At 45.7% G+C, this 72,089-nt stretch overlaps 1 protein-coding gene across 4 annotated transcripts; it reads left to right on the top strand.

The window, feature by feature from the left end:
- The first annotated feature begins 15,617 nt into the window (after positions 1-15,617).
- Positions 15,618-43,831, top strand: FAM110A (family with sequence similarity 110 member A). 4 transcript variants are annotated; one of them, XM_061630883.1, is made up of 2 exons: positions 15,618-15,639; positions 39,947-43,831. In XM_061630883.1, the coding sequence occupies exon 2, from the start codon at positions 40,149-40,151 to the stop codon at positions 41,232-41,234; it is 1,086 nt and encodes a 361-aa protein (XP_061486867.1). In that variant the 5' UTR covers positions 15,618-15,639; positions 39,947-40,148; the 3' UTR covers positions 41,235-43,831. The 4 variants fall into 4 exon arrangements, with proteins under 4 accessions (XP_061486867.1, XP_061486866.1, XP_061486868.1 ...); XM_061630882.1 differs by lacking the exon at positions 15,618-15,639 and adding an exon at positions 15,649-15,792; XM_061630884.1 differs by lacking the exon at positions 15,618-15,639 and adding an exon at positions 19,439-19,461.
- The last annotated feature ends 28,258 nt before the right edge of the window (positions 43,832-72,089 follow it).

Here is a 72,089-nt window from a genome sequence, read left to right as displayed (position 1 = left end):
ACCAGCTGCCATTCGATTGCACCTCAAGTCCCATTGAACTCAGTGGGACTTTTTCCAAATAAATGTGCATTAGATTGCACTGCACAGCTCCCTGTATGGTGCCACTGAAATTATGTGGCAGTGGATCCTATAAGTTAACTATGCCTTGCATATTTCTAGAGCTGCTCGACTGATTTCCTAAATTAATCAGTATTCTACTGAGGGCTGAATCTGCACAGGCCACATATCAACATTAACTTAAGGACACTTTAAGAGACATTTCAGGCTTGTGGATCTAAGGGAGAGACTAGTGGTCTGGTATAAGCAATTGCCTTAAGCCTTTTTACTGTCACATCCTGGAGCATTTTCAAGCTTCTAGTCCTTATTTTAACCTCTTCCTGTCTCTGTCTTAACAATATATCATTGTCCCTCTCTCATTCTCAAGGATCAGTTTGAGTCATCATTACTCACTAGGTCCAAATCCTAGGATTTCAACTCTCAACCTGTTTTCAATGCTTGGACTTAGTTCTAGGAATATGTTCAATCATACTAGAATGGAAAGCACCTCTGATCACGTACAGAGAGCATTTTCCTCACTACAGCCTGTACATCTGCACCTGGGATAACAAATCAGGGCAACCAAGAATTCTTCAGACTCAGGACCTCTTTTCAAAGAACCATTATGCTTCCTGCGCATGCTCTCCCCTCCTTTCTCTTTCAACTCCATGTAAGTGCTTTCCCCTCTCTGTGTCTTCTCATCCCATGCCTATTTCTGTATAGGGCTACCAACTGACCAGAAAAAAATGTTTCATTTGCTTCTCTGCCTATATATTAGTTGCCAGCTGATCAGATAAAAACAGCCTGCATTGCTCCTCTGCCTTCAACAGCTTCTTGCTCTGACAAAACCAGCAAGCGAAACTTTTCATGATGGCATGAAAACAGCATAGCCATTTGCTAATTCTGCAGATTATGCTGCTGTTGAAGTGACACAGGAGCAAGGTCTAGGAAAAATCTGGCAACCTTCTCTTGGTGCTAAGGAAGATCCCTCCTCTGAAGCTTGTGTTTGTCTTAGGAAGAAAGTCTCCACTGGTGCCAATGGGGGATTTCCCCTTTCCCAAGCAAATGCCGGCTTTAGGCTGCAATCCTATACCCACTTACTTGGGAGAAATCCTGTTTGAATTCAGTGAGAATTACTTTTGAGTATGTGTATGTATATATGTATATAAATAATTATTTATTGTTCATCAAAGCATTTTTGTCCCATTCTTCATTTAAAAAAAAGCTCCCAGACAGCAGTTTACAAATCTCAGTGATAAGACCCTGCCCTCAGACTCAGAATTGAAAAGCAGCAACTCAAAAGGAAAAGAAACTGGGAGAGAGAAGGAAAAAAGCAAGCACAGGCACAAAGTCATAGTTACAGCAGAGTTCTTGCAGTGGCCAACTGGAATGGAGGGATTTGGAGGGGAAAAGCCAAACGTTGCTGGTCTTTCAGCCCAGCCAGTGGAGAGACCCTGCAGTACCGCCACCCTTTTGCCTCGTACAGGATTGCTCTGTCAGAGAAGAGATTTCCCTCTGGACAGCAGGAGGAGAGTGAAGGGTTAAATTCCCTCTCCATGGCTGTTCTGAGCCCATTAATTGTCAATCAGCCCAGATGATGCAATTTTCATTTTACAAAACCTACTGACCCTATCTAGGTTACTGACCCTCACCTGGCAATAGCTTTCCAATATCTCAGGGCAGTTCTAGTCCTGCTGAGAGTGAGTGAGAGAGAGAGAGAGAGAGAGAGAGAGAGAGAGAGAGAGAGAGAGAGAGAGAGAGAATATGTATGTATGTATGTATGTATGTATGCATGCATGCATGCATGTTGTTATGTGCCTTCAAGTCAATTATGATTTATGGCAACCCTATGGATCAGTGACCTCCAATAGCATCTGTCAGGAACCACCCTGTTCAGATCTTGTAAATTCAGGTCTGTGGCTTCCTTTATGGAATCAATCCATCTCTTGTTTGGCCTTCCTCTTTTCCTACTTCCTTCAGAGGAAGGCAATGGTAAACCCCCTCTGAATACCGCTTACCATGAAAATCCATAGGGTCATCAAAAGTCAGGATCAACTTGAAGGCAGTCCATTTCCATTTTCTGTTTTTCCCAGAATTATTGTCTTTTCTAGTGAATCGTGTCTTCTCATGATGTGTCCAAAGTATGACAACCTCAGTTTCATCATTTTAGCTTCTAGTGATAGTTCTGATTTAATTTGTTCTAACACCCAATTATTTGTCTTTTTTGCAGTCCATGGTATGCGCAAAACTCTCCTCCAACACATTTCAGATGAGTTGATTTCTCTCTTACCTGCTTTTTTCACTGTCTAGTGTGGTGTAGTGGTTAAGGTGTTGGGCTACGACCTGGGAGACCAGGGTTCGAATCCCCACACAGCCATGAAGCTCACTGGGTGACCTTGGGCCAGTCACTGCCTCTCAGCCTCATGAAAACCCTATTCATAGGGTCGCCATAAGTCGGGATCGACTTGAAGGCAGTACACACACACACTTCCTTCCCAAGAGCCCAGGCAGCTTCTTGGCATTAGGTGAGTTTTTGTTTTGATAACAGATGTTTTGCTGCTCACTTTGAGCCTTTGGGTTTGGGTGGGATGTGTATTTAAATAAATGAGTAGGACGCAGCAGCTGTGCTTCTCGGGTTGGTAGCCCTTATGATCACATGCAGCAGTATCCTTCGAAACCTGCTCTCCAGGAAGCCCATCCATCCAAGCAGCCCTGAGAGTTTTCCCTTTTTTCCCCCATTTCCTCCTTGCCTTCAAGAAGTGTCTCTTGTGGTACTTTTGCAGAGGCTCAAAGCAGAGGGATAGGAAGTGGGCGTAAAGATCTAATCTGCAGAGGCAGAAGAGTTTCTATCCACCCCACACCACCTCTAAACTTTCCGCACCTTCAGTTACTTTGGGTGTGGCTGGTTTCCTTCTTCCACTTTTTTTTTTGCACTGTGTCTTCATACAGGATGAGCCAAGGTGCTACATAAATCCTGAAATTATAAGGTGATTAAAAACAACACACCGTTTAAATATAGACAGGAGGTGAGCAAGAGAGATGGCTACGCAAATGTGGCCTCGCTGCTGAATCCAGGTTTAAGTTTCTAGTTCTCATTGTGGCAGGGAAGGCAATGGTAAACCACCTCTGAATACCGCTTTCCATGAAAACCTTATTCATAGGGTTGCCATAAGTCGGGATCGACTTGAAGGCAGTCCATTTCCATTTCAGCTTTCACATCCATACTTAGAGATTGGGAATACCATGGTCAAAATGATCCTGACTTTAGTGTTCAGTGATACATCTTTGCATTTGAGGACCTTTTCTAGTTCTCTCATAGCTGCCCTCTCCAGTCCTAGCCTTCTTCTAATTTCTTGACTATTGTCTGCATTTTGATTAATGACTGTGCCAAGATATTAATAATCCTTGACAAGTTCAATGTCCTCGTTGTCAGCTTTAAAGTTGCATAAATCTTCTGTTGTCATTACTTTAGTCTTCTTGATGTTCAGCTGAAGTCCTGCTTTTGTGCTTTCCTTTTTAACTTTCATCAGCATTCATTTCATATGTATGTATGTATGTATAATCTCAGGGCAGTTCTAGTCTTGCTTCCAGTGAGTGTAAGTCTGTGTGTTGCTCTGCAGGGCTTGGCCAGGCTCACCTCTAAATCATCCCTGGGTTTTCCCAACCTGGGTGAGGCTCCATTGTGGGACTGCAGGCTTTGGAGCTCAAAAGAGGATCTCTTGGAACCAGCAGCAGCACTCAGAGCATGTCAGGGCAGATCCTTCAGGAAGTGAGTGGCAGACAAGCTGGAGCCCTGAGGGGGACACCCCTCTGTGAGCGAAAGAGGGCAGCTGTGTCTTCCACCAGCCCGTTTCCGGCACAAGCTCACCCCAACAGGTGGAAATGTGCGCCCAGGAGCAAACTCAGGCCTGGCTAGTTTGGAGCAAACGGATCCAGGCACGCTTCTTGCCCCGCCGAATGTGGCTTTCATATTGCACTTTGCGTGGCTCAAGCTGCACAGAGATCTGGCTCAACTGTTTGTGGCTTGGCAGGTTAACCAAGCCAGGTCTTGTCAAGGGTGACTGAGGGCAGAGCATCTGTGCAGTGCGCCTTCTCTTGTTTCTGCCGGAGTGAGGGGGTTGCCATGATTTTTTTCTGGCAGGGCTCCTGTGCTAAGAATATAAGAAGAGCGTGGCTGCTGGGTCTGGCCAAAGGCCCATCTAGTCTAACATTCTGTTCTCACAGCGGCCAAGTAGATGCCCACTCTCTGTTGTTAACAGTGACATGAATGACAGGCAGGAATTCAGCAGGGCCACCTTCCATCCATTCCTGTTGTTACTGTTTTGGGGAAAGATAAACTTGATGTGCCTTCTGCCTGTCAAGCAGCTGTTGACATGGCAGGATTCCAGAGAAATAAAAAATGTGCGTAATGACACAGTGTTGTTTTGGAATTTTTTCCTTAATGGATTCCTTGTCCAGGACACAACACTGAGGCAGGTTGAAGCTTACAGCTGTTTATTATACTTACAATTGTAAGGAGTCCCTGCTAGCATTTGCTATGGCAGAAGACTGCCTTCTTCCCCAAAGTGAGTGTCTTTTATAGGTTTATACAAGGTACAGTCATGTGTCCCAAGGTACCCACTGAGGGGCTTTACCTGTTTCCTGCTCCCACCTGGCTCCAAGATTCGTCAGGTAATTCTCCATTAAGAGGAAATATGAACACACATACTTATCTTTTGTCTGCCCCATCTGTCCCCTTCCACCTTACTTACTAATACCAGCGACCCCTGAGAGTGGAATTTTCCACTTCAGTGTCAAGCAACTTAGTTATGCTGCATGTCAGATGCTGATGCTCAGTGGAATGGAGAGCAAGTCTAGAACCTGAAATTTCCATTTTTTTCCAGTGCCTTCATATAACTATCTGGATTTCCCCCAGCTCTCCTCCTGCAAATCTTAATCAGCATGGACTGCCTTTATCTGAACTTACACACTGTTTGAAGACAGGAATATCTCTGGGCAGGTACAGAGTTGTTGCTATGGGTTATCCCAACTTTCCTCCAAGGAGCTCAAAGTAGCAGACATTTTGTCCTGACAACAACCCTGGGAGGTAGGTTGGGCTGAGAGATGGTGACTGGCCCAAGGTCACCCAAGGAGCTTCATGGCTGACTGCAGAATTGAAGCCTGGTCTCCCAGGTCCTAGTCCAACACTCTAGCCCAGCAGTGGGGAACTTCTGGCCCAATGGTCTAATTTTGCCTGGCTGCCCTTCCCATTTGGCCCACGAGGGCCATTACTGCTGCCTTGAGCCACGCGCACTTCACATCCGTGACCCTGCAATAATTACAGTGCAATGATTTGAAGAATAAAGGCTCCTCTGTACTAATACACTCCTGTGAAAGGCCCAGGAAATTTTTACTCTGAATGCGCTAATCAAACTGCTTATATTGGGGACTCTTGTGGTTATTCCAAGTTGTCGTATGAGTTTGCAGCCCATGGATTAATTTTAAAAATAATTGACATACAGCTATTTCCTACAAGTCGGATCATTCTTGCACAAGTCTGGCAAGGATCTCTCTCTCCAGCACAGGTTCCACAATGCTTATTTTGCTGATATTCATACTAATGATCTTTCAGAGTAGCTTAATCCTCCAAAGAGTCCCACACCTGCAAAGCTTACACTGTCATAACCTTGTTCGTGAAAACCAGTAAAGAAAGCCACGTTGCTGATTTTTAAAACTTAATAATACTTAATACTAATAATTCACTAATAGGCAAAAAACCTTGCGGTTTAATAGCCCACAGCTATTTCTATCAAACTTTAAAAAGCAGGGAAATTGGGCAGCTATAGTGAATGCACCAGGGGAGCAGGACACCTGACCTCCTCTCTGAGATATTGGACTGCCCTACAAATTGGTCAAAATGCAAACACCATTTCGGTTGGTCTTTCACAGTCCAATCCACTTCCTGTGTAGCTTGGAAGAATTTGGTAACATGTGCCTCTGAGCATATGGTGAGTGGTGGCAACACCTGCCATCTCCAAAGACAGAGAATTATATTTTTCTATGTTTGTCGGTGTTCTTCTTACTTTGCTTCTTTCCTGTGTTACTACTGTTTCTACAGAGAATCTAAACTAGAAAAATTTATTTCTCTCACAGTTCATCCCAGAAATCTGTGTCAAATTTATTTTTATTAATTTCAAAGCCTTTTTATTGGTCAGTGTCATATGATGGTGAAGACAGCCTTTTGTGTTTCAAATTGGAGGTTATGTCCTATTTCTATTTTGGGTCCATTAACAGTTGAATCTGAAACTGCAGTTTGATGTAAAACCACGACTATTTAACAAAACTCCTTAAGCCCACTAGATCTAGGGTGCTTTGAGTAAGGGGCTCACTTTGCAAGCATGTCTTTGAGCTATTGGAAATGGGTCATTGGCAAGGCAGACCATCTTCTTTGAATGCAGAAGGTCCCAGGTTCAGGGTTAGGAAAGGGCTTCCTCTCTGAAGCTAAAGCCAGTCAATGTACTCAATACTGAGCTAGATGGGCCAGTGGTTTGTCTTGGCAGAAATTATTGTTACGTGTTGCCTGAAACCTCATATCATGCGTATGGGTCGGTGAACTAATGGTGACAGCAGCGGTAGGTGAGGTGTCTGAGGTGGGCCCTTTTGGTGTTTGGGGGGAGGCCTTGGCAGCTGACCAAGGACAACACCTGATGCCAGTTCTGCTCTCGGTGATGCAAATTTGGCACATTCCAAGCCCTTGAATCAGGGGTCACTAACCTTGAGTTTAGGGACCTGGGCAATTCCTCCCCCCTGCACCTGCCAAGATTTGCCCAATTTTAGCAGCAGCGGCAAAAAGAAAAAAATGATAACAGTAGATGTAGCACTGGGGTGGGTAGGGCCTAACACCTTGGAGTAAATGCACATCACTGCCTCTCCAGTCATCGGACAGATTGTGTGATTAGTGGAGAGGGGGCAATAAGTCCTCCTTCTCAGCTGATCTGCACAGATGGATGAAAAGGGGGCAGGTGCTCTGTGCATTCCTGCCTGTTTGTGCCCTGTGTGGGCAAGGAAGAGTGCGGAGGGCTGGAGGCTCCAACGTCAGTAGGGCAGTGAATCCGCCCTGGGTTTTAGTCTGAATGTTCAAGTAGCTGTCCAAGGTGCCACATTCTCTCTCATTGGGGAAGGGCTGTGGCTCAGTCGTACTTTATCTGCTTTGGTAAATAAGTGTGATCTTATCTTCAATAATGAAGCAGCATTTAAATAGCTGGGCTGGGTAGGAGGACTATCTGAAATAATAAATTTGCATCCAGAACGTTCCAGGTTTAATCTCTGGCATCTCCAGGTAGGGCTGAGAATGTCCCTTGCCTGAAATCCTGGAGATCTGCTGCTTGTCATTGTTGGCAAGATGAGCCAATGCTCTGACTCAGCATAAGGCAGCTTCTTCTATTAAATAGGAGCTGCTCAAGAAAACAACAGCCGTTGCAACATAATAATCGCTGTAGCCAGAAGTTTGACTTTCCTGTGTGTGGCAGCCATGTGGTCTAGAAACTTGCAGATCCATTAAAATATAAGCAAAACAGGATTCTCCTCCAGGTAATCAATTCTGCATTGGAAAGGAATGCTGTGGAGGTATGGAACACATACTATGTGTGCCACAAAAGCACACTACACAGTTGTCTTCTAGAGTAGCGACATTTGCACAGCTTATCTTATCAGCAAAGAAGGGATGATCTCAAGAGGGTATGACAAAGGAAGTAGCCCGTACTGACAACCGGTCTAGCTGTGGAACGAGAAGACAGGGCTGGCTATAAAGATATGGCTCCCTCCCAACACTGGCCCCCTGAAGTTCTTCTTCTCGTCGTGCCTGCTATTGCTCAATCGTTATCATTCACCAAACAACCATTTTCAGCTTTGAAGTTTCAGCGGTCTTCAAAGTGAAGCAGCATTTCTGACCTACACCGCTGTTTGTTTGATTGGGAAAGATTTGGAGTCAACAAAGCAAAGAATGGCACTGAAACGGCAGGCATTCAGGTACCACGGGCATGCACCGTTGTTAATGATTTGCACACTAATGTCTGTACAAATCAACAAGTGTTGCACTCTTTCACACAAACGCTTGCACGTGCGCAGAGAAGGCTTGTGCCTGTGTCTAGTATAATATGTGAAGAAGCCTAATGTGTCGTGGGCTTCCCTGTGGAAGTGCGTGGATGTGAGATGTGGACTACAGCCCTCATCCAAAACACCAAACGCACACCCACTCTGCGAGGCTGCTTTTATCAGAAGAAAATTATGCTGGAAGTTCTCATCGTGGAAGACCCCCAACATCTGCAATCTGTGGGCATGGCACTTTTACAAGTGCCACATAATGTTCCTTCTGCATTTGTGAGAAAGCAGTCTTTCAGTGTCATAGCACCTGTGCTCTGGAACTCCCTGATATTAGACAAGAGCCTTCGTTGCACTGTTTTCAATGCCTGCTAAAACCTTCTTTGTTTATGCCAGCCTATCCAGACATGAAATTTTATTATGGACATTTGTTTTTAAAACTCTTGATTTTGTCTCTGTTTTGATAACTGTATTATGTCTACTGTTTTTAAAGTTTTATTGCTATTTTTGAAAATGTGTTTTATTTTACACTATTTTAAGTAAACCCCTTACCGATCTATATTAAGCAGTATATAAATCTTGCTAAATTATTTTAAAAAAAATTAAAATATCATAACATGTAGTTTGGCCCTTGGGACAAAAACAGACAGCAAGGGGACATTCTCCAGTACATAACAAGTGTCTACAGAGGACCTTTGTTATGGTCAAGTACTATGGGTAGCATAGCCAGCAAACTTCAAGTCATACATATAAAACTAGAGGAATTGACTTTATGTGGAGCCAGACTGTTTGGCAATCTAGCCTTGATGGAACCTGCATGGAAAAGTGATCCCTCCTTTTTAAATTTGAGCTTGCCTTATTCCAAGTGGCCCTGCAGATGTGGCTGGACCAGACCGCCCATCATCTCTGTCCACTGGCCACGCTGGCTGGGTCTGACGGGGGCTGGGAGTCCAGCAACATCTGGAGGTTCCACAGGTTCAGAAAAGGGCAACCAGAATGATCAAAGGGATGGAGCGGCTAACCTACGAGGAAAGGTTGCAGCATTGTTCATTTAGAGAAAAGGTGAGTCAGAGGCGGCATGACAGAAGGGTATAAAATGATGCATGGCCCTGGGAAAAGTGGACAGAGAAAAGTTTTTCTCCTTCTCTCACAACACTAGAACTTGTGGATACCAATGAAGCCTGACACTGATTTTATGCCTTCTACATTAAATTTTACCCTTGTAGTCCCCTTTAGTACCACTCCCTGTATATATATGTATAAGTGTGTGTGTGTGTTGTATTTTATGTATTTTAATTATATTTTATGTATTTTAATTTATTTTAATGTTTTTGTTATTTTACTGTTGACAATTTTATTATGTACGTGTTTGATTTTATTTTTGTAAGCCGTCCTGAGTGCCCTATTATAGGGTAGAAGGGCGGGACAGAAATATTTTAAAATAAAAATAAATAAATAAAATTGTCAACAGTAAAATCACAAAAACATTAAAATAAATTAAAATACAAAAAATACAATTAAAATACATAAAATACTACACACACACACACACACACACACACACACAGAGGGATTGGTACTAAAGGGACTACAAAGGTAAAATTTAACGCAGAAGGCATAAAATCAGTGTCAGGCTCTACCTTCAGTTTGTACGTTTTCAAAGAGGGAAAACAGAAGTCAGGGTGAGCTTTGTAAAATATAATGATTGCCTTCGTGAACAGAACCCCTCCTGGAATATCAAATGTTATCCCCCCCCCATTTGTGTGACTTCAAATGGGACGGCCTAATTCTGATTGAGGTGGTTAAGTTAGTGGTTAGAGTGCTGGACTACGACCTGGGAGACCAGGGTTCGAATCCCCACACAGCCATGAAGCGCACTGGGTGACCTTGGGCCAGTCACTGCCTCTCAGCCTCAGAGGAAGGCAATGGTAAACCTCCTGTGAATACCTCTTACCATGAAAACCCGATGCATAGGGTCGCCATAAGTTGGGATCGACTCGAAGGCAACAAGGGAGAAGGGTTAGCATGTGTTTTTAAACTGCTTTTTAAAAATGTGTTTTTTAAATTTGTATATTTGTTTTTAATGTTTTTAATTGTTGTAAACCGCCCAGAGAGCTTCAGCTATGGGGCGGTATATAAATGCAATAAATAATAATAATAATAATAATAATAATAATAATAATAATAATAATAATAATAATTCTGTTTTTCCCTGCTGGGGCCACTCGGGTATTCCTGTCTCATTGGGATATATGAAAGGGCTGTCCTTTCCCCACAGGCTGACTTCCCCTGTGCCCATCCACGGCTGCCCACAGTCACCCCCACGATGCATCTGGGGCAATAACGGCCACATTGTACTTGATCCCCTTGCACAGAAGGCTGATTTATGCAGTTGGTGCGAAGGCTGGCTACTTGCCAGCTGCAAGAATGCAGAACAGCTGGGCGTGTGCCATGGATCCCTGTGTGGAGTGCTGAGCCCTTACAAGAAAAGGAGGCAGCCTTTCCCCTCTCTCTTTCATTTCTGAAATTATCACCCTCCCTGCCGCTTGCCTGCCACCAACACACACATGCAGCCTTATCGTAAATGTTCTTATATTTCTGGTTCCTCACTAATAGAGCCAGTGGGGTGTGGAAACAGGTCTCAGGTTCAAATCCTGACATATCCAGGTAGGACTGAGAGACTCTCCCTGTCTAAAATCTGGAGAGCTGCTGCCAGTCAGTCTACACAGTACTGAGTTAAATGGACCAATGGCCGACTCAGTATAAGGCAGATTCCTATGTTCTTATATAGCAATTGGAGTGCTGGATGAGGATCTGGCAGACCAGGGTTCAAATCCCCGCTTAGGCAGTAGAATGTTAGAAGAGCTGGCTGCTGATTAGGCCAAAGGGGGCCCATCTTGTCCAGCATCCAGTTCTCATAGTGGCCAACCAGGTGCCCCAATAGGAAGGCCACAGGTAGGAGCTCGGTTTGAGCTTCAAAGTTTTCGTTGATTAATCAACAGTGGGGACCAATTTTAAGCCAGGGAGGGCAAATTTCAATTGATGAAGGGATTTAATAGGTGGGCTGAAAAGCAGCTCTAGTTTGCAACTGAAACAGGAATAACAAAATATTAAAGACAGTATTTTCCCCCCTCTGACAACTGGCAGCTTTTGACTATCCAGTTATAAGTCCTCATGTATCTTCAGTATCTTACAGGCCTGTGCCTGGATGGGTGACTGCCTGCCTTGTGGGGGACTGGCATGTAAGAACTAGAGTTGCCAGGTTCAGGGCCCGAGACTGATCCTGTATCTTTAGGAGAAGAGAAAGTCAACCAAGTGCAGGGGTTCTTGCAACACTATAATGGAAAAAACCACAAGGTGGAATTCTCCCTTCCTCCTGCACAACTTTTAAAGATATAGAAGACCTCTTGGTTGCCAGGCCCAGCCTCCCAGAGGTCTTCTGCATCTTTAAAAGTTGTGCAGGGGGAAGGAAGAATTCCACCTTGTGGTTTTTCCCATTACACTGTTGCAAGAACACCTGCACTTGGCTGACTTTCTCTTCTCCTAAGGATACAGGATCAGTCTCAGGCCCTGAACCTGGCAACCCTAAATACACAAGAAGGAACCTACTGGATCAGGCCAGTGTTTTACGGATGTTTTTAGCATTTTGTCATTTGTTTGTGGCCCTGGGCTCCTCTGGAGAGGAAGGGTGGGATATAAATGTAATTGTTGTTATGTGCCTTCAAGTCGATTAAGACATATGGCAACCCTATGAATCAGTGGCCTCCAATAGCATCTGTTATAAACCACCCTGTTCAGATCTTGTAAGTTCAGCTCTGTGGCTTCCTTTATGGAATCAATCCATCTTGTTTGGCCTTCCTCTTTTTCTACTCCCTTCTGTTTTTCCCCAGCATTGCCTTTTCTAGTGAATATAAATTAATTAATTATAGGGCAAAGTGACAATTTTCCCATATAAATTAACCTAATTTGCAGAGGAAAACTTCTGGAAAACCCACACCACTGAGAAATGTTCTCTCAACAGCTGTGGCACCTCAACAGAACCTCCATGTTCTGAGGCAGTATATCTCTTCATACCAGGTGTTGGGGACAAACAATACAGATGGATTTTTGCCTTCTTGTGCAGCTTATGTGTTTCCTAGAGGCCTCTGTCTGACCACTTTTGGAAACAAGATGCTGAACTAGCTGGATGGGCCATCAATGGGGTCTGATCTAGCAGGGCTCTTCCTGTGACCAAAAGTGATATGAGTGTCCCCACCCCTTTGGAAGTTACATTTTGTTTTAGTACCCGGGAAGGGAGAGTGATTTTGTGCCTACCATTGCCACTTGTAAAGAATGTCAGAATTAAATGAAATTCAAAGATGCTTCTCATGCTATATGGTGGTTGCACCAGTCTTCACCCACCTGGTGCCCTCCAGATTGACACAGCTCCCATCAGCCCCAGTCAGGTCCCTCCCAACTCTATGATTCTATAGCATGCATATATTTCATCTCATGGATACATGCAGCCCTAGCCACCTTTCCAGCACATATACATGAAATCCATATGTGGGAGATGGTCTGCATTTCTATGCAGAATTGTCCTTTTGCAGCGAGTTGATAGGTGGAAGATTACAATATCTGGCAGTTGACAGAGTAAGGCTGCAATCCTAACCCCTAGGAGTAAAAACCCACTGAATTCAACAGGACTTGCTTCTGCTGAGTAGACGTGGTTAGGATACCACGAAGCTAACATTTCACCATCATTTTCCAGGAGATGCTTTGCTGGACCAAAAATCCCTCAAAGCATGAAACTTTTAAAGTGAAATACATTGATCATTGTACTATAGAGCGTGAGGAGTCTGGGTTTTGGGTTGGTGACAAACACAGTATGAATATATACTCAACAGTGCTCTCTTATCTGCATGATTTTATAGAGTTCGAAGCACTGCACTTAGACTATCCAAGTGATCTTTGCAATGATCCTGTAAGGTAGACTAGTCACAATGCTGCAGGAGCGGGGGGGGGGGAAGGACTTAAGGTGAGAGAAAGGCTCCTTGTGTAGGGTTAGCTGACAAAGTTCTGGCAGCAATGTGCTTTGAAGTGAAGACGTTATATATGAACCTGTTGCCACAGACTGTAGTTTTTGCGTTTAATTACCATTTGGCCCCATTTCTTTCCATTCCCCTCCTCTACACCCATTCATTCATTGATTGGTTTATTTGTTTACTGCTTTTTGGGCAAGGCCCCCAAACAGAATAATACAGGGAAAAAATACAATTTCAGTAAATACAAATTAAAAATACAATGCAATAAATAATAAAAATATAAAATAACAAAAACCCAGGCACTCCATAAATCATACTTTGTACATTCACAAGAGGCATCTTTGTCCTTACCCCAAGCACAGCTGCCATCTGCAAACAAGGACCCACACAATAAGCTTCCCCCCCTGGAAGCCGCTACAGCTGTGGCAAAGTTCTTAACACTTGCTCTGCTGGGCAGGACTGGCTGGCTGAACCTTCTGGCTCCTTAACAGGCTGCAGTTCTCCAGGTGCAGTAAAGTAAGGCTGGGGAACCTAAAGTTGGCATTCCCCTCCCAGCCAGCAATAGTCCTATTACTGCTTTCTGTGGCACCCATGAAGACATAGACACACAGTGCTTTTTTGGGTAAAAATGCTCTCTCTCTCTCTCGTTTTTGGTGCAAACACATCTCCCCCTCTGGCAGTCACATGAACCTATATGACTCTACAGGGTCAGACCTTCAGTCCATCAAGACTCACACAGTCTACTCTGATTGTCAGCAGTTCTTCAGAGCCTCAGGCAGAAGTCTTTCCTGGCTATGCTAACTGATTCTCTTTGTCACTGGAGATGCCAAGGATTGAATTTGGGGCCTTTGTGCATGGAAAGCATGTGCTATAGCACTGAGCTATGGCCCCTCCTCCTAAGAAGGGCCTGGCTGCAGGATCAGACCACAGGGGTCCCATCCAGCCCAACATTCTGTTTTTCACAGCAGCCAACCAAATGCCAATGGGACACCCACCAGCAGGACACGAATGCAGTAACACTCTGCCCACCTGTGATTTCCAGCTGAATGATACTCAGAGGCATAATGCCACCAACAGTGAAGATGGAGCATAGCCATCATGGCTAGTAGCCATTGGCGAATCCTCTTTGGAAGACATCACAGGCTGCACACACACTATACGTTTAAAGCACATTATTCCCTCTCCCTCCTCAAATCCTGGGAATTGTAGTTTGTTATGGATGCTGGGGATCATAGCTCTGTGAAGGGTCAACTACAATTGCCGGGATTCTCGGGGAGAAATAATGTGCTTTCAATGTATGGTATGTATGCAGCTCAAGTTGGTGGCCACCATTATAGTGGGAGGGCCGTAGCTCACTGGCAGAGCATCCACCCTGCAGGCAGAAGGTTGCAGGTTCAATCCCTGGCACCTGTCTGTTACCTGTCTGAACCCTGTAGAGCTGCTGCTTGTCAGTGTAGACCAGTGATTCTCAAACGGTGCACCCAGGCACACTGGTGCGCCCTAAGAGGTGGCTAGGTGTGCCTCAAATATTATGAAAGTATATTTTAAAAATGAGAAGAAACCCATTTGTATAGGGTAATAGTTTTCTATAGTTTAAGTTATTTTTATTCATAGTTTAAAATATATTAATATATTTTTAATTTTGTACATGAAGTGCGCCAGAAAATTTTTATATGTTTTACTGTGCGCCGTGAACCAAAAAAGTTTGAGAACCACTGGTGTAGACACTACTAAGCTAGATGGACTAATAGACTGAACTCAGTGTATGTTTCTACCATGCTACCCAGCAGCGCACATGTTCCTGGGCCCAGCCTTGGCACTAAAACCCGGTTGGTTTCAGCTCAGCTCAATACAAAGGAAATGTGGGCTCCTTGGGGCAGTGCTGCCTGGCTGCCTATCGTGCTCGGATTCACCATCCAAGCCTTGTTGCCTGCCTTTCTCCCTGGGGAGGGATGTCAAAGGCCATTCCTTCCAGTGCCTGTGATCTTCAAAGGCCTTATTCCACGCATGAGCACAGGCGTGTGCCCTACCCCTCACCCCTCTCTCCTCCTGCACCCCCTGGCTTCGCTTTCTAGGTCACGCTTTGCAATCCACCAAGGGCAAAGAGGTGGCGAAGGAGGGCCAGCCGTCTGTCTTTTAATGCTCAATTTGTCTGAACGCCTCATCAGCTGGAGAATGGGCTGAAAGCCTGCGCTGCAGCAGATCAGCTGGCAAGACCTCCCCAGAAAACACCCCCCCCCCCGGTCTAGCACTACTAGACACAAGGGAGCATCCCTCCAGGGCAAGTATGCCAGGCGAAAGGCAGGCTAGCGAGCATCCCAGTAATGGCTGAGCAAATCTGAGCTTGGCTACAAATCATGGGGCTGCCTCTTTCCTAGTGCCTTGGGGAGGGGGCAGCAAATTGATTTCCCAGGAATGCATGGCAGAAGGCACACGTGCTTTGCTCTGTCCCTCCCCTCCTGCTGCGAGGCAAAAACGAACAGGAAGGAAAATTCCCCAGGTGAGTGTAAACAGGAAGTTGTGCAATGAGGTTACCTGAGCCCTCGGGTCAGCTGGTGAGTTTAACACACGCCTGCACAGAAGCCAGCAGGTTATTAACTGGGAAGCGCCGGCTGGCTGATCGTCCGGAATCCAAGCTCTCCACCTGGAACAGGTAAAATGCCAGCGGATTGCTCTCTCCCTTTTTCTCTCTCTCTGATCAACCAATTTGCAGATCAGCCACTTTTCAGAGCTAGATAATCTGGGGAGGGAGTGTCCGGGAGGGCAGCTGTCCCGAACGCCTCAGACCCAGACGGTCCCTCTTAGTAACACAAGGCTGCTCCTTGCTGACCACCAACCCCTCTGCTGTAAGGCTTGAGCAGCTATGGGGCAGGCAGAAATTCAACAGGTATTGTTCCTGTCCTATAACGAAGAGAGGCAGTCACTGAAAAACAGGATGGGGCGCTTGCTCAGTGGTAGAGCGTGCTCTTTCTGATGCAGAAGGCCCTTCCCAGGTTTGATCTTCACAGTCTCCAGTTAACAAGCTGGGCGGGGATGATCTCTGCCCCAGAGACCCTGCAGAAGTGCTCCCAGTCAGGAGGACAGACAGCTGGGGTAGATGGGTGAAGCCAGAACTGATTTGGTATATTAAGGTGGCTTCATATTGTTCAGCCTTACGGTGTTCTGTGACATTGCTTTCACTTTCCACGGTAGCATAGGCGGGCAGCCGGTCACAGATGGCAAGGAAAACTGTGGCCTGTGGAAACCTCATAGGGGAATTCTGGAAGGAAGAAATATCCCCTTTTCTAGGGTATATTCCCACAGGCTAGGGTGCATGCTGTAGCACCAAAGAGCATCCTTTTTTGACCTGCATAGAATGAGTACCTAACACCTCCTCTGAGTCCCGATCACTTCTTGGCATTGGATCTAAAAATTCTATTCCACTGGCTGTTGAAACACTGGAGATGGTTATTACTGGTGTGTGTATGTGTATGTGTGGAGATACACTTTGAACGGATGTATTTATTCCTTCATTCTTTTATTGCATTGATAACCCACCTTTCCTCCCAGGAGCTCAAGGTGGCGTACAAACATGGTCCTCCCCCTCCCAAATTTATCTTCGCAACAACCCTGCAAGAAGGTGGATTAGGCTGAGAGACTGTGTGACTGGCCCAAGGTCACCCAGTGAGCTTCCTGGCCTGTAAAAGCTGTGTGAATTGAGTTTTCCAATGGATGAGGGATTATATTTTGCAAGGGCACAAGTTTGCAGCATCCTTTAGCTGGAGCCGATGGACCCCACGGGAGGGACTTGTTGACAGTGCTTGCCCTCTCTGTAAATCAGGGATTCCTTTCTTTGTCTGAGAAACACGGGAGGCTGTGCAGGTTTTGCCTTTCAGGTGAGCGCTGAAGGTGCCCGATGAGCTTTGCTCGCTCTTGCGACATTGACCTGGTGCATTTGTGACAGATGAGGGGTACTTTATGAGGGAGGGCAGATTTGCTGCTTCTTTGTTTTGGCCATGTAGCCTGGCTCATTTTCAAAAGCCACCTATGCAGCTTTATAAGAGCATTTTCTTGGATCGGGCAAGCAGTTCTGGCATGATACACCTCGCAGATGCTTTGCTTGTGCCACACTGTAATTAAGATAAGCTGGGTAGATGGGGGGGTTGTTATTGCCTAAATATTGACACTGTTGTTATCAGATCCATGTGTGTGGCTCCAAGGCTGCAGTCCTAAATTTACAGGAAGCACTGAGTAAACGTGCATCGGACTGTACTGGTAATGAGTGGGTGGCAAACCCGGAACAGCATAAACATGAATGCAGTTTTCTTGAAGAGGGTGATGTGCAGATCACCACTGCAGCTGTGGTCGGGTTGAAGGACCTAGCAGAGAATTGGCTGTGAATTTGCAAACAGCAGTCTTGTCAGACAGCCAAATCTGGGAGGGATGCTTGTGGACAGAGCTGCGCTTGGGATCTTGCCTCACTTGCTTTTGCACAAGTGCACACACGTATGAATCTTATTTCACAACACATGCATGCCATGCATATATAGTGGGAATATAGATCAGCACACACCCCCTGCAGATGTGGTAAGAGTAGGTTTGCCAGGTCCCCTGAGATGCCCGGGAGCGTCAGGGATGCCTGAGGTGGAGCCTGGGAGCTTAGAGGTGTGGGGTGATGGGACTGGGGTGGAGCCCAGTGGCGTCTAAGTGGCATAGGATGGCACTTGGTGGGTCAGGAGGAGAGAGCCAGCTTAGCCACTGGACAAGGGATCAAGGCTGTAGTCTTTTAAGACTGCAGTGCCAGTCCGTTGTCTGATCAAATATTGTCAGTCACCTGTTATCTGACTGTGGTCAACCATTCTCAAATATTCCTTGAAGCCCAGAATGAGCTGATATAAGGGATGACCTTCCTTTTTACCTCCTTCATTGTTTCATCGGATAGCAAAGATGGGAGTGTGAAGGCCTCATCCTTCCCATCATGCAACAGCCCTGGGAGCTTCCAGATTTTTGCTGTTTCGGGGTGGGATTCAATCATTGTCTTGCCTCCCTTCAAACAAATCAAGAGGAATGCTCATTGAACAGGTCATCTGGAAGAGTACAGCGTCAGCTATCCACCCACCAACATTTAGGGAAGGAAACAGAGAAATAAAGGCAATAGCCTTCCTCCTTTGTTTGCCTGCAGTGGCTGATTTTCAGAGGTAGACTGCTGCTGAACATGGAGGCTCCTCTTTAATTAACAAGATGTATATATCACTTAATAATAATGACAACATTAATAATAATGATAAAACCCTTATAAGCATTGGGCATAAGCCTTGAGCTCCTATGGGTAGGCTGCTAGCCCCTTTTGCATATTTCATTTGCTTGTATCTTTTCCACCCAGATCTATGCTGCTGCTTCCTAAAGAAAGAAAGGTCAGAATAGAACTTTCAATCCTAGCGCACAGAAACAGAAAGGAAATCCCTGTTACTGATTAACAGCCTTTGTTTTAAAGGCAAGAGTTTGTGATCTCCTGGCACCAAATTCAAATGATTTCCCTCTGTTTGCACAAAAAGAACAGGAATCAGGAGTCGGGATGACTCTGGGGCAGTCAGGTTCTGAACGTGAGCACAGCAGAGCCTATTACACTGGAGGCCAAAGAACCCGTTTTTGCCGGTTGGATGTGGGGAGCTCCCTAAACACAGTAGCTGACACCTTAGATGGAGGAGGGGTGTGGCTGGGGGCGGGGGAGAGAAGTAGAAGGGCTTTGGTGGACGAAGATATAAAGAAGCTTTCTGCAACCTGGTGCTGTCCAGATATTTTGGACCACAACTGATGGGACTTGTAGTCCAAAGTATCTGGAGGGCACAAGGCTGGAGTAGACTGGACAGGGCTACGTGGACCATTGAAGGCATTTCCATTAAGGAGTGAACACTGGCACCCCCTTTCTGCACCTTCTGGCACCCTATCTACTCATCTTTCAATCAATGAGCATTTACAGCTAAATGGGTTTACTATTTACTAACCTGTATCAATAACTGGAAGTACGGTGTTGGTTTGTGCTTCTGGATTAATTACCACAGGATGCAAGGACGGTCTATGGAACAAACATTTGGCAGAAATCCTCAGAATTTTTTTCCTGCCACAATGAGAACTAGAAACTTAAACCTGGATTCAGCAGCGAGGCCACATTTGCGTAGCCATCTCTCTTGTTCACCTCCTGTCTATATTTAAACGGTGTGTTGTTTTTAATCACCTTATAATTTCAGGATTTATGTAGCACCTTGGCTCATCCTGTTTGAAGACACAGTGTTTGCAAAAAAAAGTGATAGAAGGAAACCAGCCACACCCAAAGTAACTGAAGGTGCGGAAAGTTTAGAGGTGGTGTGGGGTGGATAGTCAGAAACTCTTCTGCCTCTGCAGATTAGATCTTTACGCCCACTTCCTATCCCTCTGCTTTGAGCCTCTGCAAAAGTACCACAAGAGACACTTCTTGAAGGCAAGGAGGAAATGGGGAAAAAATGGGAAAACTCTCAGGGCTGCTTGGATGGATGGGCTTCCTGGAGAGCAGGTTTCGAAGGATACTGCTGCATGTGATCATAAGGGCTACCAACTCGAGAAGCACAGCTGCTGCGTCCTACTCATTTATTTAAATACACATCCCACCCAAACCCAAAGGCTCAAAGTGAGCAGCAAAACATCTGTTATCAAAACAAAAACTCACCTAATGCCAAGAAGCTGCCTGGGCTCTTGGGAAGGAAGTGTGTGTGTGTACTGCCTTCAAGTCGATCCCGACTTATGGCGACCCTATGAATAGGGTTTTCATGAGGCTGAGAGGCAGTGACTGGCCCAAGGTCACCCAGGGAACTTCATGGCTGTGTGGGGATTCGAACCCTGGTCTCCCAGGTCGTAGTCCAACACCTTAACCACTACACCACACTGGCTCAGAAGAAGGGTGAGATATAAATCTCATAAAATGAATAAATGAAGTAGGATCTGCAGCAAAATGTTGCAGGGCGAAGTGCTCCTGTTCAGGGTTCCAACCAGCTATGCTCTTTTCTGGATACTCCATTCCGTCCCTCTGCCTTTCTAGTTTTCCATCCCCCCCCCTTCCGCAACAGTGAGTCACATTCAATCCTCGCTTGGCTAATTCCACATATAGGTCAAGACAACCTTCAGATTTCATCCTGATTTGTTTACACAAAGTTTGTGGGGAGGTTAGATGACATTCACTCTTTACTTAATGTTCATTCTGATTTGTTTGTGGGGAGGGGAGGTGACGTTGCGCTAAGCAAGCATTGCCCCACACTTTCCAGTGCATTTCCCATCACTTTATCGCAGAAATGGGTTTGTTGTGCAAGAGCACCAAGCCAGCGTTTACTGTGCAACCTGAATTTGCCAGGATGTGACTGAATCCCACCCCCAAATAGGAACAGCCTGGAAGCTCCTGCACACCCCCTTTTTAGGACTTTCTTTCTGTTTCTGCAAATGCTGGTGCTGTCCCAACACCGCTCATACTGGAAAGGAAGCGATTAGAAGCAGCGTATTTTGAAACGCATCGAGCCAATAAAATATCTATTTTGTCCTTTGCAGGTTTGTCTCTTTTCTCCATCTTTTCCTGTTATTTATGCCCTGTCAGTTCCTCTGGTTTTCTCAAATCCCTTCCCCTCCACCGCCTCAGCCATGAAGCTCGCTGGGTGACGCTGGGCCTGTCACTATCTCCCAGCCTAATTATCTCACAGGGTTGTTATTGTGAGGCTGAAATCAGGAGCCAGGGGAGTACCACAGTGTAAAAGGTTTCAGGTTTTTATTTTGTTAATGGTCTTAGATGCCTATCTGTAAAGAGGTGCAACATCTTACCTCAGACGGCAGTCAGAAGTCATGAGGATGATGAAAGCCAGTGTGGTGTAGTGGTTAGAGCAGCCTTTCCCAACCAATGTGCCTCCAGATGTTGTTGGACCACAACTCCCATCAGCCTCAGCCAGCATTGCCAACGGTCAGGAAAGATGGGAATTGTGGTCCAACAACATCTGGAGGCACACTGGTTGGGAAAGGCTGGGTTAGAGTATCAGACCAGGACCTAGGAGACCAGAGTTCGAATCCTCACTCAGCCATGAAAAGCACTGGGTGGCCTTGGTTACAGTAAGTGCGACCTACTTCATAGGGTTGTTGTGAGGATAAAATGGGGAGGGGGAGAGCTACTGTGTATACACCATCTTGAGCTCCTTGGAGGAAAGGTGGGCTAGAAATGTAACAATAAATAGATGTGATAATAAAAAGTGAGAGCCAGTGTGGTGCAGTGGTTAAGGTGCTGGACTACGACCTGGGAGACCAGGGTTCTAAATCCCCGCACAGCCATGAAGCTCACTGGGTGACCTTGGGCCAGTCACTGCCTTCAGAGGGTCGCCATAAGTAGGAATCGACTTGACGAGCTAGAGGGAGCCCCAGCTGACAAAGCGTCAAGGTGAGTTAAGCAGCAGAGCGAGTTCGGCAGCAGGGCGAGGAGGCCAGGGCCCCCCACTCTGCCCGTCTGTTCCCTGACCTCAACTAAACCGCAGTCTCCAACCCATTGACGTAATAAACCTTAAACAAAACTATGCAGGTAAGAAGCCAGCAGGGGTGTGGGGGCTTTCCAGTGTTTTGCACTGCCTGCAGCATGTACGACTATCTGCCTGTTGGACAGAAGTCGTGGGTGTGCTCTCGGTGCAATGAGCTCCTGGCTCTCCGGGAACGACTTCATTTCCTTGAGGCCAAGGTGGCGGACCTGGAAAAGCTGAGAGAGGCAGAGAGGTGTGTGGAGGAGGCCTTCAGGGACGTTATAGCTGTGTCCCACTCCAACGATGATAGCTCTCCTGCTATCATGGAGAACGATGGTCTTGGGGAAGGAGAGCATCCAGCTGAGGAAGAGGGAAACGATCCCTTAGAAGGGACCCATTCCTTGGGGGATGAGCAGCTATCCTCTCGTGCCGAGGATATATCTCCAGGGGGTGGAGGGATCCTTGTAGTGGGTGATTCAATCATTAGGAACATAGACAGTGGGGTGTGTGATGGGCGTGTAGACCGCAAGGTGTTTTGCCTGCCTGGTGCGAAGGTTGCGGATATCGCCCGTCGTTTAGATAGTTTGGTAGACAGTGCTGGGAAGGAGTCAGTGGTCGTGGTGCACGTTGGCACCAGCGACATGGGGAAATGCAGCCGTGAGGTCCTGGAAGCAAAATTTAGGTTGCTAGGTAGGATGCTGAAAGCCAGGACCTCCAAGGTGGCTTTCTCTGAAATGCTACCGGTTCCACGCGCAGGACCAGCCAGACAGGCCGAGCTTCGCAGTCTCTTTTTTTTTTTTTTTTTTTTTTCAATAATTTTTATTCAGATTTTCATAAAACATACAAGACAAAATCATAAAACATTCAAAGACAAAAAACAAAATCAAAAATAGTTAAACAAAAAGAAAAAAAGAAAAGAAGAAAAAAAAAAAAAACAAAAATAAAAAATAAAGAATAAAATATTGACTTCCCATTTGTCAAAGATCAAATCAGTTATAAGTCTATAATATATAGCAATCCTGTCTCTTAAGTCATATTATAAAATCACTTTCCTCCAGTAGTTATCTTACTTAATCATCAAATCTCATAAACATTACTTTATTCTTTCCACAAAAAGTCAAAGAGAGGTTTCAATTCTTTAAGAAATATATCTATCAATTTTTTTTTCCAGATAAGCATATCGATTAATCCATCTCATTACTAATTATGATAATCTTATTGTCATAACCATAGTCAAAATAAACATTTCAATTAATCCATCACATCAGAATCTGTTAGGTTCAGTAATTTCAGTAGCCATTGTTCTATTATCTCTATTAGTTCCATTTTCCATCTTCCATCTTCAGTAGTCTTGTTAAGTCCAGTAATTTCAATATCCAATCTTCCATTATCAGTATTCCATAATAATCTTGCTGTCAAAGCCATAGTCATATAATAAGAGTCTGATGGGAATTACCTCTATCCCAAATATTTTCTTGCCATCCATTCTGAATAAGTTGCTGAAATACTGCTGTAAAATCATATCTCTGTTCTTTTTTTCAAAATACACTGGGTCATCTCTTAAAAGTTTTTCCATTGTCACATGGCTGCAGTTAATTCCATAGATTTTCTCTATATTGGGCTCCATCACATCATTCCAGTCCAGAAGATAATCCATGCCATTGATAACTTTATCTCTAGAATCTTCATTAGTTTCTTCAGAGATAACATTGAGTTCCAAACAATAGATTTTATTTCTAAAGTCCATAGACTCCAAATCTTGTTCCTGTTCCACGTTTGTTCCAATCTCCGGGATCTCCTCTCTCACAGGGACCCCTATTCCAGTCTCCAGGGTCTCCTCTCTCACAGGGACCCCTATTCCAATCTCCGGGGTCTCCTCTCTCACAGGGACCCCTTCCAGGGTCACCTCTCTCACAGGGACCCTTATATCTTTAATCTCCTGCTTCATTTTACTCAATTCAATTTTCGTTATCTCAATCTCATTCATTATTCTCTGAAACATAGTTATTTCCAGATTCTCAGCCACTTTCTTAATTGCCATTTTAAAAGAAAAATGTCTCAATGCGTGGATGAGACGATGGTGTCGGGTGGAAGGGTTCGGATTTGTTAGGCACTGGGGAACATTTTGGGACAAGCCGGGCCTGTACAAAAGGGACGGGCTCCACTTGAACCAGAATGGAACCAGACTGCTGGCACTTAAAATTAAAAAGGTAGCAGAGCAGCTTTTAAACTGACTGAGGGGGGAAACCCGACAGGAGCTGAGAAAGGTCCGGTTCGGAATAAACCTCCCCCCTGGGATAAAAACCAAAGAAATGATGAAATTTTAAAAGGGGTAGGCCTAGAAGTAGGCATTGTGAGAGCAGGGGCACAGGATATAAATTCAGAAGAGCAAAATTACCACAGGCCTAACCACAAGTGCCAAAGACACTTGAAGAGAGACACTGCTTACAAGTGCCTGTACGCTAATGCTAGGAGCCTCCGAACCAAGATGGGAGAACTGGAGTGCTTGGTCTTAGAGAAGAGCATTGATATAGTGAGCATAACCGAGACCTGGTGGAATGGAGAAAACCAGTGGGATACGGTTATCCCTGGATATAAACTATATCGGAAGGACAGGGAAGGACGTATTGGTGGCGGAGTCGCTCTATACGTGAAAGAAGGCATTGAATCCAGCAAGCTCGAAACCCCAAAAGAGGCAGACTCCTCCACAGAATCGTTGTGGGTGGTGATACCGTGCCCCAGGAGGGACTTAATACTGGGAACGATCTATCGTCCCCCTGATCAAAATGCTCAGGGAGACCTTGAGATGAGATATGAAATTGAGGAAGCATCCAAACTAGGAAATGTGGTAGTAATGGGTGACTTCAACTACCCGGACATAGACTGGCTGCATATGTGTTCCAGTCATGACAAAGAAGCAAAGTTTCTAGATATTCTAAATGACTATTCCCTAGATCAGTTGGTCATGGAACCGACCAGAGGGACGGCAACCCTGGACTTAATCCTCAGTGGGGACCGGGACCTGGTGCGAGATGTAAGTGTTGTTGAACCGATTGGGAGCAGTGACCACAGTGCTATTAAATTAAACATACATGTAACTGGCCAATTGCCTAGAAAATCCAACACGGTCACATTTGACTTCAAAAGAGGAAATTTCACAAAAATGAGGGGATTGGTAAAAAGAAAGCTGAAAAACAAAGTCCAGAGGGTCACATCACTCGAAAATGCTTGGAAGTTGTTTAAAAACACTATATTAGAAGCTCAACTGGAGTGCATACCGCAGATCAGAAAAGGTACCGCCAGGGCCAAGAAGATGCCAGCATGGTTAACGAGCAAAGTCAAGGAAGCTCTTAGAGGCAAAAAGTCTTCCTTCAGAAAATGGAAGTCTTGTCCGAATGAAGAAAATAAAAAAGAACACAAACTCTGGCAAAAGAAATGCAAGAAGACAATAAGGGATGCTAAAAAAGAATTTGAGGAGCACATTGCTAAGAACATAAAAACCAACAACAAAAAATTCTATAAATACATTCAAAGCAGGAGACCATCTAGGGAGACAATTGGACCCTTGGATGATAAGGGAGTCAAAGGTGTACTAAAGAACGATAAGGAGATTGCAGAGAAGCTAAATGAATTCTTTGCATCTGTCTTCACAGTGGAAGATATAGGGCAGATCCCTGAACCTGAACTAACATTTGCAGGAAGGGATTCTGAGGAACTGAGACAAATAGTGGTAACGAGAGAGGAAGTTCTAAGCTTAATGGACAATATAAAAACTGACAAATCACCGGGCCCAGATGGCATCCACCCGAGAGTTCTCAAAGAACTCAAAGGTGAAATTGCTGATCTGCTAACTAAAATATGTAACTTGTCCCTCGGGTCCTCCTCTGTGCCTGAGGACTGGAAAGTGGCAAATGTAACTCCAATCTTCAAAAAGGGATCCAGAGGGGATCCCGGAAATTACAGGCCAGTTAGCTTAACTTCTGTCCCTGGAAAACTGGTAGAAAGTATTATTAAAGCTAGATTAACTAAGCACATAGAAGAACAAGCCTTGCTGAAGCAGAGCCAGCATGGCTTCTGCAAGGGAAAGTCCTGTCTCAGTAACCTATTAGAATTCTTTGAGAGTGTCAACAAGCATATAGATAGAGGTGATCCAGTGGACATAGTGTACTTAGACTTTCAAAAAGCGTTTGACAAGGTATCTCACCAAAGGCTTCTGAGGAAGCTTAGCAGTCATGGAATAAGAGGAGAGGTCCTCTTGTGGATAAGGAATTGGTTAAGAAGCAGAAAGCAGAGAGTAGGAATAAACGGACAGTTCTCCCAATGGAGGGCTGTAGAAAGTGGAGTCCCTCAAGGATCGGTATTGGGACCTGTACTTTTCAACTTGTTCATTAATGACCTAGAATTAGGAGTGAGCAGTGAGGTGGCCAAGTTTGCTGACGACACTAAATTGTTCAGGGTTGTTAAAACAAAAAGGGATTGCGAAGAGCTCCAAAAAGACCTCTCCAAACTGAGTGAATGGGCGGAAAAATGGCAAATGCAATTCAATATAAACAAGTGTAAAATTATGCATATTGGAGCAAAAAATCTTAATTTCACATATACGCTCATGGGGTCTGAACTGGCGGTGACCGACCAGGAGAGAGACCTCGGGGTTGTAGTGGACAGCACGATGAAAATGTCAACCCAGTGTGCGGCAGCTGTGAAAAAGGCAAATTCCATGCTAGCAATAATTAGGAAAGGTATTGAAAATAAAACAGCCGATATCATAATGCCGTTGTATAAATCTATGGTGCGGCCGCATTTGGAATACTGTGTACAGTTCTGGTCGCCTCATCTCAAAAAGGATATTCTAGAGTTGGAAAAGGTTCAGAAGAGGGCAACCAGAATGATCAAGGGGATGGAGCGACTCCCTTACGAGGAAAGGTTGCAGCATTTGGGGCTTTTTAGTTTAGAGAAAAGGCGGGTCAGAGGAGACATGATAGAAGTGTATAAAATTATGCATGGCATTGAGAAAGTGGATAGAGAAAAGTTCTTCTCCCTCTCTCATAATACTAGAACTCGTGGACATTCAAAAAAGCTGAATGTTGGAAGATTCAGGACAGACAAAAGGAAGTACTTCTTTACTCAGCGCATAGTTAAACTATGGAATTTGCTCCCACAAGATGCAGTAATGGCCACCAGCTTGGATGGCTTTAAAAGAAGATTAGACAAATTCATGGAGGACAGGGCTATCAATGGCTACTAGCCATGATGGCTGTGCTCTGCCACCCTAGTCAGAGGCAGCATGCTTCTGAAAACCAGTTGCCGGAAGCCTCAGGAGGGGAGAGTGTTCTTGCACTCGGGTCCTGCTTGCGGGCTTCCCCCAGGCACCTGGTTGGCCGCTGTGAGAACAGGATGCTGGACTAGATGGGCCACTGGCCTGATCCAGCAGGCTCTTCTTAGGTTCTTATGTTCTTATGACGGCAGCACATTTACATTTTTACATTTTAATAATAAAAATGTACTCCTAAGAACCTAAGAAGAGCCCGACTGCTAGATCAGGCCAGTGACCCATCTAGGCCAGCATCCTGTTCTCACAGATGCCTGTTCTGGGAAACCCACAAGCAGGACCTGAGCGCAAGAGCACTCTCCTCTCCTGCGGTTTCCAGCAACTGGCATTCAGCAGCAGACTGCATTCAAAAGGGGAGGTGGAACACAGCCAGCAGGGTTAGCAGCCATCGGTAGCCTTCTCCTCCATGAATTTGTCATCCAAGGTGGTGGCCATCCTGTGGGAGCAAACTCCATAGGTTATCCCTGCGCTGTGTGAGGAAGTCCTTTCTTTCATCTGTCCTGAATCTTCCAACATTCAGCTTCATTGGATGTCCACAAATCCTAGGATTATGAGAGAAGGAGAAACACTTTCTCTTACCCCTTTCTCCCCGCCACGCACCGCATTCAGACTGGCAGGAACTTATTAAAGGCTGTTGCCCCAGTCCTGCTACCTGAGCTCCTTTCACTGGAGGGACTGGGACTGGGTGCACACCAGGAGGGAAGGCCAGGTTCTTACACACAAGTAGGTGACAACCGGCCAGGCCGGGGAAGGGGCATAGCCCAGTGGCAGAGCATCTAGTTTGTTTCCGGAAGGTCTCAGTTTAAATCCCCAGCATCACTAGGTAGGGCTTGGAATGTTCCCCCCGTCTGAATCCTCGGAGAGACACTGCCAGTCAGTGTAGACAGTGCCAAGCTAGATGGACCAGTGGTCTGACTTGATCTAAGGCAGCATCCCATGTCCCTCTGCGTCTGGGATGACTCTGCTGCAGAAATGGGGATGGAGAGGGTTAAGAAGGCCTCCCATTTTGCCTTTCAACTCTCCTCCTCCAGTTCAAAACCGAAACAGCAACTGCTAGTCCCCACCCAAAAAACAAGGCACAAGAAAATTCAAAGCAAGCAAAGTTTGCTATGCAAATTGAAACAAAAAAAAGTCAGTGAAATTAATCACCTTTATTTCAGGCTGGGAACAGTGGATTTTTTTTTTAAAGATGGAAAGGATTTCAGACCCACCCAGGATTAGACATTCTGTGGTGTAGTCCTTTCTATAATAATCAAGGTGCAGGATTACTGAATGCAGGGAGAGAGAATCAGATGATTCATTCGCAGAGGGACAACAAACGTCTGAAGGCTGGGCATGTGAGCAGTGGGTGCAATTCTGCTTCCCCTCCACTAGTTTGGTATTCCCAGATTTTGAGCATGTGGGGAAAGGGATTCAGTTTCCCCAGGGGACGAGGCCCACAATCTTTGCTTGACGATACTCTTCAGTCATAAGAAAATCAAGTGCCTAGTCCTCATGGCTGAAATCTTTCCTTTGAGAGGCACTAGCAAAATGCCTGGCTCCGTTCTCCCCCAGGCAGAACCTGTGCATGTTAATTATCACTTTCTAGAGAACATTGGTCCTTCCCACCCAGGGCACAAACATTTCCTGGGTTTTGCTGGTAACAAGTTTAACTGGTTGAGAGGCCTTGAGGTGGCAGCTATTTTGGGCAGAGGACATACATAATGAGAACTGACAGTGAAGAGTATATTCCTATGCTACTGAACCTTCCCTGCTTGTGTGGGTGAAGGAGAAAGGTGTGACTGATATTTTTACTTAATGAAATGTATTAGTATTACGTTTATGTAGCACTTTTTGGAGTGACATAAGCTAAAACTTTTTTTAAAAAGCAGCAACAGTATCTGCCCCAACGAGCTTACAGTCTAAGTGCTGATAGGAGACGAGAGTACAGAGATAAAGGCGACAAGGGTTAGGAATTAGTGAACAAACTGAACTGCAGTTACACGGACAGCAGATTCAATTCAGGTGGAGATGAGGGGCTAGGCTAAAGCCTTCATAGAGGAGGTGGGTTTAAGGAGGGATTCTGTGTGTGTGTGGGGGGGGATGTGGCACTACCTGGGAGGGGGTTGCAAGCACAAGGGGCATCAAGGGAGAATAGCTGCAGTCATCTTAAGGGAGCGGGAGATCTTTGGGCAACCTGAGGATGGTAGAGTTGAAGCAAAAGTTATAGACAAGGTAACATGATCTGTCAGGAACTGAACCCAGGACCTCTTAGCATGCAAAACATGCATCCTGTCATTGACTTGTGGCCCTTTCAAGCTTAATGTTTAAGTTTTGTTTTTTAAAGAGGGAAAACGGCAGTTTGGATGAGTTTTGGACACCCTCTTGAGAACCCTTCCGTGAATATCAAACACAGTTTTTGTTTGTTCACTGCTGCGGTGGCTGGAGCTGATGGGAACAGTTAGTCCAAAACATATGGAGGGCACCAGGTTGCAGAAGGCTGGGGAAATAAAGGCAGAAAAATGGGTAGGACAGCACATTACCATCCATTTGCTAAACTCATGGAGTCAGGAGGGCAGAGCGTTCAAGCTACCCCTGCAGATAATTTCTGCAAAAGTCTTTTTTTGTTCATTCTTGTCCCGATTTCTCCAATTCTTCACCAGTTGCTCGATCTTTTCTTCAACAATCTGTGCTTGAACTGGGCTTCTCTGGTTTCCTGTTTCTCACCCCTTTTGAGGTTTTTCTCTTCCATATTTGGTTTGCCAGACACTGTGTAGGTTAGACGCCGAGTCATCTCAGGACATGCCTACAAAGGTGGTGTGGCTCCTCCTAGCAGCTGTAATTTTCTTGTGATGATGCCACTGACCCATTTGTAATATCTCAGCGGTCTGATTGCAATTAAACCTCGTATCTGGAAGCACCCACAGAATCAGGCTTGCACGGTCAGCAGCCTAGTGTAATAAAGTAAACATGTGAAGCCTCTGCATAGGAAGTGGTCTTAATACTGAGCCATTTAGCTCAGTATTGTGCCACTGGCTGGCAGCAGCTCCCAGATTTCCAGCAGGAGAGGAGCAGGGCCCTTACTTGACTGTCCTCTGGGCTGGTCCATGTTAGGTTAAGGGTATGCAGAGCTTGGAAAAGTTACTTTTTTGAACTACAACTCCCATCAGCCCCAGCCAGCATGGCGCTGGCTGGGGCTGATGGGAGTTGTAGTTCAAAAAAGTAACTTTTCCAAGCTCTATGAGCTATGATCTGTGGTGCCCCTACTTCAGATCTCAGGCATAAACTTACACGTGGCCTTAGGGACAGCACCCTCCTTTCATCCTGCTCCTTATCTTTGATATGATGATAATAATATAGGGCTGCTTTACAGGGCTGTTCTAAGGTTTAACAAGTGGCTGTATGCAAACCGCTTTGGGCACTTAAGAAAAAGCAGTATGCTAGCCTTCACCAACTTGGTGCCCTCTAGCTGTTGTGGACTATAACTCCCAGTGCTCTCTGGGGCTGGTGGGAGTTGTAGTTCAAAAGAGCTTGAGGGCACCAGGTTGGCAAAGGCTGCACTATAGAAATGCTAAGCATCCCTTCCTCCTCATTTCCAGCTGCAAATAAAGTTAAGCACTTGTAGCTTCATTGCCACTCATCCATTCCTCACTCGTCTATCCTTTCCCTCCTTCCTTCTTTCCCAGTGTCTATTTTAGACTGTGAGCTACTTGCGGGTGGGGACCTGTCTCGTTTTTGCTTATGAACCTCTCTATGCCTAGATGGTGATGTATGAATGAGTGATAACTCTCATGTGATCCAGCCCAAACGTCTCTGCTTTAGAAGCTGGAGGGAGGGGGACATTCTGGCTTGCCTGCAGCTGCTAATTCCCCCCTGCAAATGCCCCTCTTTCCATTCTGGTTAACAGAAAGACAGGCTTTTGCTGGCATAATCTGTAGCTCTGCCTTAATTTCTCTAACCCTTCCAATGTCATGCATTCCCATAGGACTGAAATACCTCTAAGGTGTTGGGCTGGTGTGGTATCAGGGGTGCATTTTGATGGCAATTTTGAGGCTGCTGTCAACCCCCCCCCCAGCCCCCACATTTGCCATCAAAATGCACGCCGATGAAAGGGCAAATGGTAACAGAAACTGTGTATATTCCACGTGAGGTCCTGTGCCTAGAAGTGAGCTTCCTGGGAATAGCAGCTTTTCCTTCTCTTTTTAAAGTTTCTAGTCCTGGGCATGGACACAAAAAGGCAATGCCTGGTGAGCTGTCAGAAACCAGAGGGTAACTGAGCCTGACTGAGATCTCCTCCGGCAACCAGGGTTCGGGCTCATTCGACTGATGGTTGTGAGAATAGTTTAAACTGGACTGTCCCCCAGTCTGAAACCAAGCTAGATTGGTCTGACTCACCTTATGTTTGAGGCAGGGCTGCAGCTCAGTGGGAGAACATCTGCTTTGCATGCAGAAGGTCCCAGGTTCAATCCCAACTGCGTCTCCTGGTAGGGCTGGGAGAGACCCTTCCTTGAAACCTTGGAGAGCCACTGCCAGTCAGTATAGACAATATGGAGTTAGATGGACTGTTGGTCTGACTCAGTATAAGGCAGCTGCCAGTAATGATTTGAAACGAATGCTGATGAAAGTTAAAGAGGAAAGCACAAAAGCAGGACTACAGCTGAATGTCAAAAAGACTAAAGTAATGACAACATAAGATTTATGTAATTTTAAAGTTGACAAAGAGGACATTGAACTTGTCAAGGATTATCAATACCTCAGCACAGTCATTAACCAAAATGGAAACAGTCAAGAAATCAGAAGAAGGCTAGGACTGGGGAGGGCAGCTATGAGAGAACTAAAAAAGGTCCTCAGATGCAAAGATGTATCACTGAACACTAAAGTCAGGATCAGTCAGACCATGGTATTTCTGATCTCTATGCACAGATGTGAAAGTTGGATAGTGAAAAAATCGGATAAGAGAAAAATCAACTCATTCGAAATGTGTTGGAGGAGAGCTTTGCACATACCATGGACTGCGAAAAGACAAATAATCGGGTGTTGGAACAAATTAAACGAGAACTGTCACTAGAAGCTAAAATGATGAAACTGAGGTTATCATACTTTGGACACATAATGAGAAGACATGATTCATTAGAAAAGATAATAATGCTGGGAAAAACAGAAGAGAGTAGAAAAAGAGGAAGGCCAAACAAGAGATGGATTGATTCCATAAAGGAAGCCACAGACCTGAACTTACAAGATCTAACAGGGTGGTTCAGGACAGATGCTATTGGAGGTTGCTGATTCATAGGGTCACCATAAGTCGTAATCGACTTGAAGGCACATAACAACAACAACCTGTGTCCCAGGGATCTAAAATGGACAGTTGTGAGAATGGCTGAAACTGGATTCTGATGGCACAGCATGACTGTGAATGCTTCTGTAGCCAGTGTTTTTTTTTGTTGGGGCTGGAAGATCCTTACCTGCCTATATGTTTCTTCCAATGCAGTGCAGGAGGATGAAACCAGCCTGCCCTTGGGCAAACACCCCAGTGATGACACTTCAGCATTCTTTTCCTGTTGCAATCTTGCCTGTGTCCCAGGCTGACGGCACATCCTGCTCCAAAATAATTCAATTACCCTCAAAATCATCTCTAGGTGAAATTAGTTTATTTCCCTGAATCAATGTCTTACATACTGACCAAGATCACCCCCTCCACTTCAGTTTCCCCTGAATTCATTCGTCACCCAGAAACTCTTGGGGCACTCAGACAAAGATTTGGGGCCATACTCAGGCTCACTCCTAGCTAAGCCCCTGCGACGTGGTTCTATTGTAGCGCCCAGGTGATGATTTATGAACAATGCAAAGAACAACACAAGGAATCTGTGTCATCACCTCTGAGGTTATTTATTACAAAAATGAAGGAAAGGCAACAAACCAACCCATACTGTTATTACCTACACACCTAGGTGCTATAGGGTAGGTCAACAGCATAATTTATAGCATACCCAGCACACCTTTAAAGCACCTGGCTTTCCCCAAAGAATCATGGGAATTGTAGCTTCAACTGTAGCTTGTTAAGAATGCTGGGAGTTTGTAGCTCTGTGAAGGGAAAGCGACAGTTCCCAAAATGCTTTGTGCTTTAAAAGTCCCTTTGATGTGGCTTAAATGTATGGTGTGGTTCTTCCCATAGTTATTCTACTATACTGTTATTATTTGACCACACATTTATCCCTCCTGTCCTCCAAGGCACCCAACAGTGGTATGTATGCCACTGCTCTCCCATTTTTGTCCTCACAACAACCCTGTGAAGTAGGTTCGGCTGAGAGAAGGATTGCTTCCAGGCAACCCAGTGACCTTTGTGGCAGAGAGGAGACGTGAACTCGGGCCTCCTCATTTGGAGGCTAAAACTTTGGACCGGGATACAGAATCTCAGGTCTGGGGACTGAATGTGGCCCTCCACACCTCTCTGTCTGGCCCTCAAGACTCTCCCAGGTCATAAGAACATAAGAAGAGCCTGCTGAATCCGGCCAGCATCCCATCTAGTCCAGCTTCCTGTTCTCACAGTGGCCAACCAGAAGCCTCTTTGGGGAAGCCCACAAGCAGGACCTGAGTGCAAGAGCACTCTCCCCTCCTGCAGCTTCCGGCAACTGGTTTTCAGAAGCAGACTGCCTCTGACTAGGAGGACAGAGGGCAGCCATCATTTTATTTATTTATTTATTATTTGATTTATACCCCGCCTTTCTTCCCAGCAGGAGCCCAGGGCGGCAAACAGAAATGCTAAAAACACTAAAAGACATCATAAAAAGACCTTAAAATATATTAAAACAAAACAATGTTAAAAGGGTTAAAGATATTAAAAGACATATTAAAAGCAATTCTAATACAGACGCAGACTGGGATAGGTCTCAACTTAAAAGGCCTGTTGGAAGAGGAAAGTCTTCAAAAGGTGCCAAAAAGATAGCAGAGATGGTGCCTGCCTAATATTTAAGGGGAGACCTGACTGGCCCTGCCCTGTGCCTTCCTTGAGGGCTGTTGCCTGGCTGATTGTGTCCTTCAACAGTGAAAATGCCTCTTGCTTCTTGGGGTGGAGGACACAAAGGGTGTATCTGGGTGTGTGTAGAAACTAGGGATGCAGGAGAATATTTGCTAAATTGGATTTGTTACTGGATTTTAACATAATCGAACAATCCACATTGTTTTTGGACCGGCATTGATTTCTTGCAGTGGCTCGCAGCTGTCATCAACATGGTTTTTTTTTTTTTTAAATCCACTCTGAATTTTACGTTATTGTCTTTGTAATCAGCTTTCCTCTAACTTAACTCAGTGGAACAAGTGCCTACAGCATAAGCATTTTTACTAGCATTTTTCTTAGCAATTACGTTGTTTTTTGCTGGAACCCTCCCCCCCCTCTGCAAATTGGCAATTGCGCAAAGAATCAGGAACAAGAAAGCCGGATTGTCAGAATTCAAATGGATCGGACTCAGCTACTGAACCCTATTCCTAATAGAAACCTCTGACTTTTGCGCAGCTGGAGTTTAGCCTACTGTATAAAGGTAAGAGTCATGCCTGTTGCTCCGCCCATTTTTGCCTCTGGCCCCTCCCGCCTCTGGCATGTGGTCCGTGGGCTGAAAAAGTTCCTGCTGCAGCATCACTTTTACCCTGTAATGCCAGACGGCCCTTCCTTCCTGCCTAGATCCAACTTTGCATTTTAATTATGATTCGTATATTGCCTTCTATCTATCTATCTATCTATCTGTCGTCTGTCATCTATCTATCTAAAGATTCATAGGGTTGCCATAAGTCGTAATCGACTTGAAGGCACATAACAACAACAAAGTTTACTGTGAGATGCTGAGGGATGTGACCCATCACTGTGGGAAACAGGATTCATTCATTCATTCATTCATTCATTCATCTATTCATTCATTGTCGATCACTCATGGCGAGTAAGATTGTCTTCCAAGATAAGGTCTTTAACGTTGGGTCCGTAAGTGACTGTGGAGGCCAATCCTAGATGCACACAGCCTCCCACAGTGAGGACATAGTTTCCAGATGGAAGATGGTTGCAATGAGGATTTGTTTGATGTGCTTTCCGCTTAGCTCATTTGCCCCTTTCGCCCTGTATTCGTGCTTCTTCAAAGTCCACAGCACCTTTGATAATAGCTGACCTCCATTTGAGACGCTCATGGTCCAAGACTTCCCAGTTCTTGATGTTCATGTTACATTTTTTTTAGATTATTTTTAAGAACATCTTTAAGCCTCTTTTGCTGTCCGCTGATATTCCGTTTTGCATCCTTAAGTTGGGAGTAAAGTAGCTGCTTTGGAAGACAGTGAATATATATAAAAAAACAGATTCAAGTCGTAATCGACTTGAAGGCATATAACAACAACATATTGCCTTTTAGTTACTGTGAGATGATGAGGGATGTGACTGATCACTGTGGGAAACAGATTGCTGGATTAGTGAGTCATTGGTCTGGTCTGGCTGGGCTCTGCTTACTCTTAACACTCCACGGGCTCTGAGCTGTCCTTCAAAATCCCCCAAAGTTCCTTCTGCCGCATATAGTGCATCACAGAGTTTCAAAGCACTTCTCATTAATTCACTCCATAATCTTTATGACAGCCTTGCAAGGTAGGCTAATGACATTACAACCTCCCTCCCCCCCATATTTCAGATAGGTAGTGGTGGTGCTGAGAGAGAGTGGCTTGCTTATAACCACCTTAAGGCAGGAGTGGAGAACGGGATGCTCTTCAGGTGATGTTTGGCTCTATCACCCAGTGGCCAGTATGGCCAATGGCCAGGCGTGATGGGAGTGGTAGTCCAGTAACATCTGGAGGGCCCCAGGCTCTCCATCCCTGACCTATTGAATTCCATGATGCTGGTAAAGTTTGGATTGGGGACTTATCACCCTTCCGCACTGCAAAGTTATCACCTTGCGTGGCTGACACGGCAATGCATGCAGCGTTGCACTCTTGCTATAAGCAGGCCAAGCTCACGTGCAATATTAGTGGAGGAAACTGGTAGTGTTGTTTTTTAATTGTCTGAAAAAGTCAGGGAATAAATTGGCTCCTTTGTATTTTATTTATCTACATATTTTCAGGCTGCCTTTCAGGGCAAAAAGACCACTCGGGGCATCTTATGTAAAATCTAAGACAAAATTTTATGTATTTATTTGTTTGTTTTAAAAGCCCAGCCAAAGAGTCAATAATCCAAGGCCATCCATTCTCTGATCTCTCCAGAGAAGCCAGGTTCGTGGGCTCCTGTTGCTGCGACAGGGTTTGCCATGGCCAAAGCCCATAACTTTTCCTTCCCGCTTGTTGTTTCAAGATGTGCGCCTCAAAGGGTGGGTGCCGCGTTCTTTCTTCCTTGTTTGCTGCCTCTTTGGAAAAAAAAATGACAACCATGATGCATCTATGTCCCCCCCCCCAGACTCCAGCACTGTCAAAAGTTCCAGAAGTGTTACTCATTGATAACATTGTGTTGATCCTTTCCTGGCCATCAGATAAGATGGGGCTGATGGAGTAGGGGAGGAAGGCACTCTGTTGAAAGCATGACGTATTGAGAAAAGAGGATTGCTAAATATTAGGCTTCAAATGCAAAGATGTATCACTGAACACTAAAGTCAGGATCATTCAGACCATGGTATTCCCGATCTCTAGGTATGGATGTGAAAGTTAGACAGTGAAAAAAGCAGATAAGAGAAAAATCAACTCATTTGAAATGTGGTGTTGGAGGAGACCTTTGTGCATACCATGGACTGCGAAAAAGACAAATAATTGGGTGTTAGAACAAATTAAACCAGAACTATCACTAGAAGATAAAATGATGAAACTGAGGTTATCATACTTTAGACACATCATGAGAAGATATGACTCACTGGAAAAGACAATAATGCTGGGGAAAATGGAAGGGAGTAGAAAAAGAGGAAGGCCAAAGAAGAGATGGATTGATTCCATAAAGGAAGCCACAGACCTGAACTTACAAGATCTGAACAGGGTGGTTCATGACAGATGCTCTTGGAGGTCGCTGATTCATGGGGTCGCCATAAGTCGTAATCGACTTGAAGGCACATCACAACAACAACAACAACAAAATGTTAGGCTGCTATCTTGCCTCTCACATGGGCTACCCGATAAGGCTATTGACGGCTACTAGCCACAATGGCTATGCCTCCATGACCGGAGCCAGCATGCTTCTGAATACCAGTTGCTGAAAACCGCAGGAGGGGAGAGTGTTCTTGGGCTCCTGCCTGATGGCTTCCCTCTGGGGCACCTGGTTGGCCACTGTGAGAACATGATGCTGGACTAGATGGGCCACTGGCCTGATCCAGCAGCCAGGCTTATGTTCTTAGTTTCTTTTCGAACTCCCACCCTAAGATCTCTGTGGGCAAACACGTAAGCAATACAAGTTAGGCATATATGAACAGTTTGTCACTAGCCATTATGGCAGCCAGTGTGGGGTAGTGGTTAGAGTGTTGGACTAAGCTCAGCCATGAAGCTCACTGGGTGGCCTTGGGTCAGTCACTGTCTCTTTAGGCTAGCCTACCTCACAGGGCAGTTGCGAGGATAACTAGGAAGAGAACCATGCGCACTGCCTTGAGCTCACTGAAGGGGAGGCGGGATAGAAATGCAATAAATAAATACATAACTAAAAAGAACCTCCAGGTTCATAGGCAGTCTATCTGAATATCAATAGCCTGGGGACACATAACAGGGAAATGCTGTTACCTCCCTGCTCTGCTTGTGCTCTTCCCGGTGGCATCTGGTCGGCATTGTGGAAATAAAATGTTGGGTGACATGACAACAAAATGATCTGGAAATGTTCTTATAGGATTCATGCTCCTGGAAGGATACAATCCTCTTGGCCCCTGGGAAGGCATCCCAGATGCCATGAGATGTATGGGATCTCCTTGTCTGACAGACAGTATGAGAATATGGTCTTGTGTACATGGCATTAAAAATACTGCCATGTGGAAGTATGGATGTGGATCGCCTTACAGCCATGAGGACTAGCACTTTTCTCTTCAAAAAAAGAAAGAAAGAAAAGCCAAGTCCTTTGAGATTCGGTGGGAGATATCCACATCATGTTTCTGTTGCAGCAGTGCCTAGACCTTGTTTGGCCCTATTGAAGAAGCGCTCTCTTAATTTCCATCCCTAATTGTTTTTTGGGCTCATGCTTATCTGGGGAGGGTCCGGTTGTGTCTCTGCAAAATGTTGTCATTTTAATTCGCTTTTGATGAGCATCTCTCTTGTGAACCATTTGAGCAACCCTGCTGCTAATTCTCCTGGCTAATGAGCTACCGGAACAGTTGCAAACTGTTCAAAACGCCCCTCCTGCTAGGATTAGGGAGGGAGGGGGTGGAGAAGGTGGGAATCGTGTTGGGTTCAAAGCCCCTGTTCTTGGCAGTGTGTGTGTGTGGTACTATCACATATGTGAGCGGGGTGGGGGAGCATTTGGGGGTTCCCTCCACCCCCACAGGCAGCTACGCAGTTTTTCTTCTGTCTGAACCATGACTACTCCCAATCCTATTATCTCCTTTCCTGTCGTTCCTGTTTTGTTTTGTAAAGTGCATTGTAATATTCTAGCATTACAGAAGCAAAGAGGGTTGGTAAGGCAGGGGAGAGATTGTGGCTGCAAAGAATTGCCATCGCTTTGTTATTAATTGACCAACAAGCAAATTTCAGGATGTTTCCCTAACTATAATATCATACAAATTCAACTGACCTACAGTATACGTACATACATACATACTACCCCTGCTCCAAAAATTTTGTTCTGTGTGGAGGGGCTATGCAAACAGGAACCAGAATAGAGAGCCAATGTGGCCTAGTGGTTAGTGTGTTGGACTACGACCTGGGAGACCTGGTTTCGGATCCTCACACAGCCATGAAGCTCACTGGGTGACCTTGGGCCAGTCACTGCCTCTCAGTCTCAGAGGGAGACAATGGGAAACCACCTCTGAATACCGCTTACCATGAAATCCCTATCCGTAGCGTCGCCATAACTCAGGATCGACTTGAAGGCAGTCCATTTCCATTTTCATACTTAAGTTATACTTCGGCCTTATACTGAATCAGACCACTGGTCCATCTAGCTCAGTACTGCTCCACTGACTGGCAGCAGCTCTCCAGGGTTTCAGGCAAAGGCCTCTCCTAGCCCTACCTGCATGCCAGGGAGCTTTGGACCATCGGTATCTGGTTGGCCACTGCGAGAACAGGATGCCGGACTAGATGGGCCACTGGCCCAGTCCAGCAGCTGGGCTCTTCTTAGGTGCTTAGGAGGGAAGAGGGAGAGGAGGTGCTGATGTATTCTGGAAAACCTTACACTCTCACCTCCCCCCCCCACTCCAGAGCTGCAGCTGATCATCTGTTCGTTCACTTGGCCCTCTGAGGGATCCTCGCCCTGTGTGACGGACGGGAGGGCCCCCAGATAAGGTCTGCTCCGCCGCGCTGGTCCTTTGGCTGCAGAGTAGCTGCAAGGGCTCATGTTTGCTCGGAGCCATCAGCTTGCGTGGCTTGCAGCCTCCCCAGCTTGCGTTTCTCTTTCTCTCTCTCTCTCAAAGCCATTGGCTCCTACGTGGGAATAGCAACAGCACAGGTGATGTTGGGGAGGGAAGGCTGGGGGAAGAGGGACGGGGAGGGGGAGGCGTGTGTGCGGGGGAGAGAAAATGCCCATGATAATAGCCAAGCGGAGGCTGAAGCCGGCAGGAGGTCCAGACGGCAAACTGCTTTCTTTCATCTGGGCTATTTTCATTCAATGAGTTTCTCTCCCTTTCCCCCGCCGCCTCCGGATTGGCCGAGGCTCCTATTTGAAGTGCCTCTCCCGCTGCCGATTGGACAGTGTGGGCAGCCCCGGCTGAAAGGGGTGGGCGGGGCTGTGCCTTGAAATAGACAGCCAGGGACTCGCCTCCCTCTGCCCAGCAGTCCCTGCCTTTGTCTGTTGCAAGGCGGCAAGCGGCGGGCGGAGGAGTGCCTTGCGGACTCAGCACTGATTTATTTGTGTGTCTTCTTCTTCACCACAGCCAACCGCCGAGCCAAGGGCAGCCGACTCCTGTTGATACCGATCGGAGAAGCCTGTGCCAAGACAAGCCGGTGTAACGTTTCCAGCGCACGCTGCCTCTGGGGCATGTGACTCGCTCCCCTGCTGCTGCTGCCGCCACTGGACACGGCTGTGGCAGAAGCGCTGTGGGAACAGGTGAGCAGCCCGCCAGGCTTCCGCGCATCATGCCAGTGGAGACGCTCCAGGCCAGCCATGCCATGAAAGGCGTTTCGGCCACCGCGCCGTTCACTTCGGCCATGCCCTTCCGAATCCTGAACAAGGGTCCCGAGTATTTCCGCCGGCAAGCGGCCAGCACCGCCGCTAGGAGGCCCAGCGCCGTGGAAAGGCTGGAGGCGGACAAGGCCAAATATGTCAAGAGCCAGCAAGTGGCCAGCACCAGGCAAGAGCCGGTGAGGGCTCTCTTCCTCAAACAGCCGCTTTTCACGCCTGGGGTGCGGAGGGTGATGCTCACCCCCAGTCGCAAGACCCCTCAGGGGGGGCGCCGGGCTGAAGCCTGCGGAGCCAAGACCTCCCTGAATTTGGAAATCCTCAATAATCTGATCAACATTTGCGACAGCCCTCTCTCGTTCCCCAAAGCAGAGAAGAGCCCCGTGGAGCAGAAGTGGATGTCAGTGGCCCAGAACAGAAGCGCTGGGAGCCTCCCAGCCACCCCAAGCAAGAAGGGCCCCACGGAAGGCATGAGCAAATTCTCCCAAAGCTCCACCTCCTCCAAGCCCCCTAGCACTGTTGCTGTGCGTAGGGTAGATGTCCGGCCGTGTGGAGTGCTGAGGACAAGAGTCACCCCGACTATCCAACTGACTCCAGTTCCTACCTCGCCTGCCCACACCAAGATCCTGTCTGCCAGCCCCCTGAACTCCCCAAGCCCCTGTGGCGAGCTGCGGCCAGAGAGTGCCCGGCGCCAGACCTTGTTGCATCGATCCAAGTCGGACCTAAGCGACCGGTATTCCCGGGCCACGGCTGACTTGGAGCGCTTCTTCAACTACTGTGGCCTGGACCCCGAGGACATGGGGGACGTGGAAGTGGAACGGTTCACCCGGGCCAGCTCTGACATTGTGTCTGTCAAGTTCCACAGCGTCAGCACGGCCAGCTCCGAGGGAACCCAATCCCGACACAGTGCCATCACCTTAGAGGAGAGGCAGGCGGAGCGCATGCCTTATGGGATCTCCATCATTGAGCGGAATGCTCGGGTCATCAAGTGGCTGTATGGACTACGGCAAGCGAGAGAGTCCCAAAAGGTATCCAACGTATAGCGGCACTTTTGGGGGTGCCAACAGGAAGAGAGGGGGAACATTCCCCCCCTTGTTTCTGTGTATGTTTTGCTATTTACTGTTGGAGGAAAAACTTTTGAAGCTATTGCATGGTTTTGTGTATGTTCCTTTTGAGAAATACCTGGTCTGTGTGTGGCGGTAGGGTCCTGCTGATGAGATATCCCTTACGCTAAATCTCTGTGCTCCTTCCCATCACTTAGGCCAGAGAATCCCCTTGCAGGGAAGAGTTTCCGGGATCCTTTTGACATAACATTTGGCTCGACTGGGGATCAGCAAGAAGTGCAAAGGTGGGGGGAAATAGCTCATTAGAATTTCTTCTCCACTTGGATTGAGCAGCCTAGATCAAACAGTGTCCTAGATTCTTGTCAGGTCCTGCAAGGGATGGGTAAGGGGTACAAAAGGATGTGGGTCTTATTACACAGCTACCACAGGAGAAAGCAAACCTCTAGATTAGGGGTAGGCTCTCTAGATGTTGCAGGGCTACACCTCCTATCGACCCTGAACATTGGCCATGCTGGCTGGGGCTGATGGGAGTTAAGAATCCAGCAACATCTGGAGGGCCACAGGGTCCCTAACTCTGCTCAAGGAATACGAGGTTTTGTTCCTGGTGGATGCCGGATACCCAACATACTCAAACGTTAAGCTAGAAGTTGTGGTTTTTCTTCCCAAGGACTTGATCACACCTGTTTGTGTGCCAAGCCCTAGGAATCTGCGTAGTATAGAGTGACAGGGATAAGCTTTAGCAAGCAACAATGGGGTTGTTAACAATGGAAGCCTTATGGCTGAGAGGGTTGCAAAAGCTCCAAGCCCATTGTGAGACAGGTAGAGGAATGTAAGCTGGTTCTGCATGCACCCCAGAAACACCTGCTTGGACCAGCTGCCCGACAAATAGCCAAGCGCCCACCTGTGGCGGCATTTTGCACTGGACATTTTCCCAACAAGTCCCAAACCAGGCAGTCCAGCAGAATCTGGTCCCAAGCTGTCAGAAGCAACGGAGACCAAATGATGGGGCGCTGAGACCATCCTTGAGAACGTTGCAACTGCTTTTGCAACCTTTCGGTAATATGTTTTCCAAGTTTTGGGGTTCGTGTTGCGGGCCCCCAGGCTGTTCTCTCTCCCCCACCCTTAGGGAACACCTCTTGTTTCCAGAAGCTTGCGCTTCAGGGCATGTTGTGGTGAGTCTTCCTTCAAGCAACCGCTGCCTGTGACCCAGTCATCCACGTCCACGTCTGGTTCTTGCCAAGCAAGCTCTCTACTGGTGGGGGGTGAGCGTGGAGAAAACAGGCTGGTCTTGGCAACAAGGTTTTCTAAAAACGTGGACCCCCCCACCTCCTATGACCATCATAAACCTTTTGAGAGGTGACATGCTTTGTACATGGCTCGTGAAAACCTTTTTCAAAAAAATGGGAAGGCTTTCTAGTACAGCATGGCTCTACCAGAAGAAGGATTTTCTCTCCAAGCCCCCAACTGGGCAGTAAAGGGGCGGGGGATGGGACAGGGGTGGTGTGCAATGCATCTCCCCATCTTTTGTGGAGACCAACGGCCATGCCTGTCCCTCAGAAGATGCCGCTGGCTGATGTATTGCTCTTTTGACTCTGTTCCAATACTGAGAACCGCTTCCAGGTGCTTTCTCCCAGCCTGGTGTTCACGCCTCTATTCTCCTCCTAAGGCTCCTTCTCCAAAGAGATAATACCTCTGCAACACATCCACAGCCGGATGTTGTTTCACCTGTGATGATCTGACCATTTATTTGACATGAGTGGGATGCTTTGAAATGCTAAAGAGGCAAATTCTCCATGGAGAGCTGGGGTGAGGACTTGGAAGATTGCACTGGGAAATTGTTTGGACCCTGGTGTGGATGGTGTTTGGTTCCTCACTGTCTTGAGTCTTGTTCAGCCACAGGAGTTCCTGTTAAGATGCGGGACTCGATGCTGGTAGTACTCCCATAGGCCACAGTGGGTCTCCTCTGTTACAAAGAATGGATGCATTGTCCCTCTCTCCAGGTTTGGAGTGGAACAGGGGGTTAAAGTCCAGATTTAGAAACAAAACAAATGTCTTTGCTGCCCAGGACCTAGTGCAGAAGATGTCCATGAGCAATGGATTTATACCAGGAACCTGATGCCCTCCAGATGTTTCTGGACTACAGCTCCCATCATTCCTCACCAGCAGCCATGCTGGCTGGGGCTGATGGGAGTCCAACCATATCTGGAGCTTCACAGCTTCCCCATCTCTGATTTATCCAGTTCTGTAATAGTCTGGCAGTAACAGGATTTTTCCAGGATGTTTAGCCATGCAGGCATCCAGTTACCCCTCTAGTCACCTACCCCAACTTTTGCTATGTGTATATATTGTGTGTGTGTGTTTGTGTATGAGTGCCCCTCCTTCTCTTTGTATTTCAAAACTCTGAGCCCCACCTCCTTTGCAATGCTTCTTGCATTGAAGTTGCCTAATCTTGTTATTTATAATGTTTCTTTATATTTGTTCTTTCAAAGTTTGTATATTATTTTGTGCTGACAGTTATCCAGTTTAGCGGGGGGAAAACCTGTCAACTGATTTGTATTAAAGTCTTGTTCTTTAAAGAGTGTCTTTTGCTTTCTCTCTCTCACAATCAGACGGACAACCCAGTTGAACGTGTGTAACCCCAACAGGAAGGGTATATTGGCAGTGACTTCTTGTGGAAGGATGCTTTTGTGTTTAAAAATAAGCTCGTTTTTGCAGGAGGGAGGGTGGTGAGTCCGCTGCAGTTAGCCCACACTGCTGGGACTGAAATCTGTAAATAAAGGAGTTGAGAGGGGGTGCTGTATAGCCCCAACTCTAGCTTAGAGGAAATGAAAAATTCAAACACTTGGACTTCTTATCTATGTTATTGAGGAATACAAGTTTTAACTTTTTATCTTTGCTGATGCTGTACATCAAGAAGGGGGAGCATGTAGCCCTCCAGATGTTTGCTTTATTTTATTTTATATCTGGACAATTTATATGCAGCTTATATTTAAACAAAACTCTAAGTGGTTTACAACTTAGGTTACAACATCTTAAATAAACAGCAAATGCAGCCCCCCCCCCCGCAAGGATTTCTACATGCTATAAAAAACAACAACTAAACAGGGCATCCTCTCTAGTATCAAAATAAACATTGCACATAAAAACTGGCTAAAAAATTCAAGGGAAATTCACATTAATGAACATCAAATGGAAATGTACTGCCTTCAAGTCGATTCCGACTTACTGCAACCCTATGAATAGAGTTTTCATGGTAAGAGGTATTCAGAGGTGGTTTACCATTGCCTTCCTCTGAGGCTGAGAGGCAGTGACTGGCCCAAGGTCACACAGTGAACCATGGCTGTGTGGGGATTCAAACCCTGGTCTCCCAGGTTGTAGTCCTAGGATAGGGAAAACTGACCATGGGGGAGGAGGAGGAGGAGGGGATTGGAAGGGGAGGGGGAGGGATGAAGGGGAGGGGGAGGGAAGGGGCAAAAGGGAGGTGATGGGAGGGAGGAGGAGGGGAGGGCAGGTTTGATCATTTGCATGCTTATTGAGTTCAATGGGATTTACTCCTGTGCAATCATGCTTGAAAATGAAATGGACTGCCTTCAAGTCAAGACTTATGGCGACCCTATGAAGGGTTTTCATGGTAAGCGGTATTCAGAGGTGGTCTACCATTGCCTTCCTCTGAGGCTGAGAGGCAGTGACTGGCCCAAGGTCATGCAGTGAGCTTCTTGGCTATGGGGGGATTTGAACCCTGGTCTCCCAGGTTGTAGTCCAGCACTCTAACCACTACACCACAGCACACAGCTAAACAAAATATCCTCCATAACATCAGGAAGTAAAATATTACAAATAAAAATTAATGAAAAAGTAGAAGTTCACCTTTTTAAATGACATGGCTGTCTGTTAGGCAAAATAAAATCAACTCATTCTTCCCAGTCATCAACCGTGAGTCAATCATACCATTAAACAAACCAATCAAATTAAATTTCCAATCCCCAATAAACACAATATACTATGCTACTTCCATCATCCTTGACCATTGGTCATGCTGGCACAGAAAGGAGTTGGGAGTCCAACATCATCTCTAGAGGGCACAGCACCTGCATCTCCAATTCACAGTTTGATTCTTAAAATAATGGCCTTGAGCATTGCATCTTTATGGGATGCGCACATGTTGCATCGTGCTAGATGCCTACATGGAGCTCGACTCACATTGTATGTATTTATTGAAATATGCCTATGCTGCCCTTTACCATTAGGTCACCTGGTGGTGGTCAACAGATGAAAACATAGCAGTACATATCTCTAAAACAAATGAAAGCATCAATACAAAATAAACACAGTATAAATTGTTAAGGGTGATGGCAGGAGACCCCTGTTTCCCTCACAGGGTCACAATTGCAAAGGGTGGTTTAACAGTTAATCCCTCTTCCCAGGGAACTCTGGGAACTGTAGCCCTGTGAGGGGGATAACAGACTCCTTAACAACTCTAAGCACCCTTCACAAACTACAGTTCCCAGGATTCTTTGAGGGAAGCCATGACTGTTTAAAGTGGTATGATAGTGCTTTAAATGTTTAGTGCAGAGAAGGCCTAAAACACTGAGGTGAGAGATGCATCTAAGTGGGTAGATCATTCTGCAGTTTTGGAGCTGAGTTTTGCACTCCTTTCCCACTTAATTTCTTGGTTTTTTTATTTGCAATGACAATGTTGACATGCACCTCCCACATCAAAAGGAAACACTTTCGGCTATGTTCCTTTCCGTTTGCTAACTGAAATTTTGGGTGCAACCAGATGGGTGTTGATTGTGGGCTCAGTGTTCCTCATGCATGCAAGTTTTTTGCACCCTCCATCCGCACAGCATTGTTGTTTTAAAAATGTCAGCCCATATCCCACCACCACCCGCCACCAGTTTAATGTGGATTTACCCTTTCTGGGGGAAATCTGATACTTTTTTTAAAAACCCTATTGCCAACAACCCACTTGTGATATCTCAAGGACTGGTTTGCAGTATTAAGTCCCATTTGGCATATTAGGGCAATGCTGTTATTAGAAAATCCAAACATCATAAAATAGTATGTAAGCTTTTGAGTATTCCAGAACTCTTCATCAGGCTATGGTTTGTAAACACACACACACACACACACACACACACGGGAAGGAGGAGGGGTGGAAGCCTTACTATTAAGGGAACCTCAAAGCAGTTCACAACATAAAAACAGACATTTTAAAGCCATTTCAAAAACGCTGTCCTGCTCTCTAGATTGTTTGACTAACAGCAACTGCTTTTTTTCCTTTGACTCCTTGCAGTTTTTGACATCTAGCCTGATGGAAGAAGACACCTGAGAACCTCGAAAGCTGGCACACTCTCTTAGGACATTTTGGGTTGGTCTAATTACTCTCTGTCTCTGACCCAGTCAAGGGCAAAGAAGTAAATCCCAAAGAATTAACCCCCAGACTCAGGACAAATCTCATAGTGGGGCAGAGAAGGAGTGGCAGTCGCTTTTATACCTACAGCTGAGAAATAGTTCTGTCCTGGGATCAGAGTTCTCCTGGGAAAGCAAAATGTGCTTGGGATCCTGCATTGTACAGAATCTATTAAGAGTGCATTATAAACAGCAAAGCCTCTTTTGCCCTCTGCCTAATCCCTTCTGCGCACTGCCAGCCTGCCCCCGTGTGAAATTTCACCAATGGGCCTCTGATGCAAACATGCATTTGGGGGGAAAGGAAGGTTTCCCTGGCTCACTGTTGTGCATGAGTGGAATTAGCGGAAAAGGTCAGGCTGTAAAAAGCAGGCCTTCGGATCGTATTTCAGAGAAAGCGGCAGTCGGGAGGGGGAGAAGAGATGAAGGGCACGAACTGCAATACTGGACACGGTGTCATCGCAAGTGGTGGCAAGAGAGCCAGGGAGATAAGGAGGCATCAAGAAGCCTGTGTTAATAAGTTGACCGGTGTCTGCAAAGCTGATAGGAGCTACAATATCATTTGTGTCTGTCTGCAGGGGTGAGGGAAAGGGGGGCAGTCTCCCCCCCTTCAGTAAACCATAACCCCCATATTCCCAGCTTTGCTTAAAAATAGAAAATAAGTTTCTGTCATTTGTTGAACCTGAGCTATAGAGCAAAATGTACAGGCATTATTCTTCTCATTTTGTGTGGGTGAGAAACTAGCCTCTTCCTACCCTTTCAGTGTTTTATTTCCCCTCTCTCCCCCCCAGCCCCCATTGTCTCTTGAAAAATTTCCTGTGGATGCTCATGTGCAATATAGGACCTTATGACTGTGTCCAGCTCCGAGAGCAGGTTCAGGCACATGTGTTTTTAACCATTGTGAACATTACTTAATAATAAAAACAAATTAAATAAAACAGCTGCATTTTTTTAAAAAGCAAACAATCTGTCCCTCTGATAATAAAATCAGATGGTGCATGATGACAACCACATAGGAAGGCCACTGGGAGGTATCAACATGCTCTGGGAAATCTGAGGTTTACAAACGTACAAAACAATGTTTAAAAAAATCTAGGAGGGCATCCCCCCCCCATCCCAAAACCACCCAGTAAGGGCTGAACACTCTGGAATGTTGAATGTCAGTTGAAAAAGATAAGGGGTTAAAAAAATGGAAATGGGGTGTTGGGGTGGGGCATGGCTGACCGGAAGGAAACCTGATTTGGAGCACCTCTGCTAACAGGTAAGGGGGACATGCTGCAACATTTCCTTGCAGTGCTTTCTTGCCTTTCCTTTTTCATTCCTACACTCCAACCCAACTCTGGGAATAGAAATGCTTTGAATTGGGGAGGGGTGGCTGTGGGGGCTAGGGGTCTTTAACAGGGAAGTCTCTGCACCCTTGCCAAACTGCCACCAGTATCTCTAGGAGGCCGTTAAGATAATCAAACTGGTATATAAAGCCAATATAGGTATAGGCAGGACCGGCGCCAAAGGGGGGCCAGGTGAGGCCTTGGCAGAGGGCTCCGTGGCCCACAGGGGGCACTGAAGGGCCCCTCATTAGGTGGGGGAGTAGTGCTCCCCTTCCGCAATCTGCAGCAGTGTCCCTGCTGCGGATCGCAGGGATGGAGCTGCCTGCTGGCTCGCTCGCCCTCCTCCTCACCCGTTCTCTGCTTGCTCATTTGCCCCCTCACCCTGCCTGCTCGCTCGCTCACCCACCCTCCCCCGCTCTCTCACCCACCCACCCACTTGCCCCCTGGCCCGCCAGCCCACCCCGTGGCCAGCTTGCTCACTCACCCTCTAGGTAGATAGGTAGGTGGGGCATGCATGTATGTGTGCATGTGCCAGGGTCCAGGATAGGCTGGTGCCCAAGGGCCCTGGCATGCCTGGCGCTGGCCCTGGGTATAGGGGCTGGTTCATTGTGACCCTAGTTTCCCTCTACATGGTGAAATGTAATGTGTGAATGGGCTGATCACACCTGTAACAATAGGAACAGAGGAAGCTGGCCTATGCGACTCAGAGCAACAGTCCACCTTGCTCAGTATTGCCAACACTGACTGGCAGTGGCTCTCCAGGGATTCAGGACTGGAGTCTCTCCCAGCTGGCCCTGCAGCCAGCCTTTCTTGTTCGGTGGGGCAGCCACATTTCTAGGTTTATGAATCACCTTTAACACGCGCGTCAAGGCTATTTACAAACATACCCTAAAAACAGTTAAGCAGCGTTTCAAAAACAGCACCCCCATCCCCACCCCTGAAGGCAGTTTGGAAAACAATGCCAAAGGAACAGCTAAGGCAGAGGCCTTTTTTCATCTAGCTGGAACAGCTTGTCAGAACAGAAATGTCTTCCATTGTTTCCAGAAAGGACAGAGCGTGGGCACCTGTCGTATCTCAGTGTGGATGCTGTTCCATACGACCAGAGGCGCCGCACTGAGAGCACTTCTCGGAGTTACAGCGCAGTGGGCTTCTGATATTTTGGGAATTTTAAGGACAAACTCCTGCAGAATGCAATTAAGTACTGGGTATACATGGGAAGAGGTGGCCTCCAAGTAACCTGGTCTGGAGCTACGCAGAGTGTTATATGTTAGTGCCAAAACCTTGAATTTTGGCTGGTACCAGATTCACAGCCAGTGGACTCGATGAAATCTCTCTCTCTCTCACTCTCTCTCTCTCTCTCTCTCTCTCTCTCTCTCTGTGTGTGTGTGTGTGTGTATATATATAATTGCTTCCTGGCTAGCTGTTTCACTGTTGGGACTTGTGTGGCATCTCATGAGGAAGGGGAGGGGGAAAGGCAGAAGGCAGGAAGCGTTAATATGCTTCCAGCTCCAAATAAGCCCTGAGTGCATTAATACAGGATTTCCCTCTGCAGGGCTTTGCAACCATGGCCAAGTCGCACTTGGCAAGGGGACAGGGAGCAGAGCCAACATTTACAAAGGAGCTCAGGAGAGGCTGACTGCTGGCCTCAGGCAGAGGGGCAGGCGCAGGCAAGGCAGACAGGAGAATCACCCAGGCTGAAATCCAGGGCTGGATTCAGGAGAGGCAGGAGCCCTTGAGGTGAGGCTAAGCCACACAATGGAGCCCCCACGTGGCTCTGACTCACAAGCCGCGTGTCAGGCTCTGCAAAGGTAGCAATTCAGGATTGTTTGCTGGGAGTCCCCTGGTTCTTCATACCCTTCTCATATATGTTGGTTCTGGTATGAAATGGAAATGGACTGCCTTCAAGTCGATCCCGACTTATGGCAACCCTACGAATAGGGTTTTCATGGTAAGCGGTATTCCGAGGGGGTTTCCCATTGCCTTCCTCTGAGGCTGAGAGGCAGTGACTGGCCCAAGGTCACCCAGTGAGCTTCATGGCTATGTGGGGATTCGAACCCTGTTCTCCCAGGTTGTAGTCCAGCACCTTAACCATTACACCACACTGGCATACAAAGCCCTGTAAGTGGGGACCTTTTTTAGACCAAGGGCCGCATACCGTTATGAGCAACCTTCTGGGGGCCGCATGCCACCGGTGGGCGGGCAACATAAGTGGCTTTTATCTTTGGGCAGTACGCTACACTCCAGTCATGCAAATGTCAGTGGTTTCTACCTGCGCATCCCTCTGGCCAGGAAAACAAGAGGCGTTATCACAGTTCAAGCATCATTCTAGCCAGTCAAAAGAAATGGAGGGGGTGTGGGGCAGAGCCAGTCAGCAGGGTGTCCTGGGGAGAACTCCAAGGGCCAGAGGGAGAGGCTTGGAGAGCCACATTTGGCCCCTGGGCTGTAAACAGCTTAAAGTTCAGCTACTTGAAGGAGGATCTATCCTTACTGTGTATTGCTTTATATGAGCTGAGATCCACTAGGGAGGATCTGCTGGGGCCCTCCAGATGTTTTGGACTGCAACTCCCATCATCCCCAGACAGGACCACCAGGATGGCCAAAGCTGGATTATATACCATCACTTAAGACAGTCCAGACTTCTGGAATTTGTAACAGGGCCTTCTCAGTGGCAGCCCTCCGGCTGTGGAAAACTGCAGCATTAACTAGTTTTCAGCACCAGGTGGAAAGAGTTCTTTTCCGCTAGTGAATGAACATCACGGAATAAACAGCATTGGCCAAGGAAGGAGGCACCATGTTTAGGCTGCGGTAAAAGAGGGATTCTGAGACTGAAGGCGTCCTTTTTATTGTGCATTAATGATGGTTTGTGCTCATGACGGCATCAGGACAGTCATATGCGATCCCACTTTCAAAACTTCTTCCTGCTGCAAAAGTTTTGGGGCAAGCACACCGCTTCATTTCCAACAGGAGCATGTCCCGTAACTTCCTGCCGAAAGTTTGTAACTTTTCATACCACAAATGTTTCGGGGGGGGGGGTGTATTGCTTTCGTGGCACTATTGCGCAAGAGTGCCCCTCCAATATCGCAACAATGTGAAAACATTGGGGAAGCATTGCAGAAGAACTAATCAGAGCCAGAGTGGTGTAGTGGTTTGAGTGTCGGATTGGGAGCTGGCAGACCAGGGTTCAAATCGCCGCTTGGGAATGAAACTCTCTGGGTGACCTTGGGCCAGTCACAGTCTCTCAGCCTAACCTACCTCACAGGGTTGTTGTGAGGTTAAAATGAGGAGGGAGAGAATGCCGCCTTGACCTCCTTGGAGGAAGTGTTGCTTATAAATGTAATAATAAATAAAACAATAAAGAGGAATGATGTGAAGACAGTCCAGTATATATCTACCACGATGGCATTCTTATTGCATCAGTGATGTGTTGCAGAATACCCCCCCACACACACACACACACAGAACCTGGAGGGCCCCTGCAATTTATTCCAGGGCGGCCCAAGGTCATAATTCAATTATTATTTGCTCTGAGCAGCATTTCATGGAGATACTTCTCTGACAAACAAAAGGGAGTTTGGGGAAGTAAATCTACAGTGGCTGCACCATTAACACAATTAGGGTTGCTATCGCAGCTGGAGATCCTGTATGCAGAACACATACACACACCCCTTATGCACACTCCAGACAATTGGTTTCCCTTCCTTTGGGAAGCCATCGTAAATCCTGGCTTGTTTGGCTTAAACATGTGCCCTAACCTCCCCCTGACAAAAGCAATGGCCAAAGGCTATTCCTGTCAGCACTTGGCTGGCTGGCTTCTTTGCTCATCGTTGTATCAATCCGATCTCTGGAAAATGAGAGGAAGACACCTGTCATTTATTCTGTGGCCCGGATAATGAGCTGAGAGCATCCAGCATGAGGTGCTGAGGCAGAGAGGGAAGGGCCGTAGGTCGGAGCAGATCATCTGCTCTGGATGCCGAAGGTCCCAGGTTCAATCTCCAACGGCATCTCTAGGTAGGGCCCAGAGAGACTCCTTGCCTGAATCCCTGCACAGTCGCTGCCAGTGAGTGTAGGCAATACTGAACTAGATGGACCAATGGTCTGACTCAGTATAAGGCAGCTTCCTGTGTTTCTATGTCTTTTGTAGGGATGAGAGAGAAATTCGATCCAGTTCTCATTTAAAGGTGAACTTACCTAATTCTCACTTTACAAAAGAGGATGGGAGCCGAAATATGGCCATCTGTGGAGATTTGCACTTCTCTGAATTTTGCAGTGCGGTTCTCCAGCCAAGTAATATGCACAAAAATGCACATACTGGTGTAAAATGTGCTTATAAATGCAGGTAAATGCGAGAGATGGATCGATTCCATTAAAGGAAGCCTCAGACCTGAACTTACCAGATCTGAACAGGGTGGTTTGTAACAGATGCTATTGGAGGTCGCTGATTCATAGGGTCGCCGTAAGTTGTAGTCGACTTGAAGGCACATAACAACAACAAATGTATGGATGTGAAAGTTGGACAGCGGAAAAAGGGGATAAAAGAAGAATCAGCTCATTTGAAATGTGGTGTTGGAGGAGAGCTTTGCACATACCACGGATTGTGAAAAAGACAAATAATTGGGTGTTAGAACAGATGAAACCAGAACTGTCACTAGAAGCTAAAATGATGAAACTGAGATTATCATACTTTGGACACATCATGAGAAGACAGGATTCACTAGAAAATAAATAATGCTTGGAAAAACAGAAGGGAGTAGAAAAAGAGGAAGGCCAAACAAGAGATGGATTGATTCCATCAAGGAAGCCACGGACCTGAACTTACCAGATCTGAACAGGGTGGTTCACGACAGATGCTGTTGGAGGTCGCTGATTCATAGGGTCGCCATAAGTTGCAATTGACTTGAAGGCACATAAAAACAACAAATAAATGCATGTATTAGTGAAAATAACATACTTACCAACTTGTATTATATTCAGGAAAATTGCTTTGTAAAAATGTGTAGATGAGGCAAACTATATTGGGAGAAATTTGCACTAAAGGGCTGATGAATTTTCATGAGGGCTTCTTTCAAAACAAAAAGTGCAAAATGATATGGAAATGTGGAGCACTTCAGGGTGGAGAAATGAGAAAATGGAAATGGCATTCTTCACCCCTTCCTAGTCTGAAGGCAAAGGCCCTGGTGCTCAGTGCTCAGTGCTAGAGCATCGCTTTGCATGCAGAAGGTCCCACGTTCAGTCCCAGCATCTCCAGGTACCCTGGAAAGATTCCTACTGCCAGTCAGTGTAGGTCATACTGAGCTAAATGGACCAAAGGTCTGAGTCAGTAGAAGGCACCTTCCTATGTTCTAAGGTAAGCAGTTTTGGCCCTATAAGCTGACTGGATGGAAGACAGATGGCTTGGGAGCCAGATGGAAGCCCAGAGAAAAGTTCACCGGCACTGTCAGTAAGGTAGGGCAGGTTCCTTATGCCCACACAACAGATGAGTAGCCCAGCAGAGATGGAAAAATCACAGGAGGGTCACCTGGTGACTTCATGGATGAGTTGAGAGGTGCATCAGAGACTTTGTGGCTTGCAGCTCACTCTTACAGCTCTCTTTATTATTTATTACATTTCTACCCCGCCTTTCTTTTCATGATAGAAGCCGGCGGCAGCTTACACACAGTTCCCAGGTGGTCATTATTAGTGTGAGTAGTTTTGCTGGAGAAGAATATTTTAGACCCATTTATCCCCCGACGAAGGCCAAACCTCAGAGTGGCCGAAACGCATTGAGCGTTTGTCCAAATAAACATACTTTTTCAAGCATTTGGGGTTTTCCCTCTTTTTTCTTTCTTTTTGCTTTTGGGTGCTTTTGCTGTTGGGTCTCCCATCCAGGCACTGACCAGACCTGACCCTGCTTAGCTTCAGCAGGGAGCTGGCCTCATGTGCCTTCAGACCACAGCCTGGGACTCTTTAGTAAAAAGCAATGCCAGATTGCAAGCTGGAACTTCTCAGATAATTGCTAGGTTGCAAGCTGGGACTTCTCAAAGGTAGTATGCCTCTCTCATGAACGGGAGGGAGCAATTGCGCTCGTATCCTGCTTACATGCTTCCCATCGGGGTGTCTGGCTGGCCACCGTGAGAACGGGGTGCTGGACTAGATGGGCTTTTGGGCTGGTCCAGCAAGGCTCCTCTTATGTTTTTTTATGGGGCAGAGTTAAGTAGCAACTTCTTAGCGCAGTGGTTCATCAGCAGCAGGACAAGTTCACATCCTCATCCCCATCAGCAGCTGCACCACCACCACCACTGTGCGTGGCTTTCCTTTCTCCCCTACAAATGAGTGGCTGTCATTCATCCCTAAAGGGGAAAAGGCAGAGAGGAGCTGCAATGGGACTGGAGAAAGGTAGGAAGTCTCCATCACTCCCCCACCTGCCAAACCTGGTGGGCCTTTGGCTAGAAACAGGGGCGGATGGTGCCCACTGGGACTAGTAAGTCAGGGAGGCCAACAGTAGGTGGTGCCAGAGCCAATGACAGGCAGAGCCAACTCATTCTAGTTTTGTCCCTTCCTCCTCCTTGCTGAGTTCTACAAGGACAGTGGTAAGGAAGGGGAAGGTGGCAGCCAGCGCCACCATCCCTTGAGCTGACTGTATGTACCAGGCAAAGTTCAAGGTTCTGGTTTTGGTGTACAAAGTCCTAAACAGCTTGGGACCAGGATACCTGAAAGATCTTACCCCAGTTGATCACTACGCTCTGCAGGTGAGGGCCTCCTGCAGATACCATCTTATCAGGAGGTCCATTCCACACAACATAGTTAGCAGACTTTTAGTGTTGTGGCATCGACACTTTGGAATTCCCTCCCCTTAAATATCAGACGGGCGCCATCTCTGTTATCTTTTCATTGGCTACTGAAGACTTTCCTCTTTCAACAAGTCTTTTAAGTAGAGGCCTTATCCCAGTCTACATCTGTGTTGGAATTGCTTTTTAAGATGTTTTGCCTTAATATGTTTTTAAAGATGTTTTGTTTTAATATATTTTAATGTCTGTTTTTATGATGTTTTATAGTGCTTTTAATGTTTTTATTTGCCGCCTTGGGCTCCTACTAGGAGGAAGGGTGGGATATAAATTTAATAAAGAAGAAGAAGAAGAAGAAGAAGAAGAAGAAGGCAGGCTGGTGGAGAGCAGACTGAGATTGGTGGGGCAGCAGTGCCGCATTTGTCCAAAAGGACCAGCCTTCACTTGCTAGAACTTATAATGAATATCATGAATGTTCATTTTGTTCTGTCCAGCACCGAAGGGCAATTCCACCTGCAACTCCCCCAATCCCTACTTTACTTTCATTAAATCAGGCCCAGAAACAAGGAATGGAAGATGGGAATCCATGCGCTCAAAGGAGACGCTCTGTTTCTGATTGATCCCCAGTATTTGTAGCCGTGGCCGAAGGCTGCCGAGGTTGGCTCAGCAAATGCATTAGCTTGGGAGGGGCTGTTTGAATGAGCCTCGTTGCTCTTTGCTCCCATTGATAATGAGCCAGAAGCGGCAGGCCAAGAACAGGCGGCAAGTCCAGGCCACGACCTGCAAGGCAACAAAGAAAGATGCTGCCAAGTCATTACCCTGCAGCTGGTTGGCAGGGGGCACGTGGCTGCCTGCCTTCTGCGCATCATTGGCAAAATGAGCTCTGCCCGCTCCAGTTTCAGTCAGAAGGGTGCCAGTGGGGAGCTGTTTAAAACCAGAAAAGGCTGCCTTTTTATTTCTCCCGTGGGCATCTTCATAAAGACCAGTCTCTCTCTCTCTCTCTCTCTCTCTCTCTCTCTCTCCCCACACACACATGCACACACACACACACACACACACACTCCTTCATCACTTGTTACTGGGTTTATAATGAAGTAGTGATTTCCATCTTGCCCTGTTTGTTGCAATCAGTGCTGTTTCCTTTCTGCTGCAGTTCGGCTGCTGCTAAAACCTACGCTGTTCATCTTGCTATCTGTTATTGCTGAAACTAACGTAATTAATGTCGTAATCAATTTCAATGTATTTCAGTGGAAGGGAAATGTCAAGAGCAATGCAGAAAATAACATCATTATTTACATAATGTTTGCAGACTTAAAAAAACATGATAGCGAGTACAGCTCATATTTCCTTTTGTGATTTCCGCTCCTGACCTCCGACAAACATGAGAATTGCAGCCGTTTCCACTTCTGTTTCCATTTCTGATGCAATTCTTCACCATCCCTACTTGCTGCTTACTTGAAAGTTGAATGAGGCATAGGGTGGCCGTGGGTCCTGCTTTACAGAGCACAGTCCTCCTTTTGATGGGCTGTCCAGACAAATCCCTGTTTAAAGATAAATAATGATGAGAGAGAAGGGGGAGGGGGGAGGTCTTCAAGTTGCCCATCCACAATTAGCACCTGGACAGCAGACTGAGCAGGCACATAGCTTACCTGTATCTCCCACTGTGGTGAGATGTATTTTTATTTAAATTCAAGTCATTATTTCTACATTTGCATACGTTCATACTTTTTTAATGCAAAGCTGTGAGCTCTTATGCTCTCCCTTTTGGCAGTCTACTTTCTTTTTTTGTGGGGTGGATGATGATCATGTGGGTGTCCTAACCTAACACAGAGGACTGGATGTGGCCAGAGGGCTGAATCCAGAAATGGCCAGTCCTTCACGAGCCATTTTGTCAGCCACCTTTGTCAATCACTGTGTGGGCTGCTGCTGCAGGGATGAGACTGTGCTGGGACCATCAAGGGGCAAGGATTTCCACCAGCCTTGCCCCACCCCTGTGCCTGGGTCTTATCAGGAGGAGCTGCAGGCTGAGTCGTGCTACTGCAGGGATGAGACTGTGCTGGGACCATCAAGGGGCAAGCATTTCCACCAGCCTTGCCCCCCACCCCTGCTCTTAGTGACATTTTTCTGGGGACTGCCCTTTACCAGGAAGATGAATGCTTTTGGTTTGCTGCTCCTGTTTTTTTTAGAGATGTTAGGACTTTGTTAGTTTGATTTTTTTTTTTTTGTAAATTGTATTGTTTTTATTTGTATTTCGTATTTTTATTTGTGTGTAAGCCGCCTTGGGGGCCTATTTGGCTGAAAGGCGGCCTAGAAATAAAACATTTACATTACATTACACTTTGTTAGTCATATGACATCAGGTGGTTGAAAGTTCAAGCCGCAGCTGAAAAGGAAGATTCTTCCTTTACAGCCCTGGATTGGACGGCTTGAATTCAAGCTGCAGCTGCAAGGAAAAGGTGGAAGTGCACTCTGAGTCTTCCTTTGCAGCCTGCACTTTTTTTTTTAATTTGGTGCCCTTTTCTGTCATCTCCTGGGGGTCACCCTCTGAGGTCTGGTGGGCCTAACCAGGCCTAATAAAGGTTTGCGGGCCAGAGATTCTGCAGCCCTGGCCTAACAGCACAGGGAGCTCCTCCCTTTTACCTCAGATGCACTGTTTGTCATTCAGTGATGTCATGTTACACATTTGTGGGACAGACGTCCAGTCTGCATAATCAGCAGAGTGGGTCAAGAATCAGGTGGTGAATCAATGGACTGTGCCGCTTGAGACTGAGGAGTTATTACATTTTTGAATTCTCTGCTGTGTTAAAAAAATAAAAATAAAACCCCATCTCCTAGCAAGCTGAAAACTAGCAGAGCAGGCCACACAGCCTGGGATAGGGCCTTTCTCCATGATGGGTTTGGGTTTTTAAAACTTTATATTCGGGAAGTGTTTTAGAAGGGAGAACATTCAAATTAGCTCCCATGTCCTCCACTTGCAGCCCGGAGTTATGCAGTCCCCTCTACCAAGTTAGGATCCTCTCCCCTCATTGGCATAGCTGCCACAAGCCTGAGTCATCACATGTTTGTTTGTTTGTTTATTTAATTATTTGATATATATATCCCGCCCTTCCTTCCAGCAGGAGCCCAGGGCGGCAAACAAAAGTACTAAAAACCTTAAAACATCATAAAAACAAACTTTAAAACACATTAAAACAAAACAAAAACATTTATTAAAAATAGCTTTCAAAACATCTAAGATTAAAAACATTTTAAAAAGAAGGTTTAAGAACATATTAAAAAGCAATTCCAACACAGACGCAGACTGTGCACAATCAGTGATGTCTATGCATGTGTGAACTGGTCCTCAGGTCCTCCTACAATAGACAGAAGCAGAGCCCAACCCTGAAGAATGCCCAAGCCTCTAACCTGCAAGCCACAATCATGTCCCAAACCCCAATTTATGGGGGCTGGTTGTGATTTTTCAGTGGCACACAAGAGGCACTCTGCGCATGATCAGAGGCATGCCCGTTTTCATTATCTCTTCAAACATTCAAAACCGCTATAACAATTTTTTTTTAAAAAACATTACGGAACCCAACTGCTGAAAAGAAGTTCTTCGGGGCAGAGCCCTGCCTGTATGAAAACCTGTCTTCAGCTTTTGTTTGTTGTTTATCCTTTTATCAATGTTCAGTGAGTGCTGCACACGATTATAACAAACGTGAGCATTGTTTAAAAACAACAGCAATCCTTACATGAGACAATTCCTTGAAAATGCATATTTTGAGACAGACCCAGAGAACCGTTGCATCAAGTAGTGACCGTCATATGTGCATGTGCCGTTGCAGATCTAACTCCACAGATAAGCCAAAAAAAAAATCATCTGTAGCATACAGCTTGGTTCGCTTGTGTGAATTATCTGGAACGATTGTGCTGGAGCACCTGTGCTATGAGAATCTCTCTTGGCTTGTGAGACATTGTAAATCAGCATGGCAGAGGATGACCTCTTCCCTGCCTGTGTGGGAGTGGTGATGGAAAGTGGCGGGTGCATTTTCTTGTCTTCAGTTTAGTGGCTGGACCCAGGTGACATTTTGGCAAAATGTCTGCCCCTCTATTCTGTGACCTCTATAATTTATGCAGATTAAGCAGACTTGTAGGGTTTTGTTTGTGTGTATGTTTAGTCTTCAGAATTTATTTTGCGTTAGCTGCTCATGGAGAAGGGAGATATTTCCAGGATTATTTTTATCATTATTACATTTCTATCCCACCTTTCCTCCAAGGAGCTGAAGGTGACATGCAAGGCTCTAAAGCCTCCACATTTTATTCTCACAACAACCCTGTGAGGCAAGTTAGGCTGATAGGCAGGGACTGACCCAAGGCCACCGATCGAGCTTCATGGCTGAGTGGGGATTTGAACCCTGGTCTCCCAGATCCTAGTCCAGCACTCTAACCACTATCCCATCATGTCTCTGAACTGAATTGGTTCTGATGCTGAATTTTCCTTTCTGATGTTACATCTTTCCTTCTCTTTGCCCTTGTGTGGTATCCCAGCATATTCCAGTGTTTGGTCTTCTCCAACGCCCCTAGATTAACTGAGTGTTTGAAATCCAGAGCTGGCAAAGGCCTCTCTCTTGGCAGGCGATGAAACCAGGTCCTTTGAGACACCCTCTCATCTCATCACAATCTCTTGCTTGTCAGCGCCTTTTTTACGGGAGCACGCCTCCTCTCCTGCTAGGCAAGCATTGCTGAGGGTGAACCACGACATTAATTATCACTTGTCAGCCAGTGAGAATGTGCCAAACCAACCCTCTTGCAGTTGGTTCGGCTGTGTCGTAATTGTCAGGTGAGAGCTGTGCCTGGGAGTGTGCCACACAGGTAAAGGCTTTTTCCAGGTGGAGTGAAGGATGGTCCCGCATGAGGATTGCACCACAGCACATTCCTAAAGACGACTCTTCTGTGGTGATGGAAATGTTGAAGGCAGTGCCTGGCAGACTGTTGGCATGTCAGCGCTTTATACTTGTATCTGTAATAGTTTGTCTGTATTTTTAAAAAAGAAAAGAACGACAATAATTATCTATATTTTATGGTGTCATGCAAATAAACTATAATATGTATGGCATAATTGCTTCCAATGTTTGTTTGAGAAAATTCAGTTACCTTTCCAATGATAGTTTGCACATTGAAATTGAGTTTGAGTAGTTCTTAAGATATTTGCAGATAAAGCATATAGCATCGTAGCCATTTTGAAGATGTCACAGCTACATGTAATGTTTTCCAGGAGTATCTCCCGGCTGATTTTCAAAGTACTATATATACCTTGATATCTATATACTATAAGCTGGCCATTGCCGGTTCAAAAGCATCCCGTCAACCTAACAGGCCACTATCGATTCAGTGGCTTGTTCTTTGTTTGCTAGCTGCTGCTTTTACCAATTTGTTTTTTCCCCTCACACAAAAAATAATAGTTATATTTATATTTTTAAAGGAAATCTTGTTATTTTGAAAGGAAAGAACTGGGCATGTTTAGCCTTGAGAAGAGAAGACTGAGGGGAGATAGGATAGCAATCTTCAAGTATTTGAAAGGTTGCCACACAGAGGAGGACCAGGATCTCTTGTTGATCGTCCCAGAGTGCACAGAATAATGGGCTCAGTTATCAGAAGCCAGATTTCAGGTGAACATCAGGAAAAACTTCCTAACTTTAGAGCGGTACAACAATGGAGCCAATGGCCTAGGGAGGTGGTGGGCTCTGCAACCGTGGAGGCCTTCAAGAGGCAGCTAGGCAGACACCTGTTGGGGATGCTTTGATCCTGCATTGAGCTGGGCTCCTTCCAACTCTACTATTCTATGTTTCTATGAAATGTTGATAAATGAAAGGAGATATTGATAAAATCCTCATTCTTCATATCAATATTTTAGAGACTTTAAAAAACAATAGCTGCAGAAAATCACTACATAAAAACCCAATCTGCAACAATAGAGAATAAACGAATTAAATGAATATTCGATACGAAATCCGAATGGGTGGAATTCTAGCACATCCCTAGGATCTAGGCAGGCAGAAGTATCTCTTGCATATGAAGCTGCCTTTTACTGAGTCAGACTTTTTATCTGTCCACCTTGCCCAGCAGTGGGGAAGCTTTTTCCAGCCCAAGGGCCACATTCCTTTCTGGGTGACTTTCCAGGGGCCACATGCCAGTGGTGGAAGGGGCCAGAGGCAAAAGTTGGTGGAGCAATGTTTGTGGCAGAGGAGACATGACTGAGCTAGATCAGGAATGGGGAACTTCAGGCCCAGGGCCAAATGTGGTCTTGCTGGAATCCCCACCTTTGGGGATGGTGGCAGATGTAGCACCAGCACAGAGAATCCAGCAGAAGGACACTGTTTTTCAAGAATCCAGCATGCCTTGCCAAAACACTTTCAAGATTTCCTTACAACAATGAGGACTAGTCCCTAGCCTAGATGCTACTCAGACCCCCTTGAGCCGCAAAGAGTTCCACAAGCCTTGTCAAAACACTTGAAAGCTTCCCTTACAGCAATGCATTTCTTTATTAGTTACTTTATTTGGCCAATTCATAAACTACTCCAAGGTCTGAGGCCATCAAAGGAGCATACGGCAAGATTAAAATAAAATAGAATAAAATGCAAACTTTAAAAACAGTAAAACGATTCCTACAGATGTACAATGAGGACTAGTCAAACGATGTTTCAGTTAGACCCCTTCTCTCTTATCTAGATTATAAAGAAACTCAGCCTCATCCTTTGGTGGGGGGCATTAACGTTGTTATGGGATGAAAACATAGGAAGTGTCATTAGTAAAGTGAGAAGGGTGGCAGAAATCACAACAATGTTCATGCTTCAAGCACACACGTGCCTTCTAGAACAATTTTTGCAGATGGCTTTGTTCTTTCAAAACATCAGTCACACGAGGCTGCATCATAACTCAAACAACATAATTAGCCTCCCTGGCATGCCCTTAAAGGCATCCTGAAACCATGTTATACAATCAGTTCAAAACATCTTGCATTGCAAAGAACATGCTTCTGCATCCAGCCCCGGAGATAACAGGAGTGCTGAAGGATGCCCTTCACTCTTCCTTTCCCTTTGAAGTTTCATGTTACCTAAACGTGGGACTTGTAAAAACGTTCACTTTTGGTGATCACTTAAGAGTTCCCAAGGAGGAGGAGCCTATGAGTTCTGCAAGGCTGAAATCACAAAGGTATGCTATGTAAACCTTAGCTGGTCCTGGTGCAAAGTCCCTGCAGGAGATTCCTATACTTGGTGCAGAATACGGGCACTTATATTTTCCCCCAGTAGAGCTAATAGCAACTTGACATGTATCCCTTTGTGAATTTGATATGAAAATGGCATGGAAAGAAGGACAAACACAGTGGTGGTTGGTGGCTCCGTGTCAGTGGGGCAGTGGAATCCACTCTGGGTTTTAGCCCAAACTTTCAAGGAGATGTCCAAAGTGCTGAAGGACTAAAACCCTGGGCAGATTCCACTGCCCCACTGACATGGAGCCACCAGCAGCCATTGGTTAAACATCCCCTCTCAGTGTCACTCTCTGAGCCAAAACTTCCCCCAATACACATAGTGCAGGTTTTAACCTTTAAAAGAGAGAGAGAGAGAGAGAGAGAGAGAGAGAGAGAGAGAGTTGATCTACATCTTATGTTGTTTGGCTCTCCCTGTACAAATTTCTGGGAGAGTGAAAGCCTTGTGTGATGCTGTTGCCACCAATCTCAAGAAGGAGAGAAGAGCTGGGTGGAAAAACAGCAAAAGAAAGTGAAGGAACAAAGGGGGAAGGAGAGAGAGAGAGATGCAGACGGGGGCAGAGAAGGGAGGGTAACAGAGGGAAAAGAGTAAAAAAGCAGAAACCTGTGAATGAGCAGCTTGGGGGAAGGCAGAGAGAGAGAGAGAGAGAGAGAGAGAGAGAGAGAGAGAGAGAGAGAACAGGGTAGCCTGGGCTGCAGAGACATTTGCTGGTTGGGGAAACAGAGGGAAATAGGGGTATGTGAAAGGGGTGGTGGAGAGAGAGAGAGAATGGAGAGGGCTAAGGGGGTGCAAAGAGAAAAAGGGAGGGGTGATCGTTACGGTGCAGGGAGGCCTGGGTGAGGGGAAATGGATGAAAAGGGGGGGTCAGAGGAAGGAAGACAGAAAGAGGAGTGTGTATGTGTGCATGTGCCGGGATGGGGGGTTGCTAGTGGGATAAAGAGGTGAGATGAGTCAACAGAGAGGGGGGTTCAGGGAGAGCTGTGGCGATGCAAAGAGCAAAGCAAAGAGGGACACAGAGCAAAAAAGGGGGTAGCAGACAATATGCTAAAAATGAAAATGAGTTGAAAAGCTTTGGTTAGCTTCACAGTGTGGCCCCACAGTTTATAACAGGGATGGGGGAACAGGAGGCCCGAGGGCCAAGTGTGGCCCTTGAGCTCCCTCTTTCTGGCCCCCAGGATTCTTTCCAGCCGTACTTCCTCTCCTCAGGCGCCTGCCCTTCTCTGCACCCCTTTTGAGCATTTTGGCCTAGCTGGGAGGTGGCCTTGACCGCCGATGATGCTTCTTGATTGGCTTCCTTGGCTAGGTGATAGAGAGGGGTGTGTCAGGATGTGCAGAAAATAGCTCACCATACAAAGGTGCAAGTCACATTCATTGCTCTGCCCACTGTTGCCTCCGGCCACGCTCACCACTGACATGTGGCCCCTGCAAGGTTGCCCATGAGGAAATGTGGCCCTCTGCCTGAAAAAGTTTCCCCATCCCTGATTTTTAAAAATGTAAAAGCTTCCCTTATCCAAAAAGAGCCAAGCTATGCTTTAAAAACTCCCGGTTAAGCAAGAGATGGTGAGGGCATGGATCCTTTCCCTGTTCCTCGTGTCTGATCCTGCCTGCTGTGTGCACCACACCACGCAACTCCTCTACAGCAAAAGGCAGAGGGGAGGGGAGGAGCTGCAACCGCCCCCGTTTAATCTCTGACTTCTAGAGGACAGGCGGCGGCTCTCCAGATAGCAGTGGGCAACTCAAGATGCAACATTCCTTTCAACCTAGGAAGCTGCGTTATATTGAGTCAGACCATTGAGCCATCTAGCTCAGGATTGTTGACGCACTGACTAGCAGTGCCTCTCCAGATTTCAAGGATGTACTGCCAGGGAGTGAGTCTGGGGCCTTCTGCATGCAGAGCAGATGCTCTTCCACTTGGCATGGATGGATCCCCAATTTCAGTCTCTCTCTGGTTTCTGCTTTCATTTTTTCAGTCCTAAGTGCACATTTCTGCACAAATGTGGGGATTATTTTACAATAAAAAAGTCCTCATGAAAATTTGTCAGCATTTTATTTATTTATTTATTCATTGCACTTGTATACCGCCCCATAGCTGAAGCTCTCTGGGCGGTTTACAGCAATCAAAAACATTAAAACAAATATACAATTTAAAACACATATTTTAAAAACAATTTAAAACACATGCTAAAATGCCTGGGAGAAGAGGAAAGTCTTTTCGCACACATTTCTCCTGATACACAATTTTTATTTGGCCTCACACGATTTTGGCTTCACACAGTTTTTGTCAGCCATTTCCCTTAATATCATGCATTTTTGCATGTTACCTTCACTAATGCATGCATTTTTTATGCCCACTTGCTCTAATATGCACCCTTTTGTCCACATTATTTGCATCACAACATTTAGAGAAGAGAAAGGCTGCATTTCGGTTCCTGTATTGTTTCAGGATGTACGAATTAGGAAGGCTCATGTTAAAATCCAAACTGAACTGAATTTCTCCCCCATTCCTACCATTTTTGACTAGTGTACACATTTATACAAGCGATTTCTTGTCGTATAATGCCTTTGTGCATGTTATTTTAAGTTACATATTCATTTTATGCACACTTTCCCCTAACATATCCAATTTTGGAAACATTGTTTGGTTGGCCAACTGCACTGCAAAATTCATATAAATGCGAATGTCAAAGGCTGGCTGTGTTTCGGTTCTCATATTGTTTCAGAAAGTGCGAATTTGATCGATTCGGCTTGAAATGTGAACTGAATCGCATTTCCCACCCATCCCTAGTCCTGACCTCCAACATCAAGCTTTCTGGCATCTCCCAGTAGAGACAGCAGATATTCCACTTTGGGCTACCGTGTAAGCAAACCCATCCCCAAGATGCTATTGAGGGATGGAATATTCATCCGAGACTTCCTGGGCGACCATCTTACAGCTAGGATGGAGCCTAAAGATCAATGGGTCTTATTTTAGCAAACAGCCGTGATTGCTGCTGGATACAAATATCTGATTGCTTTCTTTAAAAACACACCCGCTCAACCAAGACTTATCTGCTCAAATGGATTCCACGGCTCCCCTGTCTACAAGACAAATGACAAAATCTGGCTGCTTTCAGCTCCTGATCTAAATGTACTGATGCAATTTCACCAAGCCTTCCACAATCCAGAGCAGGGATGGGGAAACATTTTCAGACTGAAGGCCACATTCTTCTCTTGGGGGGGGGGCATCCCAATGGTGGGTGAGGTCAGAAACAAAAGGGGGCAAAGCAATAGGCATACATTTTGCATTTGAACACTAGGCTAAGTTTCTAGTCCACACACACACTCATACACCATCCAGGCAGACAAGAGTCATTGTCAGAGTTTAAGGACACATTCTAGCCAGGCAAAAACACTCAAGGAGGGGTGTGGCCCCCAGTCCTGAGGTTCCCCATTCCAGACCTAGGGATCCAAGCAAGGAGAGTCACATTTAATGTTGAGGCAGTCTTCCCCAACCTGGTGCCCTCCAAATGTTGCTGGACTACAGCTCCCATCATCCCTGACCATTGGCCATGAGGCTAGAGCTGATGGGAGTTGTAGTCTACAACATCTGGATTAGCTGGGATGGTGGTAACCAATTCTTGCCAAACATTTTACATACATTAACCAACATGGAAAGGTTCCCTTGGGCTGGGATGCAAGTATAGTTGTCCCGATTCATAAAAAGGGTTCCAAAGCTAATCCAAATTTTTTTAGGCCAATCGGCCTTCTGGACGTAGCGGCCAAAATACATGCTAAATATTTGCTGGGTAAACTAGAAAAATGGGCTGACGAGAACCTGATCCTCGCCGAAGAACAGGCAGGTTTTGTTAGAGGAAAATCTACTATCGATCATAGTTTTATGCTCCTTCATTTAATTTAGAAATATGCGCAAAGGGGTAGCAAGGGGTTAATTACTTTCGTTGATTTTACTACTGCATTTGACCTTATAAATCGTGGGCGATTGTGGTACAAATTAGGGATGACCAATACTGACAGAAGGTTACTCTTTCTGATACAACTGCTCCATTCAAACACCTCTCTCAGAGTCAGACTAGGAGCAAACGGTCTGCTATCTGAAACCATCCCTGACCAGAGAGGGGTTCGTCAAGGCTGTCTTCTTGCCCCTTTTCTTTTTAATTTTTATATAAATAATATTGTTCATGAATTGAAAGGCCTTAAATACTTTCCTGTCACAATTTTAGATACTAAACTTTCAGTTCTTTTATATGCAGACAATTTAGCTTTGATTTCAATTTCGCAAGTAGGGATGAGAAGGCTGTTAAGAGCTCTGGACAATTTTTCCACCAAAGAACATCTAGTAATTAATCACGACAAAACGGTAGTGATGGTATTCGGAAGAAAAAGGAAAACCCATGTCTGGAAACTAAATAACATACCGATAAATCAACATTATAATGTTAAATACTTGGGGCTGAGTTATCAGGCAAATCTTTCTTGGAAATCACAATTTGATGCTGTGAAACTGAAGGCCTCCCTCTCCACGCATTCCCTTTTACGCTTTTATAATACCAAAGGGGGGAGTCTGGTCTTTCCAACTGTCGAGGTCTTTAGGGAAAAATAGTCCCTCAGCTTTTTTATGGAGCTGAGATTTGGGGACATGCTAACTTTTCTTCTTTAGAGTCAGTCCAGAATTCCTTTTTAAGATCCATGCTGGCTGTCCCTCAAGGCACTCCAGGAGCTCAACTGCGGATAGAAACTGGACTCCACACATTGGAATCTGCGGTTCATGGGCCCTTGCCCTTTATTGGCTCAAGTTGGCCTGCATGCCCGACTCACAACTCCCCAAGAAATGTTTAGTCGAACAGATACAAAACCCATCCACATTTACGTGGTTTAAAAGGACCAAGACAATACTTTCTGTCTATGGAATAAGCATTGATTCTTTCCCCTCAAATACATCAAAGAGAGCGAAGCATCTTTTAAGGGAATCTACCTTTATTCCAGAAGATAGGATTTGTATTTTATAAATCATTCGAACTTCTCCCCGTGGTACTCATTGTTTAAAACAAGTTCCAGTATGGAACAATATTTCACCTTTTTAACTTCCGTCTCCTTGAGAAAATCGTTTACATCATTGCGCTTTCAAACTACGCGCATGGCCCTTCTCGAAGGGAGATATGCAAAAGTTCCTATTGACCAACGAGTCTGTCCCTGTCTCTCTGGGGCCATAGAAGATGTTGCACATTACCTCCTTAATTGCACCCTGTATAATGCTCCAAGACTCAATTTTCTCTCTTCTATTCTTATATCACTGTCAAATAGATCTACCCTGGAGCAAATTTGTATACTTCTTGCCGGGGTTGATATTTATCTAACCACTCAAGTAGTGAAATTTGCCCTGGCGGCAGGCAAAATCAGAGCTAGATTGCATAAAAATCCATCTTAAATTTTACCTACATAGTTTTTAAATGATTTAATATCTATGGTTCTAATTTTTAGTTTGTTTTAACTCCGTTAAGAACATAAGAACATAAGAAGAGCCTGCTGGATCAGGCCAGTGGCTCATCTAGTCCAGCATCCTGTTCTCACAGTGGCCAACCAGGTGCCTGGGGGAAGCCCGCAAGCAGGACCCGAGTGCAAGAACACTCTCCCCTCCTGAGGCTTTCGGCAACTGGTTTTCAGAAGCATGCTGCCTCTGACTAGGGTGGCAGAGCACAGCCATCATGGCTAGTAGCCATTGATAGCCCTGTCCTCCATGAATTTGTCTAATCTTCTTTTAAAGCCATCCAAGCTGGTGGCCATTACTGCATCTTGTGGGAGCAAATTCCATAGTTTAACGATGCGCTGAGTAAAGAAGTACTTCCTTTGTCCAGTCTAATGTTATACATTAAGTACATCACTATTTTTGATATTGAATTTCGTTTATACGTAATCTTTCTATGTATATTGTGGCGGCCAATGGCTATGAACAATAAAAGTACTACACATCTGGATTAGGGAAGGGGGTGGAAAGGATATGGAAGTGATTAAACCTTTAACGGAATTGCTGCCTGTAAAGACTGCTGAGCTATACTTCAGGCCAGTGTTCTTAAGCCTTGGATCCCCAGATGTTGTTGGACCACACTTCCTATCTGCCCAGCCAGCTTAGCCAATGGCCAAGGAAGACGGGCGTTGTAGTCCAACAACATCTCGAGACCCAAGGTTGAAGAACAGAGCTTCCCTTTGCCTTGAGCGCACGAGGTCAACCTTCCTTGTCAATATTAGCCTGACTGTCCATATAATAATTGAAATCTGAATATGACACCCATTAATCTTTTATTTCAGTATTTGATCCCTGACACTTCTTTAAGAGCTGGGAGCATTTGACAGATGACATGCAAGAATATTCTCTACATGGCTATTACCAAACCATGTGATTTCATATTGGAGGACACCTATCAAAATTCAAACCATCAAGGGTTGCCAACAAGTCTAGGAGCACAATCCTCTGCAGATTCCTACATCCTACGGTATTCAATGGGGCTCACTTTCCCAGGTAAGCATGCGTATGAATATAGCCTTAAAGCATTCAATTTTTCTGAATTTCCAGGGGAAGGTGCACATTGATTTAGTGTGCAACATTAAAATTTGAAATTTTGCATTTCCATACCAGGCAATGCTAGGTTTAAAATATATATTTCTGTGTATTTTATGAAAACAAGAACCTGCTTGACTTCTTCCACTTTTAATAGAAATGGAAACCTGATAGAGAGAGAGGCACACTGATGTCACTACATACAGTATGTAATAATACACCTGAAGGCATGAGTGCCTTTGCATCCAATGAAGCTGAATGTTGGAAGTTTCAGGACAGACAAAAGGAAGTACTTTTTCCATCCAGCACATAGTTAAACTATGGAATTGACTCCTGCAAGGGATAGTGATGGCCACCAGCTTGGATGGCTCTAAAAGGGAATTACATAAATACTTGGAAAATACGCCTACGTGGAGAATAAGCTCATACTGATGGTTATGTTCTACTTCCACTGTTGAAGGCAGTGTGCTTCTGAATACCAGTTGATGGAAACCATTGGGGCATCTGGTTGGCCACTGTGAGAACAGGATGCTGGAATAGATGGACCCCCTTTGGCCTGACCCAGCAGGCTCTTCGTATGCATTGTCAATGCCCTTCCTTTGCTGTTCATGAAGCATCATCCATCAGTTGCTTCAGGCATTTTTGTAAAAACATTATCTTTTTGCCCAGGCTGTCCCTGAACCATAAGACTGGGCCCTACAATTACTGAATTTTTTTTTTTTAAATCTCTTTTTACAATACTGTTTTTTCAGGTTTTATGTTACATTCCTGTGGTCATTCTATTGTGGCTGATGAGGTCTTCTCGCAAATCCCACAACAACAAATTAGAGAAGATGAGCTTGCAGTATCCCCTAATTTGGATGAAATCAGTAAAGCCATTAATCAAATGAAGAATAACAAAGCGAGTGGACCTGATGGGATACCTGCTGAAGTCTTTAAAGAAGGTGGGCCTGAACTTACACAATAACTTCATAAGCTCATTGAAAAAATCTGGATGAGGGAGGAGATCCTGGAAGACTTTAGGGATGCCATAATTATCACTCTTTTCAAGAAGGGTGATAGAACAGATTGTGGGAACTACTGAGGCATTTCTCTCCTTGCTACCGCAAGTAAAATCCTTGCAAGGATCCTCACAAATCGCCTCCTACCTATCTCAGAAGACATCCTCCCTGAATCCCAAAATGGTTTCCGCCCTTCCAGGGGGACAGTGGACATGATCTTCACTGCACGACAGCTTCAAGAAAAATGCAGGGAGCAAAACTGACCGCTGTATATGACATTTATTGATCTGACTAAGGCCTTTGATACTGTAAATCGAACTGCTCTCTGGACCATCCTTCTGAAAATTGGATGCCCTGATAAATTTGTGAATATTTTGTGACTACTTCATGACAACATGACAGTAACAATTTTGGATAATAATGGCTCTCAAAGTGATCCATTCAAAGTGGGATCAGGCATCAAACAGGGATGTGTCGTTGCTCCAACCTTATTTGGTATTTTTATCGCCATGATTCTACACCTTGTTGAGGGGAAACTTCCCACTGGCGTGGAAATCACATATCGAACAGATGGAAAGCTTTTTAATCTCAGTAGGCTGAAAGCAAAAAGTAAGATAATTATAACCTCTGTCATAGAACTTCAATATGCCGATGATAATGTAGTCTCCGCACATTCAGAGGAAGATCTTCAAACTATCCTAAATGTCTTTGCAGAAGCATATGAAAAGCTTGGCCTCTCACTTAACATCAAAAAGACCAAAGTGCTTCATCAGCAAGTGCGAACCAATCCCTCTGAAGCACCATAAATCCAGCTTAATGGTGCGATGCTGGAGAATGTCGATCACTTTTCTTATCTTGGCAGCCATCTCTCTGTAAAAGCTGACATTGACGCTGAAATCCAGCATCGTCTGAGCTCTGCGAGTGCCGCATTCTCCCGAATGAAGGGTAGAGTGTTCGAGGATCGGGATATTCGCAGGGAGACCAATATGCTTATTTACAAAGCCATTGTACTACCGACCTTACTGTACGCCTGTGAAACATGGACCATCTATAAACGCCACTCCCAACTTGTTGAAAGATTCTACCAATGCTGCCTCCAGAAAATTCTACAAATTACTTGGGAAGATAGGTGGACTAATGTTAGTGTACTGGAAGAAGCAAAGACTACCAGTGTTGAAACAATGATCCTTCAACATCAACTTTGCTGGACTGGCCATGTTGTTCAAATGCCTGATCACAGTCTTCCAAAGCAGCTACTTTACTCCCAACTTAAGGATGGAAAATGGAATATTGGTGGACAGCAAAAGAGGTTTAAAGATGTTTTCAAAGCTAATCTAAAAAAATGTAACATAAGCATCGAGAACTGGGAAGCTTTGGCCCATGAGCGTCCCAATTGGAGGCCGGCCATTATCAAAGGTGCTGTGGACTTTGAAGAAGCACGAGTACAGGGCGAAAGGGACAAACGAGCTAAGCGGAAGGCACGTCAAGCAAATCCTCATCGTGACCATCTTCCATCTGGAAACTTATGTCCTCAGTGTGGGAGGCTGTGTGGATCCAGAATTGGCCTCCACAGTCACTTACTGACCCACTGTTAAAGACATTACCCTGGAAGACAATCTTACTCGGCCACGAGTGATTGCCAATGTATTAATGAATTAATGATTTTTATTGCTTTTATGTTGTAGTTTTGTAAACCGCTTAGAGTATTTTAAAATATTATGTGGTTTAGAGCAGCTTTTAAATAAATGGAGAGAGTCAAGAGACTGACTTGATTTGTCAATTACTGGAATATAAATTGTGGAATTAGAGGGCTTGAAAGAAATGCATTTGTGTAAACCATAGATGACGATGGTGATTTCTTTCCCATTTAAAAGCCATTAAAAAAATTAAATATTGAAAGCAGTTTAAAGCAAAGTACAGTCACAAGAATGGTTCTACAGTGGAGGTCAAATGCATTCTGGTCCAGAATACAGTGAGATCTCTCTTATAATGTTTGATTTTCTGAATTTATGTATTTATTTATTTATTAGATTTATATCCTGCCCCTCTTCCCAGTAGGAGCCCAGGGCAGCAATATATGCATATATATTGAATAATGACAGTAAATGAACAAACAACTCAGGATAGCTGGGATATAGTAACATCTCAGGGTTTGGAGGGGCTGCAGTGAGCTGGTGACTTAAGAAGCATTCCTCTTTAATCTTCATACCTCTTTGATAGTGCTACTGGATTGGCTGGCAGTAAATGTGTGGACTGAAGTTTTCAGATGCTAATATATACATACAGTGAATATCTATGTGTGTGTGTGGGGGGGAAGGGATGATGGCACCACAGTGACAGCTGACTCTACACCATCCAACATACCCATATTCATTGTACTGTCCTGTCTAAAAAGACCCACCCTCCTATTTTCACATGATGAATAGTAGTTAACTTATGGAATGCACTGCCACAAGATGCATTAAAGATGTAAACTAACTTGGAATGGTTTCTTTTTTTTAAAAAAAAGAATGAAACAAATTCATGGAAGTTTGT

Source organism: Rhineura floridana, chromosome 6, assembly GCF_030035675.1.
Source record: "Rhineura floridana isolate rRhiFlo1 chromosome 6, rRhiFlo1.hap2, whole genome shotgun sequence".
Lineage (NCBI taxonomy): Eukaryota > Metazoa > Chordata > Lepidosauria > Squamata > Rhineuridae > Rhineura > Rhineura floridana.
Note: the sequence above shows the minus strand (reverse complement) of the source record. Positions and strands in the feature narration are given on the sequence as shown.

Excerpts from the sequence above, each read along its gene's own strand:
- FAM110A (XM_061630883.1), top strand. The coding sequence starts at position 40,149 with ATGCCAGTGGAGACGCTCCAGGCCAGCCATGCCATGAAAGGCGTTTCG.